We start from the raw sequence: 72,089 nt of genomic DNA on the forward strand, positions 1-72,089 counted from the left end.
CCCTATTTTTGACAATTTTTTTAAAACTTTATTTGGGGAAAATTACATTTTTGTTTATTTTTTTACTTGAAACTTTACATTTTTTGGGGGGTCTAGTCCTCTTTACAATGCATTCCAATGCTTCTGTATTGGAATGCATTGGCCGTATGAGTAATACAGTGTGTATTACTCATACAGCTTCCTGCCTGTGAGATCCAGGGGGCTGGATCTCACAGGCTCGTTACTAGAAGGCAGCGCTGATGCCTAAGGAAGGCATCGCGCTGCCTTCCATTCCATCGGGTCACCCTTACAGCCGCACGGGGACCCGATGGCACATCCAACTGCCCGCCACAACTCCCCTAAAAGCCGTAAACCGCAGGTCTGAATTGACCTGCGGTTTGCGGCGATCGCCGACACGGGTGGGGGGAGGGGGTCACGGGACCCCCCTCTCATTGTCCCAGGGTGCCGGGCGGCGTCATGTGTCCCAAACAGGATAAACATATAGTTGTTAGTTCTACATATTGTTGTTCACAAGGGCATTCTAGCAAATAAATACCATAAGAATAAGAACATGTGGTTAACTATGGTTAAATGTGGTTAACTGGAAGACTTCTTTAGTGTTGTCACTCTTGAACACTTTCACTTTTTTGTTCAGATTTGAGCCACACTTACAGTGGCTGGTATTGCACCTATATCTCCCAGTTAGAGTGTAGTGGATAGAGATAGGTGGTCTTGGGCTTTGGTCCTATTTTTTTTATCTACTATACTATCGAGAAGGGACGATGCTTCACATTTAGTGGGAGTGCATGGATGTTGCTCCCTTATGGCATGAGATTTTCTCCTCACACAACTTGGTCATCAGTACCTGCCTTACCTGAGATTGCATTGTTGTCTGTGCTCCCTAGCCCTATATCCAAGATCAAGAAAGGGATCCTCCAATTTTTTATTTAATGAGATAAATTATTCCATGTAGATGGAGATCAAATGAGACCTTGAACAGGATATCCTGGTTAGTTGCAGTAGCCCAGAGCCAAAGACCATAACCCAACCTCAACCTTTCTCAAGGTTTGGGGTTCTTGGTGTCCGTTTAGACATTCCTCAGCATTCCATAATTGGCTCAAAAGGGTAGTGTCAGGACTTGAACCCAATAATCCAAATCAACAGCTCACGTTCCTGTTACGGCTGCACGGGAAAAGGGGGAAGGATCCCCACACGAAATCCAATTTAAGAAATTCCCAGCTGCCTTGTTTGCTTGCTTACTTCAATCTTTATTTTTCAACTAACAAAAGTCCTCAAATGGGACGCGTTTCGGCACCTGTTGCCTTCCTCAGCCACATATACAAATGACAATATATCTCAACGCGTCCCATTTGAGGACTTTTGTTATTTGAAAAATAAAGATTGTGGAATTGCAATTGCAAGATAATCTTCCAGCTGAGGAATTTTCTAAACTGAAAGAGAAACTAGAAAATCTGATTGCAACCTATCGGAGTGAGACCCAGGAAAAGAAACGATCGAAGTCATCACACTATCCAGACACTTTGAGGATAGATTAATAACTAGTGAAGATTGCCTACCTGAGACCCTTTCAGTACCGGCTGTGGAAGCTGGGGCATGTCCGGATCGGCGATGTTTGCGGCCTGCCCGGCGTTGCTTCGTGGTGGACGCCGTCTTCTGCCTCGCCTGGGAAAAGGGCGATGTTTGCGGCCCGCCCGGCGTTGCTTCGTGGTGGACGCCGTCTTCTGCCTCGCCTGGGAAAAGGGCGTGTGTCTCAGGAGTCACATGTCTCACTCCCGGAACTTGAGCTGTAGTAGTTTGGCCTTGCACCGCCCCTGTAATCCGGTCGCCGTCTCTGCGAGAGATCTTGCCAGCGGTACACTCTATTAAGCGAATAGTCCTCGCTATTCGCTTAATAGAGTGTACCGCTGGCAAGATCTCTCGCAGAGACGGCGACCGGATTACAGGGGCGGTGCAAGGCCCAACTACTACAGCTCAAGTTCCGGGAGTGAGACATGTGACTCCTGAGACACACGCCCTTTTCTCAGGCGAGGCAGAAGACGGCGTCCACCACGAAGCAACGCCGGGCGGGCCGCAAACATCGCCGATCCGGACATGCCCCAGCTTCCACAGCCGGTACTGAAAGGGTCTCAGGTAGGCAATCTTCACTAGTTATTAATCTATCCTCAAAGTGTCTGGATAGTGTGATGACACGGACACTGGAGAGGGGCCTTTCATTTAGCCCTGTGAATAAGTTTGATATGTTTCAAATGGACATAGATTTGCAACAATTGTTCCGCAAGATAAGATTGAAAGCACACTTTTCTCTGAAAGATTTGGCACAAGAGAGTGATAGAGGGGAAGATGGCAGTGATGATATGATTAAACTAACAGATTTGAACTTGAGATTAAAGAGTTCTTATACCCCCCCAAAGGTTTATCATCCTGTGGAGACGTTCGTCCATCTAGTGACCCAGGACGTACATAAGGAGATGGATGTGATCAAAAAAGGGGACTTATATGTAACCCATAATATTTCTGTCTCGGAAAAACAAGCGATATGTGATTTAATGCGGGATGACTCCCTGGTGATTAAACCCGTGGACAAAGGGGCTCAATTGTTATAATGGATAAGATAAGATATGTTAGGGAAATCGAGCGACAACTGTCTGACAGCAATACATATCGTAAACTTGATCATAATCCTGTGTTTGATATAAAGAAGAAAATCCTGAATGTGTTACAAGGGTATATTGATCGGGGAGTGATAGATAAAAAATTATTATTATTATTAATCATTCCCTGATGGCACCAGTATTTTATGTACTTCCGAAAGTGCATAAGACTCTGGATAATCCACCTGTTACAGAAACATGCATATACATGGAAAAGATTAATCGATAATGTGTTTTGCGTTTGGGAGGGGCCACTTGAGTCACTTCTCCTTTTCTTTGAACATCTGAATGGGATTCGGGAGGAGCTTAAATTTACTATGACACATAGTCTGGAGAGAGTTTCCTTTCTAGATACGGTAGTGATTAAAGACAAAGATGGCAATTTGAATACGGACCTTTATAGAAAGACAACTGATAGAAATAGCATTTTGCATTATCAGAGTGCTCATCCCCCAGCTGTAAAAAAGTCCATACCCAAGTCCCAATAAATGAGAGTGAATAAGATTGACAGACCCTTCAACCCAACAGATTAGATTGGAGGAAATTACATCAAGATTTTTAGAGAGGAATTATCCTCCTGAGCTATTATCTAAGGCGAGGGAATCGGCGACACAACAACAGACAAAAAAGGTAAAAGTTGAGTGCATAGTGTTTATACATAAATACCATTCCTTTAATCACCGTATAGACAATATAGTTAGTAAACACTGGCATGTATTGAAAAGGGTATACCCAGGGGTCAAGGAGTTTCAGAACCCACCACTTATTTGCAACAAACGGAATTCTAATTTGCGAGACCAGTTGATACATGCAGACATAGGAAGTATGAGAGGATGTCAGGTTCGGCTAACCTTGACACAACAGAAAACTGGAACATTTCCGTGTCTGCATTGTATGCAGTGTTCCAATGTGATGAAAGGTTCATTTTTTTAACACCCACACACAGGAAAATCCTACAAGATACGGGGCTATTACACTTGTGACACGTCTAATGTGATATATTTAATTAAGTGCCCTTGTGGCCTTTTATATATAGGAGAGACCATGCAGACCATTAGAAACAGGATTTGTAAACACAAGTCAACAATTCGCAAAAAAAAAAACGTATTGCTGCCAATACCTTTTCACTTTGAGAACTGTAAACATTCCATCTCACAGTTAAAGTATCAGGTGATAGAGCAGGTTTGTCCCCCATGAAGAGGAGGTGACATAAAGAAGCTCTTATTAAGGAGGGAGGCATTCTGGATCCATACGTTGGATACATTACAGCCCAGAGGTCTAAATAGGGATTATGAAGTAATGGCATTTTAATGTTTTTATTGATTAAATATTTATTGAGATATCATTTTTTTCACAGGCCGCTACACTGCGATAATGGAGTGACGTTTTCATATGTAATCAGAGTGCAGGTGAAATGTCTTGGTCATGTGATGTTTAAAGCCAGGTTATATGCATTTAAAGGATTGGTTATTTGATGATGTCATAAGCATGTGATGTGATTGGATACCTATAAAATGAGATATATTGTCATTTGTATATGTGGCTGAGGACGGCAACAGGTGCCGAAACGCGTCCCATTTGAGGACTTTTGTTATTTGAAAAATAAAGATTGAAGTAAGCAAGCAAACAAGGCAGCTGGGAATTTGTTAAATAGGACTTGGACCCAGGGACTCCTGTGTTCCAGGCAGCAGCTCTTCCAACTGAGCTATTCAGCTTTCTGGCCAGCTCCTGTGCTGAACTGAAGCCTAGTTCCCTGTGCCTCTTGTTCTGTTCCCACCTCCCTGGTTTGCTCCACCTTGTTCCCTGATTGGACAACCTATTTAAACCCAGCCTTTCACTTACTGCTTTGCAAGATTATTGTGCTCTCATCCTGTGCATCAACCACTGGCTTCCTCCTGACTATGGTATTTGCCTACTCCTCTAATACGGATGCTCATCCTGTGCATCGACCACTGGCTTCCTCCTAAGTTATCGGCTGTGAAATTACTCCAAGTAGTCGCAATAAAAGACTCCGAACCAGACCCTTTTACTAGTGACAGAAAAAAAAGTGCAATTTATCATCAATCTTCTGACATATGAAGCTCTTGCATGGGTCTCCCCTTATGTGGAAAAGAACTGTGACCTCCTCAATGATTTAGATAGCTTTATCACTGCTATGGATCAAGTTTTTGATGACCCTAATCGTTGTACCACAGCTGAGACCAAATTGCATAATCTTCGACAAGGACGTCGCTCAGTTGCTGAATATACATCAAAATTTCGTCGTTGGGTAGCTGACACCACATGGAATCTAGCAGCCCCATGGAGTCAATTTTGACGAGGGTTATCAGAGCTAGTAAAGGATGAGCTTGCCAGAGTTGAGGCTCCTGATAATTTGGAGGATTTTATTAAACTTTGCATCCAAATTGATCAGAGACTTACTGAACGTAGAAAAGAGAGACTGCAGATATTTGGAAACAGAGCCACCTACTCTTTCAGTCACTCAGCATTAAACACACAGCAAAAGACTGAATCCTTACCAGAACCTATTCAGATTGATGTCATCCGAAAACTTCTTAGTGAAGTTGAGAAAGAGAGGCACCGTACAGAAAATCTATACCTCTATTGTGGGGGCTCAGGACGTTATGCCATTAACTGTAACAACAAGTTTCAAAGGTCTATAGCTTGCACTAGTGCCAGGGCAGATAGCAATTTTTAACTTTCAGAACTGCCGGATTCAGTTATGCAGACCATCTCATCTGTAACCCAAAACAAAAACAAAATGTATTCATCATCTTCTCATTTTGTCATTTCGATACAGGACATAGTTGGGAACCATAAAATGCAATGCTCTGCCATGTTAGATTTTGGGTCAGGGGGAAATTTCATGGACTTACAATTTGCGCTTGATAATAACATTGCGCGTAGAACAAAATCTTTGCCAATTGATATGGAAACTGTTGATGGATCACCTTTATCATCTGGACCTGTAACTCACGAGACAATTGAACTTGGAATCTGTATTGAACCTGATCATCATGAAACTATTAGTTTTCATTTGATTTCTTCTCCCAAGTTTCCAGTTATTTTAGGAATTCAGTGGTTTACTATCCATAATCCTTCTATCAACTGGGAATCAAGGACTGTTACATTTCCTTCTGAATACTGCAAGGACAATTGTCATATCAGTTTATCCATCCAAAAACAAATAAAGGTTTCTGAAATTCCTCATCAGAGTTATGATAAATTGCCTCCTCAATATCAACAGTTTAGTGATATCTGCAGCAAGAAAAAAGCTGATCAACTAACTCCTCGTCATCCTTACGATTGTCCCATCGAGTTGCTTCCTGGAGCTACTATTCCTTTTGGCAGAATTTACAATCTCTCTGAACCAGAATTAAAAGTGCTCAGAGAATACTTGGATGAAAATTTAAAGAAAGGCTTCATTCGACCTTCCTCATCCCCAGCTGGGGCACCTTTGTTCTTTGTAGAAAAAAAAGACTCAACCTTGAGACCATGCATTTACTACAGAGAACTAAAGAAGATAACTATTAAAAATCGTTATGCTCTTCCCCTAATTCCTGAGTTGCTGGAAAGACTCCGCTCTGCTAATATTTTTACCAAACTAGATTTAAGAGTGGCCTATAATCTCATACGCATTCGTCCAGCGGATAAGTGGAAGACCGCCTTTAGAACTGGATACAAACATTTTGAATATCTGGTTATGCCATTCGGCCTCTCTAATGCTCCTGCAACATGTGTTTCGAAACTTCTTTGACCAATTTATTGTTGTGTACCTTGATGACATCCTTATATTTTCAGACACTTTGGAGGAACATCGCAGACATGTTCAGTTAGTCTGAGAACGTCTACTGGAGAATAATCTTTATATCGAACTGGAAAAATGTGAATTTGAACAAACAAAAATCCCATTTCTTGGATATATCATCTCCCCAGAAGGTCTGGTGGATGGTATGGATCCTAATAAAATCAAAGCTGTAATAGATTGGCCCACTCCAAGAAATCTTAAAGATGTTCAGCGATTTATAGGGTTTGCAAATTTCTACAGGATATTCATAAAAGACTTTTCTAAAATCATCTTACCAATCCCTTTATTTACAAAGCAAAAACAAGTATTTTCATGGTCTCCAGAGGCACAAGTTACTTTTGACCAGCTAAAGACTCTTTACTTCTGCGCTCATACTGGTCCATCCAAATCCTAAATTGCTTTTTGTTGTTGAAGTAGACGCCTCTGACTCTGCTGTGGGAGCGGTCCTGTCTCAACGAGTTGGAGACAAGATGCAACTCCATCCATGTGCTTTTCTTTCTCATACCATGTCATCAGCAGAAAGAAATTATGACATAGGAAACAAATAACTGTTGGCCATTAAAGTTGCTTTCTCTGAATAGAGACATCTTCTGGAATGAGCTAATCATCCAGTAACTGTCCTTACTAACCACAAAAATTTAGAGTTCATCCGTACATTTAAGAGACTGTCTGCAAGACAAGCAAGATGAGCCTTGTTTTTCTCTAGATTTAATTTTATGATTTATTATCGGCAAGGTTTGAGAAATGGCAAGGCTGATGCTTTGTCCAGGAATCTTGCTGAACCACTGGAGGGATCTAAAACAGAGTATACTATTTTATCTTCCAAAAATTTTGTAGGAATACTGGAGTCCAAAGAACTTTTAACCGTCTTCAGAGAGGGATACCAGAATTACTCTTTTCTCAACCATCCTTCTAAAGATGTGGACCTTTCTTTTAAAGAATGGTTTTGAAAGCAGAAACACAGAATATATGTCCCTGAATCTGCTCGACTTGAAGTCCTCAAACTGGTCCACAATTCTAAACTTGCAGGACATCTTGGAGTCATGAAAATTTACGACCCATTGCTCCTATCATTTTGGTGGTCTAACTGTAAGAACGATGTTAGAAAATATGTTTCCTCCTGTTTCCTCCTCTTCTTCAACCACTTCCAGTTCCATCTAGGCCTTGGGGATCAATTTCCACGGATTTTATTCTGGACCTTCCTCTGTCTAAAGAAATTACTACAATCCTTGTTGTTGTGGACCAACTCACAAAGATGGCCCATTTCATTCCAATTAGAGGAATTCCTTCTGCAGAACAAATTGCAGAATTAATGATTAAGGAGATATTTAGGTTGCATGGAATGCCTGACAATTTAATTTCAGACAGAGGTGTTCAATTCAGATCAAGATTTTGGAGGAACTTTTGTACAGCTTTAGGAGTTACTGTTAATTTGTCTTCTGCTTTTCATCCTCAGTCCAATGGCCAGACGGAAAGAACAAACCAAACTCTTGAACAACACCTCCGCTGTTTTATTTCCTACCTACAAGATGATTAGGTGGACTATTTACTAACAGCAGAATTTGCCTACATCTCCAAACATAGTGCTACATCTCTAAGTCCATTTTTTGCTAACTCTGGCTTACATCCAGTATTTATTTCTAACCTCCCTCTTAGTACACCTATTCCTGCTGTTACTCACAGACTAAAGAAATTGCCAGAAACCCAGAGAAAACTAACAGAGATGCTACAAGAAGCCCAAGAAGACTATAAGAAAGCAGCTGATAAACATCGCAAAGTTCCTCCTACCTTTAAAGTTGGTGATGAGGTTTGGCTACTAGAAATCTGAAAACACATGTTCCATCTCCAAAATTGCGTCAAAAATTCATAGGACCTTTTCAGATTTCTGCACAAGTTAACAAGTTACCTTCCATCTCAAACTTCACAACAGATTGAAAATACACTGTGTTCCACGTGTCATTGCTCAAGCCATTCAACTAAAACTCCCTTCCAGGGAGAAGTCAGCTGCCTCCTCCACCAGTAAAAGTCCAAGGGGAGAAAGTATACATAGTTGAGAAAATGTTGGATTCTAGAATTTTCAGAGGTCAAGTGCAATATCTGGTGCAATGGAAGGGTTATGGACCAGAAGAGAATTCATGGGAACAAGAAAACAATGTTCACGCCCCTAGGCCCCTAGACATCCAGAGAAACCAGCTCCTACGAGCTCGTTCACATGAACGTATTTTGGGTTCTGGATATGGGCCATTTTCTGTGTTCCGCATATGGTCAGTATACGGAACCATTCCTTTCAATCGTTCCGCAAAAGATGCGGACAGCACTCTGTGTGCTGTCCGCATCTGTTACTCCGTTCCGTGGCCCCGCAAAAATTTAGTCCTGTCCTATTCTTGTCCGTTTTGCGGACAAGAATAGGCATTTCTTTAATGGGCCTTCCATTCCGCAAATTGTGGAAGACACGCGGGCGGCTTCCGTTTTTTGTGGACCGCAAAAAACAGAAAGGTCGTGTGAACGAGCCCTAAGATGTCCAGAGGCCATCCTGAAAGGAGGGGTCTACTGTCAGGACTTAAACCCAGGGACTCCTGTGTTCCAGGCTGCAGCTCTTTCAACTGAGCTATTCAGCTTTCTGGCCAGCTCCTGTACTGAACTGAATTTTCAGGCGTTTGTTTACTAAATAAAGAAAAGACAGGGCACACCATAGAGTGAAAACGTATGGGGGAAGGTAAAATAAACTCCAAATTGGAGGCTCACCTTAGATGGTTGTGCAAATAATAGGCACAACACTAATGATGGCGTGTAGTGAATAGACCCAATCCCCAATGGAGAGGTAGGTATGCAGCCACGGATGCAGGTCTCCTCAGATGAGCGTCCCACAGAAATTGAGACCTACTATGAGTGGCCTAGTCTCACGACCCACAGGGAGCTACAAATGCAATCTGTCTAGAGCAATTCCACTGGAGAATCTTTCTCTATCAAAAACCATTTAAGCTGTGGGTCCCAGAATGTTGTTTATCTGTTGGAATGTGTCACGGCCTATGGTGTGCGTAGTCACATTTTCCTTCACTTGGTTGCCCGTGACTATGTTTGGTGTTGTATGCATGTGGTGGCAGTGTCTCGGCCTTCTGGGTGATCCCCAGGACATGGTTGCCACGCATGCCGTTGCCCGCGGCAACAGGTGAAGTGTGTGTTTATGTGTGTACTTCCCCTTTAAGTGGCCGTCTTCCCTTGCCTTGTGTTGGAAGGGTTAACTTCCTTCCTAGTGTGTGTGCACTGGGTGTGTCTGTGTGTGGGTGTGGCTACATGGGCTATAAAGCCTCAGTTAAGATCAGTAGTCTGAGGGGTATTCCAGCCTTGTTTGTAAGCTGGAGGCACCCTCCTGATCCCTTATACCATCTGCCAGTGAGGGCCACCCTTGTGGTCATAAATGTTTATATGTGATGTTAAGTTGATGTTGTTTTCCTTTCATGTTTAATGCAGCTATGGATCTGGGTTCCTGTGTGTGTATGTGTGTTTGCCGTGTCCATTTGTGTTTGGTCTGGACATCAGCTTGTGAGCACGGGATCCAGTCAGCAAGGCTGTGGCAGGTAGGTGTGAACAAGAGTAGTTCTCCTGCCATATCCATATGTCTGTTTATGTACCCCATCTCCTTGCAGCTTGGCCAGTGAGACTCCTGTTCCTCCGTGTCCAGAAGGAACAGGTCGTCTTACCCTGCTCCTTGTTCCACGGCAATCCTGAGGGCTAGTAGGAATATTAGGTTCCGGTGTATGAGCCCTCCCACCATCAGGGTTGGCTCATATGGTTAGGAGTCAGGGTCAGATTAGGGACGCAATAGGAGGTGACCTGCTCCCTAATTCTGTCGTCCTGGCCGAGCAGCCACTAACATCTTCTGGCATCGCACGGCTGAGGGTTTTCCCCATCCTCAGCCGTGACAGAATGCCCATGCCGTCTGCAATATGTATGCCGCACGATTCAGACTTAACGCAATAGTCTGAATAAACATAGGTTTAACGTGAAGAGAACATATTTACAGCATAGTGTTTCACGCCATACGGCAGAGCAACACAATGGCGTCTTTTCTGATTTTAAGGTTACACCTATCGAACAGATAAATAACGACTGTCGTAATGTGATTCAGACCCTCAGGAAACAAGAAATGTTTTGGATTTTTAAGTTAAATTGTCTTCACCCAAATGGCTTGAATGAAGTGTTTGAAATAAACTTATAAGTCTATGTAATCAGATAAATACTTATGGATACATATTTATATACAATAGCTTCCTCGTTTTGATTATTCTTTTCAGGTTTTTGTATGTACTTATCTATGGGCGATTTGCCTGTGGGTATATTTATTTATTTATACATATTTTTTATCTAACCTTTTTTCTGTTTATATGATGATTTTACTTATTATGATACTTTTAATTCACCCATACAGTTTTCGTTGTTAGATATTTATTAGTATGTATTATGTATAATATTCCTTCTATATATTTATATGTATTCAGCATGATATTTTATATTGTCATCACATGCACTCCTCTTATTGATGGCTGATCAAGCCTACAGCCTATTTGTGACAAGCCCTTGTGTATATCTGTTTTATATACCCTTTCTTATATTTATATATCCCCTTGTATTATATTATATTTATAATCCCATTATTCTGTATTTTAGGGATATGCCCAGCTTTTTTCCGGTGAGTGTCTCTCTGTGCGCTATACTGACAGCGCTGCAGGCAGCCTTTGAGATCACGTGGTGTCTGCTTCTCCTGAGAGGCGGGCTTCTTGTTGTGCCGACCCAGGAGCATCACATCGCTAGGCAACCGCCTGCATCGCTGGGTCACGTTGCGGTCACATGATCGGGATCACGATCATGTGACCCCTGGTGATGTCAGTGATCCTCCGATATTAAGGTTGCCGCTTGAGTGCCTTCTGGTAGTGGCGCGTTTTAGCATATCAGTATTTGTCAATGCTTTAGCCATAACTGTTCAGTTTTTTGCAGATACGGACTAACATTTAATTAATTAATCCATTAATTATTAATAATCTTTTGCCCAACTATATCATAGTGTTTTTCCATTTTCTATAATGAGAGCTCTGATACTCCAGGAGGCTGTTGCAGTCCACTTTCTTAAAAAAGGTCTTTCTGACAACAGCTCCATTTCAATGCAGCTCATGCTCTATAGGCCCTATGGGGCACTTTACATTCATATGGGCATTATAGTTTAGTTTTATTGTCCCCATTATCAAATCAATGGGGTTGCCTTTGGGAACTGCCCACCTCCCCTTTGACCATGATTGTTTGTATGTGGGTGCATATGTATATATACCCAGTCGGTTTGATAAGTCTTTTATGCTACAATATTCACCTGAAGAAGGGGAAGTGGTCCCTGAAACGCGTAGTGATTCTGGAATAAACATTTTTGAAGATTCCTTATCTGCAACTGGTTGGTTCTTTGCCCCGAGGGATGTCTTTTCCTTCTACTCTGTGCTGAACTGAAGCCTAGTTCCCTGTGCCTCTTGTTCTGTTCCAGCCTCCCTTGTTTGCTCCACCTTGTTCCCTGATTGGACAATCTATTTAAACCCAGCCTTGCACTTCCCTTTTTGCGAGATTATTGTGCTCTCAGCCTGTAATCAAGCTACTCACTCTTGCGGTGCTGTTAATCCTGACACTCATCCTGTGCATCGACCATTGGCTTCCTCCTGACTATGGTATTTGTCTACTCCTCTAATACTGTCACGGCTGAGGATGGGGGAAATCCTCAGCCGTGCGGTGAAGGAAGATGTCCAGTCGATACTCGCCAGGAACACAGAATCAGGGAGCAGGTCACCTCCTGTTGCGTCCCTAACGCTGACCCTGTCTCCTACCTGCATGGGCCGACCTTGATGGTAGGAGGACCCATGCGCAGGAACCTCGGATCCCTGACTTACCCTCCGACCGGTCCCTGGGCTAAGGAGCAGGGTAAGACAACCCACTCCTCCTAGGCACGGAGGAGCAGGAGTCTCACTGGCCAAGCAGCATGAAGAAGGGGGTACATAAACAGGACTATGGATAAGACAGGTGAACAAAACAGTTCCACACAAACCTGTCTCAGCCTTGCTGACTGGAACCCGTGCTAAGGAAAGGCTGTCCACACAGACAAAGGTAAACAGCACACACATGAAGACACACAGGGACCAGGACATCCATAGCTGCACAAAAACCAAAGACACAAGACATCAACAACACATCACGGTATTAGAACTTATGACCGGAATGGTGGCCCTTACAAGAAGATGGAAATCACAGGAGGCTGCTACAGCAAAGCATGACTGAAGCAACCTACTGAGCCATGCCAAAGTGAGAGGCTTTATAGGCCTAAGAGGCCACACCCAACGGTCAGACACACCCAGTGACATCACACACACTGGGAAGGGAGTTAACCCTTCCAGCACCACAGGAAAGGGAAAACACCAACTTAAAGGAAAAGTGTCCAACACAACAAACACACTGTGGTTGTTGCCGCAGGCAACGACATGGGTGGCAACCGTGTCCTGGGAGTCAGCCCAAAGGCCGGGACACTGCTACCACATGTACACACTACAACCAAACGTTGCCACGGGCAACCACAGTGCAGGAAAGGTATCCGTGCACACCACACAATACACAGAGTGCACACAGACTAACAACAGTGCATACATACACGCACACAAACTCCAAAGGGACCGCACACATACCTGTTGTCCGCGGCAACCGCACTTGAGGCAAACAACATCAAGCCTCAAGCTGCGGTTGAAACAACAACCCAAACCGCGGGCAACTGTATGCGGCTCCCAAGGAGTCACGGCCAAAACCGTGGCCGTGACAAATACTGACACTCATCCTGTGCATAGACTACTGGCTTCCTCCTGACTACGTTATTTACCTAATCCTCTAATACTGACGCTAATCCTGTGTATCGACCACTGGCTTCCTCCTGACTACGTTATTGGCCGTGCAATTACCCCAAGTATTCGCAATAAAAGACTCTGAACCAGACCCGGACCATTACAGGTAGTCTCCCCACTCTTGAAGCATAAGTTGGTCACAATATTTTTTTTTACCACCACTCTCAACCCTTCGTTTATGTCCAGTGCTTGTCAGTCTTTTTTAGATGTTTTTAGGTTGTTTTATTTGACTTGCATATGTATGCAATATTCTGTTAGCTCTATGACTTATTCTTATTGTTTTGAAGATTTCTTATATGACTTAACATTGTTCGACTGGAGTCACCCTGAAGCCTGCAAATTCTTATTTATGGTACATAGCTCCCAGTTAATGGTGTAGTGGATATGGATAGGTGGACTTGGGGTTTGGCCCTATTTTTTTTTATCCTTTTGGTGCTAGGGCATTCTTCAAGGTTTTGGCTCTTCTGAAAGTGATCCAAGTGGTCCAAGAGGGCAGATGGCTTCATAAAACTGGATGATTTAATAATACATGCCAGTGTATGACCAAGATCTGTCTGATATTATTATGGGAGTGTTTAAATGTGATGATGAAATTGGAACTGAATGGGTTGGATGCAGTATTCTCCTTTAGTTTAGGACATGGACAGTCTGTTTTTGAGAGAGATGACGCTCTCCATTGTGCTTCATGTATAAGGTTATTGGGCTACCTTTTCTCTCTGAACATCCTTAAAGTTCTACTCTGTTTGGAGAAGTCACTGTTGTTGGTTCAATTCCATCTTACTGTTAAAGGTATAGTGTTTTTCCATTTTCTATAATGAGAGCCCTGATACTTGAGGGGGCTGTTGCAGTCCATTTTCTTGAAAAAGGTCTTGCTGACAATAACTCCGTTGCTGGATGATAGGACTAGGTCTAAATATTCTTTTCTGTCATTGAACATGGTGCCCCGAATTGTTAAGGTTCAGATGATTAGTGAAGGCATGAAGGGAGTTAACTGATCCCTCCAAAATCAATGTATTTCTTATAAACAATTATATTAGCTGACCACATGTGTGAAGATTGATCTTCAAAATTCCCCAAATGGTTACCTTAAACATGGCATTTCAGGTTATACTGCAATGTACAATCAAAAAGACTTCACAGGTTTCAGGGTGTCTCCAGTCGAATAAATACCTCCAGACCAGTATGAGAAACTTAGAAAATGTACTGGATTTATAAGTTAAACACCTCTTCCCTCCCTGGGCCTTGATGAGGTGCTATAGAGCATTTATGATAGCTAGAGCCACATCCACTTTTATTTGACTATATTTCTAGCCCACTGGTGGCTTTGTAGCCATTCATGTCCCATGTTAACATAGTTGAATCTATCAACATGATTTAAAATTCATTCATTTATTTACAATTTTTTTTGTCCATTGGGGATATTTTTGTTTTTATTTTTGACAAGCACTACTGCTTTGTCAATCCTTTAGCCTTAACTATTCAGTTTTTTGCAGATACTGGGTAACATTTAATTAATTAACCCATTAATTATTCATAATCTATTGCCCAACTATTTCAGTACTTTTTAAGTTTGAAAGGAGTCTGTTTACGAAATCTAGCCAAATGACTACATCACATGATAGTGTTTTCAAAATGCCAAGAAAGCTTGTTTGTCTCCTAGGAGATCAAATCACATGGCTACATCACATGACAGCAGTTTCCTCTAAGATCCTAGGAGACTTGATCACATGACAGTAGTATCTCTAAGATTTCAGGGAGTTTGTTTCCTAGGAGAACAAATCACATGGCTGTATCACATGACAGAAATGTTCTCCAAAATCCTAAACTTGATCACTTGGTCACGTCATACGACTTGCAATGGAAACATTTTACACATTTTTTTTTTTTCATTTTATAAATAACAGTGAGATTAAGACACAGACAATACTGTGCTAGAGGTCCACTGGCCACCTCTGATTGAATATAATGTGCATAGATTCCCTTATCCCTAGGTGTCTTTAAATATCTCTCCTCGCTCCTTCTTTTGCTCTCCTGGGTCATGCACCTAATGAAGTTTAGCATTGAATGTTCCAATCTGGAACTCACGCTCATCTATGCCACCTGGACTTTCCCAGCTCTCCCTCTATGTATTTCCACTCCATATTTCAAACCTCCTCTCCCTTCCTATCCTGTGTATCACGCTCCGCACTACCGGAAGTGCGTCACGGGTTATGCGTTCCACGGTGACACGCACTTCGGGGGCCTGACGCCCATCCCTCCTGCTGAGGCCTAATATGCCCTCCAGATTGTAATGACGGAGCGCTATATTAGGTGGGGTAGAGGATCAATGTCCTCTCGCCCTTGAATAGATAGAAGGTGGCCGTCGTCCACATCTTGCGTTCTAAGATGGAACGCATACGCACCCCATGACAGGAAGAAATGTGTTCCTTATTTCGCTTTTCAAAGTGGAACGCACGTGTGCCCCTGTAACGTTACATTACCCTACTTCGTGAGATTTCCCTACCTCCTAACTTCCAGTCGCACTGCTAATGACGTGGGGAGGCGTTCCTGAGTTTTGACGATCTGCGCATGCGCAAACGGACAGTTTATGGAAAATCTCAGCGGAGTTCAACTGCACACCGGGACACTGCGAATGCGCCGGAGAGCCTCAGTAGGGAAATATTACGGCCCAGTGCGCAAGCGCGGCTAACTCCAGAAGATCCATCCGATATCCGTGCCTGCGCAGTGTGGGGGTAGGGAGATCTCATGGCAATATTTTCTGTTAAATATATATATATATATATATATATATATATATATATATTTATAAATCCATAATTATTTATCTATAAATTTATCCACACATTGCCTAGGGAGATCTCATGGCCATATTTTCTGTTAAACAAATATTTATTTAACAGAAAATATGGCCATGAGATCTCCCTACCCCCACACTGCGCAGGCACGGATATCGGATGGATCTTCTGGAGTTAGCCGCGCTTGCGCACTGGGCCGTAATATTTCCCTACTGAGGCTCGCCGGCGCATGCGCAGTGTCCCGGTGTGCAGATGAACTCCGCTGAGATTTTCCATAAACTGTTGTCACCGCCAGACATCTGAGAAACTCTGACAGACGTTCTTCAGAACCTCCTGCTTGAGGTTCTTTTGTTTTGCTTTCGTTTTGTCATCTCGTTTCCCTCTCTCAGCTGTCATCTAGTTGCACTGATTGCATCCCTTTAAATCCCCTCCCATACTGCATCACTTTGCGGTTTATACAACTTCCTGGAGTGTGTGCATGCTGGATGCTACAACTGATGCTTCTACAGATAAGTCTGTTCATTTATCTGTGTTTTCCTGTTTGCTTGATCCTAGGTGACCCTGACTCCCTCCGTATTAAGTGTAGGGAGCCGGTGGTCGTGTCCCCTCACTATTATAGGGTGTTCAGGTTTCATACAGTCGAGGAACGAGGGTATGCAATTATCTACCATAGAGATTTTTGCATAGGCTGAGCAGTAAGGGAGAGAGCTAGGGCTGTTGCAGGGCTTACCCTTTGGTTCCTTAGTTTTGGATCAAGTCAGTCGGATCTTCATTTGTGTCTTCTAGTTTTCTGTAACACCTTCCGTGACATTATAAACCGCCCAAAACCGTCTCAAGCATGGATCCGGTTTCACTTTTGACTGAACACATGCAGGGTCTTTCATTGGAGGTAGCAGATCTCCGTAAAACTGTATCTCAGTTTCAGGTGATTGGTTCAGCTTGCATTCATGGAGTTTGTTCTGAGCCTAAGATCTCGCTCCCGGATACGTTCTCTGGGGGTAGTGAGAATTTTGTTCGGTTTAGAGAGGCTTGCAAACTCCATTTTCGCCTACTTCCCCATTCCTCTGGTGATGCGGAGCAGAGGGTGGGGATCATCATCTCGCTGCTCAGGGATAACGCTCAGTCTTGGGCCTTTTAGCTGCCGGTGGGGGCACGGCCCCTCCATTCAGTGGATGAATTTTTTTTAGCCCTGGGTCAGATATATGATGATCTGGATCGTATTGCTCTGGCTGAGTCTAGACTACGTCTTTTATGCCAGGGTAAACAGTCCGCAGAGATATACTGTTCAGAATTTCGGAGATGGGCAGCTGATACTGGTTGGAATGATGCTGCACTCCGAAGTCAATTTTGCCATGGTCTTTCAGAGGGATTGAAAGATGCATTTGCCTTTCATGAGAGACCTACCTCCTTGGACTCTGCCATGTCTCGGGCCGTTCGTATTGACAGGCGACTTAGAGAGAGAGGAGAGATCACTCCTTTCTGTCATACTCACTCCAAGGACAGTGCGGCGGTCTCTTTCAGTGCGCAGGGGTCTCAGTCTCTCTCAATCCTCTCTGAGCAGGACCCCATGCAGCTGGGTTTGCTTGTCTCTGACAATAGAAGATTCATCTCACAGAGGAGGGTTTGTTTCTGTTGTGGAGGTATAAATCATTTGGCAAATGTTTGTCCCTCCAGGAGATTCAGGCAGTTTTTTGAGAGTAATAAAGAAACAAAAAGAAAAAAATCCTCTAAAAACGTTCCATCTGTTACTATTGGCAAGGTTGATGCGGAAATTGAAGGTTTTCTGTTTGCTTGTAGTTCCCGTTTTGTCCTACCTGCCAGGGTGTCGCTAGAGAGCAACAACATTTTTTGTGAGAATAAATTGTACGCTAAACTGGAAAAATGTGTGTTTGCGGTTCCAGAAATTAAATTTCTGGGGTTTCTTCTCTCCACTTCTGGTTTTCGCATGGACCCCGAGAAGGTCCGCGCTGTGCTTGAGTGGGAGCTTCCTGAGAATCAGAAGGCGCTGATGCATTTTTTGGGTTTTGCCAATTATTACAGGAAGTTTATTTTGAATTATTCCTCTGTTGTTAAACCACTCACTGATATGACTAGAAAGGGGGTAGATTTTTTCTCCTGGTCGGTAGAGGCGTGTAAGGCCTTTTCTAGTATCAAGGAGAGTTTTGCTTCCGCTCCCATCTTGGTACAACCTGATATCTCTCTGCCCTTCATAGTTGAGGTGGACGCTTCTGAGATGGGTGTGGGTGCGGTCTTGTCTCAGGGTCCCTCTCCTGCTAAATGGCGACCGTGTGCCTTTTTCTCGAAGAAACTCTCCTCCGCAGAGAGAAATTACGATGTGGGAGATAGGGAGTTGTTGGCCATCAAGTTAGCTTTTGAGGAATGGTGCCATTGGCTAGAGGGAGCCAGACACCCTATTACCGTGTTTACCGACCATAAGAATGTAAAGAGCATGAGTGAGAGATATAAGCGTGTGGCGGATAAGAGACGTGTGCCTGGTCCGGACCTGAATGTTGGTGATCTGGTGTGGTTGTCTACTAAGAATATCAAGTTGAAGGTTCCCTCCTGGAAGTTGGGTCCTAAGTTTATTGGGCCTTACAAAATCTTGTCCGTCATCAATCCTGTTGCCTACCGTCTTGATCTTCCTCAGACTTCCATAATGTTTTTCATAAGTCCCTATTAAAACCTTATGTCCAACCCATTGTACCCTCCTCTTTGCCTCCTCCTCCGATTGTGGTTGATGGTAATCTTGAATGTCAGGTCTCTAGGATTGTGGATTCTTGTGTTGTCCACGGTTCTCTCCAGTACCTCGTTCATTGGGAGGGTTATGGTCCTGAGGAGAGGATGTGGGTCCCAGTGATGGACATTAAGGCCACTCGTCTCATCAGGGCTTTCCATAGGTCTCATCCTGAGAAGGTGGGTCCTGAGTGTCCGGAGTCCACTCGTAGAAGGAGGGGTACTGTCACCGCCAGACATCTGAGAAGCTCTGACAGACGTTCTTCAGAACCTCCTGCTTGAGGTTCTTTTGTTTTGCTTTCGTTTTGTCATCTCGTTTCCCTCTCTCAGCTGTCATCTAGTTGCACTGATTGCATCCCTTTAAATCCCCTCTCATACTGCATCACTTTGCAGTTTATACAACTTCCTGGAGTGTGTGCATGCTGGATGCTACAACTGATGCTTCTACAGATAAGTCTGTTCATTTATCTGTGTTTTCCTGTTTGCTTGATCCCAGGTGACCCTGACTCCCTCCGTATTAAGTGTAGGGAGCCGGTGGTCGTGTCCCCTCACTATTATAGGGTGTTCAGGTTTCATACAGTCGAGGAACGAGGGTATGCAATTATCTACCATAGAGATTTTTGCATAGGCTGAGCAGTAAGGGAGAGAGCTAGGGCTGTTGCAGGGCTTACCCTTTGGTTCCTTAGTTTTGTATCAAGTCAGTCGGATCTTTATTTGTGTCTTCTAGTTTTCTGTAACACCTTCCGTGACAACTGTCCGTTTGCGCATGCGCAGATCGTCAAAACTCAGGAACGCCTCCCCACATCATTAGCAGTGCGACCGGAAGTTAGGAGGTAGGGAAATCTCACAAGTAGGGTAATGTAACGTTACACCCCAGCACAGGAGGACATGCGTTTCAAGATGGAAAGCGAAATCTTTAGAATGTAACAAAAGGAGAGGGAAAGGGGTACAATTTTTTTAAAAAAAAGAGGGGGACTGTTATTGGGGGGGGGGGGAATTATTCCTAACTTTATATAAGTACTGGGGTCAGGTTTACATTATTATTTAGTAAGTGTTATGTATTAAATTGGTATTAAATCCACCAAGAGATGAATGTGTTTCAATCAAATACTTGGACTGCTCAATAACAAGGGAGGGTAGGCTGATATTTAATTACCATAACTCTACAGAGCCTGGTCTATATGTGCACTTGTAGTTGTCCCCAGGGCCGTCTTTGCCGCAGGGCAAAAGGGGCAGCTGCCCCGGGCCCAGTTGCTCCTTGGGGCCCAAGGGAGCTCCGTTTCCCGACTCCAATTCACTAGTCCAGGGGCGACGCTAGGTTAAAACATTCGGGGCCTGGGCCCCTGATGTTTTGTCCCAGGCCCCGAATGTCCTGCCTGCCTACTAGATACAACTGTATTGCCGTACACAGAACGGCAATACAATTGAATCTGACTGGGAAGAGGTGAAGGACCTGTGGTGACATCACAGGTCATGTGATCAGCAAAACAGGCTGTGATAGGATGACCTGGATGATGTCACCATCATGTGACCACTGCAGGATTGGACCGGAGTGAAGAGGAGAAGGAGCCTAATGCTGATGTCTGGAGAGGTAAGTGAAGGGAGAGGCAGAGCAATGCTGGGAGTTGTAGTTATTTAACTAGGATGTATGTTATGTATGTGTATGGGCTGAAGGGAGGGATGTTATTGACATGGAACTGTGTGCTTGAGGTGGCTGGGGGAGGGAGTGATGTTATTTACATGGGACTGTATGTTGAAAGTGGATGGTGGGGGGGAATGATGTTTATGTACATGGGACTTAATGTTTAGGCTACGTTCACACTTTTTTGGGATCCGCTTGTGAGATCCGTTTCAAGGCTCTCACAAGCAGCCCCAAATGCATCAGTTTAACCCCAATGCATTCTGAATGGATGCGGATCCATTCAGAATGCATTCGTTCGGCTCCGTACAGCCCCCCGTTCCGTTTTGGAGGCGGACCCCAAAATGCTGCAAGCAGCGTTTTTGTGTCCGTATGGCCTTGCGGAGCCAAACGGATCCGTCCTGACTTACAATGTAAGTAAATGGGGACGGATCCCTTTGCATTAACACAAAATGGTGCAATTGTAAACGGATCCGTCCCCCATTGACTTTCAATGTAAGTCAGGACGGATCCGTATTGGGACTTAGAAATTCAAATCTAATACAAACGAATCGGTCCTGAATGGATGCATTCGTTTGTATTATCAGTGCGAATCCGTCCTGTACAAGTACAGGACGGATCCGCACGAACGCAAGTGTGAAAGTAGCCTTAGGGGGTGATGTTTACATGGGATTGTGCGTTGGAGGCGGCTGGGGAGGAGGTGATGTTATTTACATGGGACTGTATGGTGGAGGAAGGATTATAACTGCAGGGGGCACTGCAGATCCAGGGGACATTATAGGTGGTCTTATTACTACTGGGGGCTCTATAGGAGGGTCTTATAGATCCGCCTTTTTTCTACTAAGCGCACTATGGGGGCCTTATTACTACTGAGGGGTCTGTAGGGAGCTTTATTACCACTGGGGGAACAATAGGGGGCCTTTTTTCTACTGGGAACTCTGTGAGGGTATTATTAATATGGGAGGGCTCTTCTAATAATGGGGGTATTGTTGAGGAGCATTATCACGGTTGGGGCAGTGTTACTAATGAGGGCATTCTAGAAGGGAATTACTATTGGTGGGACTATGAGGAGCACTATTACTACGGGGGGCAGTAATGTTTCTTCAGGATAGTATTGGGGGGGGACAGGGGTGTAACTAAAGGCTCATGGGCTCCGGTGCAAGAGTTCAGCTTGAGCCCCCCCTTCCCTCAGTGCTTTGTGTGTCTTATGCGGCACAAGTGTCTTTGGGCCCCTTCATGCTCCTGGGCCCGGTAGCGACTGCTACCTCTGCACCCCCTATAGCTACACCCCTGGGGGGGGCACAGCAAGCAGCAGGATAACACTGTGGGGACTCCAGTTGGGGGATAATGATAGCATGTGAGGAAGCTAAGATGTCCGTGTGTCACACTCTGCAGAGATGAGGCGGCTGAGAGAAGTTGTCCAGACCGAGTGGAGAAGATGATGAGAGAGAAGATGATGACAGAGAGGAGACGTCACCTGGAGGCCCTGGACGTGACAGGTAAGTGCTGCTGTATAGCAAGTACAGCAAAGTGCGGGAGGGTGGGGGGAGGGCAGGATCCAGGGGGCCCAAGTAAATTCTTGCCCAGGGTCCAATCAATATTAAAGACGGCCCTGGTTGTCCCCTAAACTATGTGGGGAAAACTAAGAGGGAACTGAGAAGAAGGATTGGGGACCATCTAGGGGACATTTTACATAAGAGGGATACTGCAGTTGCCAGACCTATTCAAGAGTACCAAGACGGAAAGCCAGACTGTCTAAAATTTCAGATATTGAAGGTGGTACATCAGTCAGCAAGGAAAGGAGACTGGGACAGGCGTATTCTACCAAAAAAAGGCCCAGTGGATTGAAAACTGTGAATCCGCTGTGCCTAAATGAACAATTAACCTTTGGTTGCTTCATATAGGCCAGCTAGTCATACAAAAAGGATCCATGAATGTAGAAGGCTGTGAATATCGGGTAAAAAACTACCCATGTAAGTGCTCTTGAAAGGATTGTCCATAGTCATTATCAAATATTAACATGGTGGCATCCTGGATACCATATATTAGGTAATCTAATAAATAGGGGAGATAAAGATATCTGGTATGGAAGTAATAGACATAAATACAACAACCTCTCGGATGGTGCAGTTTGCATATACCTAACTCCCCCTGTTAGAGTAATGGTAATTAAATATCAGCCTACCCTCCCTTGTTAAGCATTCCAAGTATTTGACTGAAACATATTGATCTCTTGGTCGATTTAATACCAATTTAATATATAACACTTACTAAATAAAAATGTAAACCTGACCCCAGTACTTATACAAAGTTAGGAATAATTCCCCCCCCCCTCAATAACAGTCCCCCTCTTTTTTCTTTATTTTTACAATTGTACCCCTTTCCCTCTCCTTTTGTTACATTCTAAAGATTTTGCATTCCATCTTGAAATGCATGTCCTCCTGTGCTGGGGCGCATGTGCATTCAACTTGGGAACATGGAATATGGAACACATTTCTTCCTGTCATGGGGCGCGTATGCGTTCCATCTTAGAACGCAAGATGTGAACAACGGGCACCTTCTACCTATTTAAGGGGGAGAGAACATTGATCCTCTACCCCACCTAATAGGGTGCTCCGTCGTTACAATCTGGAGCGCATCTTAGACCTCAGCAGAAGGGATGGGCGTCAGGCCCCCGAAGTGCGTGTCACGGTGGAACGCATAACCCGTGACACGCACTTCCGGTAGTGCGGAGCGCGATACACAGGATAGGAAGGGAGAGGAGGTTTAAAATATGGTGTGGAAATACATAGAGAGAGGACTGGGAAGGTCCAGGTGGCATAGATGAGCCTGCGTTCCAGACTGGAATACATACAATTCTAAACTTCATTAGGTGTATGACCCAGGAGAGCAAGAGGAGGAGTGAGGAAAGGTATTTAAGGACCCCTAGGGATAATGGACTCTGTGCACACTATATTCTATCTGAGGTGGCCATTGGACCTCTATCACAGTTTTGTCTGTATAGCCTAGTTGTTTTAAGGTCACTTGAAGAACCAGTATATCCTAGGCACTGGAGAAATGCGTTGGGATGTCTTTTTGTTTTGGGGATCCAATCAGAAAGTTGGGCACAACTAGTAGAGTTATTGTGAGGGCTCAGCCACCGAGTAGTGGGGTCGCCCCCTCGGGCGGGTGCTCTGCTTGTAGGTAGGGGTAGTGAAGGGACAGTATACCTGACTTTACTATGGACCCCGCTTCTCTTTAAAAAGCATGAAAACCTCATGAAGAAAATGGAATCTATGCCACTTGGCAGTGAAAAAGCTCGACTGGGTACAACCATGAGTAAAGAAGGGCTGGACATATCATATGTTCTAGCTACACCATGACTTTAATTTATCTGAAAAACACATTTTTTTGAGATATTTATGTGGTGGTTATGGTTTATTTTAGAAATAATTAATAAAAGCTATATTTTAATAGGGGTATATATTTTCGTTCTGTGATTTGTGAAATACTTTTTTAAATGTACACTACTCACAAAAAGTTTGGGATATCTGGCTTTCGGGTTACATTTATAGAAAACGTAAAAAGTTGTATAATGAAGTAGGGCATTTAAGTAGAAGCATGCAATTGTGATTTTCTCATCTCAATTTATTGAAACAAAAGCTAACAGTGATGGGTATACCCCCACAAAAAATGTCAATGTTTCAAAAACGTGTCATGTGGCCTTGAGCATCAATTACAGCTTGACATTAACGTCTCATGCTGTTCACAAGTCTACCTACTGTCTGCTGAGGCATGGCATCCCACTCTTCTTGAAGGGCAGCCCTTAAGTAATTGAGGTTCTGGAGTACAGAGTTACGAGCCACTACACGACGACTCAACTGATCCCATAGGTTTTCAATGGAATTCAGGTCTGGAGAAAGAGCAGGCCACTACATTTGAGGTATCCGAGTCTTCAGCAGCTGTTTCCTGATGATGCGACATCAATGAGCTGGCACAGTGTTGTCCATAAAGATGAAATTAGGCCTGTGTTGTTCATGCAGAGGTGCAATAACAGGATTAATGATATTCTTCTAGTATGGGCTTATCATTGTACCATTCGCAAAATGTAGGACAGTTCTGTATTGACTAGACACACATCCCACACTGTAACACCACCACCACCAAAGGATTGTCTGGTGACAACAGTGGCTGATGCATAGCGCTCTCGTGCTATCTCCAACATCGTTGGCGGCCATCATTTCTGCTCAGCGTGAATTGAAATACGCTTAAAATAATACTGGTACAGGGAGTAGAAAAGCTCAAAAACAAGAAAGTAACCTTTCTACAGCAAACTATATAGAAAACATGATAATCACACATATGGATGAATGAAACAGGGTATCAGAGGGCCAGATATTTGTCCTTTATTACTCACTGTTTGATGACTACTGGATAAGGGTGCAAACAATTCCACTTTGATGATTCTGGAACATCGAGAACTTTCCCTGTGATGTCTCTCGAACTGTCCTGCCTACAGACAGAGCACCTGCCCCGAAAGGGGCGACTCCACCTCTCTGTAATCCCGGCATATACCCTGATCCCTGATAAAAAAAATGGATGTCCCAAACATCAGAGGTCCTGACGCTGCATTTCCCCAACACTCGGTTGGTTTGTCATGGTAAAAAACATCAACAAAAATGGCCAAAAAGAAATATGCAAATGCCCCCAAAAATCCCCATAGATATGAAGTATATGAATGCAGAGGCCCAGATGTGAGCTCTACTTGATACAAGGCGTCTGTCTGAGCTTCAAATCAGGCGCCTTAAAAAAAAACACCTCCCTATTTCCCTCCTCTTGACTTCCTGTGACAGAGATGCCAAGCAAAAAAAAAAAACTGTGCCAAAAGCCCTCAACAGTAAAATTTCTGATAGAAAGCAGGGTCAAGTTTGAGAGTGGAACGCAACAGACCCGGAAATTGATGAAGTGTGGAGTGAAACCTATATATCATATATTATTGGATTACTATTCAAGATCATTCTTTATTATTGTGCAAACTAATGTAATATTCCATTGGTAGAGCAATATAAATCTGTAATCGACCCAAAAAAAATTATATAATATAAACACTTTGTATATTTAGACTACATGTGAGTATTTAGTAGGAGGGATCATAATGAGGAGGAAAAAATAGCTCAAAAGCACACATTGATAAAACGAGGGGGATTTCACCCTAATATATATGTTATTTTATTTATACACACCAACATTGACAAATTAATAATTAGTCATATTGGTCATTTCCAACCAAATTGTAGCTGGCTGCTCAGAGAAGGGAAACTAAATATTAGTATGGTAGATCTGAAGTCAAGAAAATCTATAAGAAGCAACTAAAGGATAATTGTTCATTGAGACCTGTTGGATTGACTGTCTGAATATCTATTGAGCCCCCTTCTGCAAAATTGCAGTTTTTTCTCAGAGGTGAGGGACAAACTACTTCAATAGTCTGAAAGCTAAGGACACCTGAGTTTCCATTATGATATTCCAAAACATGACTTGTTTGTGTTTGATATCTCCTATTGTCCTTCTTAGCTCACATTTGGTTTTCCCTACGTAGTTAAGGGGACAACTGCAGGTGACTAAGTACACCACACCACTTGTTTTGCAATTCGAGTAATCCCTCATAGTATATTCTTTATCTGTCCAGACACTTTTGAATGTTTTTGACACCAAAATATATGGGCATGCTATGCATCCACTACATCTTAACGTGCCCAATGGTTTTCGGTCCATTGGTGTAGGTTTTTCATATACTGTAGGCTATGAATCAAATGGTCCCTGATGGTAAAAGAGAGATACGGAGTGAGAATATCTGTGAGATCCTGATCAGTATGGAGAATATCCCAATGTTTTCTAAGGATCTCAAAGATTCTCATATTAGCAAAAACTCTCTATTATTCTTATCAGGTTTTTAGTATTATCCTGAGATTGGAGCTTTAGCAACTTCCTCCTATCCAGGGATAAGGAATGCTTGAACGCGTTCTTAAGGGTTTCATCCTTTGGAGAAATCTTTTCCTCAGGTCTCTTGAATGTTCCAGGAATTTAGTTGTTTATGAACAATTCCTTCCAATTCTAATGTATTGACCATTTGGGGTCGCTTTCTTGAGGGGACCTGAATGATAACTGTCCCAATGAAGTAGATTATTTGTCGCAGTGGGTTTACGAAAAACTTTAGTGTGTAGCGTACCTGCTTTTTTTAAAATCTTAACATCAAGGAAAGAGATTACATTTAAATCCGCTTCCCATGTAAAGTGGAGTGTATCGATTCATTCCAAAGTACCAGGATGCCATCAATATATCTCCCCCAATAGAGAATCCAATTGGTCCATTGATCCTCTACATCCCCAAACACAATCCTGTTCACCCACCAGCCCAGGAGTAAATTTGCATATGTCGGTGCACAGGGGCTCTGTACTTTGACATTTGCCTATATCCCCTATGCAAAGTTAAAACTTCTTACTTTATTTCACCTAAAAGGGTTAACTTGCACTGTTTAATACTGTGCATTTTTTATATATATATATATTTATATATATTATGTTTAATACTGTGCATTTTATATATATTTTGTGATATATATCCTGTTCATTATCACTGTATTTACATGGCTCTGTGGAAGGGGTAATGAATACTGAGACTGTTAGGGCTTTGATTAAGAAACTGGTAATTTTTCACAGCTGCCATAGGGTTTAAAGAAGACCATGTTTTGGAGGGAAAATCCCAGACTTGTTTACCACCAAAAAGGAGACAGCCCGACCTTTTAAATGTCTGGTTTTAGCTATGGTGTTATGTCTGGAAACTTGTTTTTGTCTGGAAAACCTGCTGTATTATTGCCATTGAGTATTATTGTAGCTCTTAATGTAAGTCTCTACCAGACGGGAGCTGAAACAATGTATCTGTGCTGAGTTTCTCCACTCCACCCCTCCCACTAGAAAGTTCTAGTCTACCAAACACTGTATATAAGGAAAGCAGTCAGAGTCCCTAGTGTGCTTCATTTAGGGAACAGTGCTTTGAAGAAGAGACTCTGCCAGACTACTGAGTTACCAAAAGACGACTCTGAGACGGGGATACGCTGCCACAGACCGTGGGCCTCCAGCCTTGGACCAGGGTACCAGCCTTCTGAAGAAAAAAGAGGGACAGCTACAGTAGCTCAAACCTTTCCTCAGCATCAAACCCTTCTTTTGCCAGGGAGGAAACTGGAGAAGCCAGCCCAATGCCTTGCCTGTATTGTTTATACCTGAATTCCTAAAGTAAAGAAGCACCCTGGTTTACTTCAGACCCTGATTCTCTGGACTTATTTCCCATTGGGGTGCACCACGCCATACCATCCCTTCCAGAGAGCAGCAACACGTGATGACACCTTGACAGTGTCCGGGGGACCCAGCGTAGTCACCCCAAACCCGGCCACTGCAATTTGGCATCACGAACAGGATCGGGTCTAGCACCAGCAGTTATTGTGGATACAGCTCCAGTGGATCAAGACAACCAGTGGCAACTACAGGAACACACTAGCCCGTATGTGAGGCGAACCAGCAACATATAAGCATCTGTACTGTAAGTGTTCCCTTTGTGGGATCTGCCACAAGCCAGTGACTGTGCTAGTGAGACTGTGTCCTGCATTATTAGCAAGAGATTTGCTAGTGAGGGACTGGGTTACTGCCCCATAGCACTACTATACTTTGCTGCCATTTCAGTAGAAGGAGACTGTGAAATGCCTGCCAGTTCTGGGGTTTCTAGCCCTTCTCCAACAATACCCTTGTCAGTACCATATTTTTTTGGTGCACCACGAAATATAGAGGAGAGCCTACAGGCCTCAAAGATTTTAGGGATCAAATGAGTGCCATTTACAAGATGATTTCCCTTAATGATGACCAGAAAGTCGCTATGCTGATTGGCCAATTGAAGGGAGCAGCCCTAAGGGAGGGTAAGTCATGGCCTAGTACTGAAAAGCGTACTGTTGACAACATTTTAGACATACTTGCCAGTATGTTTGACAGGCGCACATATAAGAGTTAAAAATGCTTTTCTTTAGCCGCAAACAAAGGATGGATGAAAACCTGTGAGATTTTGATCTTAACCTCCAGGAAGCTCTGCGTACCATCTAGCACATGAGTTCACATGAGGTACTTAACCCAGGCCGGACTCTGAAAGACCAGTTTGTAGAGGGTTCCAGACTAGATGCTGTAAAAACCCAGCTGAGAGTTCTTGCATTACAACACCCTGATTTGCCATTCCTTGACTTTAAGGAGCTTGCAGTAAAGGTAGTGGGTTCTAATTCAGACCCAGGTTATAATTGTTCCATTATGTCCGAACAAAGGAGCACACCAATAGCATCTAATGTTAAGAAATGTGATGAAAATACCCGAGTTAACTTGAAGGAGTTGGTGTTGCAGCTTGCAAAAAATGTTGAGGTGTTACAAAAAGAGGTATAGGGCATGAAACAAAGCCGCCAGCCTGATAGAGGTACTTGGTACCCTAGAAGTAGACTGAGATATGGTTCTAATTGTAATTCTAGTAATTATGGTCGATTACCCAATGACCAGTTTGATGCCAGTGTGCCAGTGGCTAACTGATATGTCGTAAATGTCAAAAATTTGGTCATGTGGAGCGGGAATGCAAGAAGTTAACTAGTGTCTCCTGGGGCAATGGACCAACTGCTGGGGAGACTGCTTGGGTGCAAACTTTTCTGCATATATTGGTGAATGTCCTACAATTACTGTCAGAATTAATGCTTTAGTGGACACTGGGTCACAAGTGACTATTATGCAACTGCCATTCTATCAGCGGCATTGGGAGCTAGACCATCTTATCCATCCTACTCAGAGTAAGATAAATGTAATCGCCAGCAAGGTCCAGCCCATAGCATCCTAGGGATACTGGGAGCCCACTGTGCAAATTGGTAATACTGAATTACAGCGGCAAGGGTTAATAGTTGTGCACGTGCATGATGAGGGTTTTCCCCCAGTTGTATTGGGAATTAATATTTCACAAAATGTTGTGGAGGAATTGATGTGTATACTCCAGCAAGAGTTAGTTACAGCCCCTTTGCTGGTCCACAGAGTGTTACAGCATAAACTGAGGGCACTCATAGGGCATAAACATTTCAGTGATCACAAGTGTGAGAGAGGGTGTAAGGGTTACTGATGCTAAACCCATATGGTTACAACCTCACTCTACATTACTTTGGTGTAAAGTACATATAAGACCACATGGGCAAGCTTACCAGGCCCTTGTGGAACCTATACTGGATGGTAGCAAGAAATATTTGCTTTCTGCCCACAGTCTAGTCACTGTAAAGAGTGGCAGGGTGCCAATCCACATGCTAAAATTGCTGGTGAGCCGGGTGTCTCAGGGGTCCTGATGATACCCAGGGGGCGCCACATAAACTCCAGTGTTACCAATAAAATTATACAATTATAGTGGATTACACTATTAGTATTTTGGCAAGAAGTTGCACTTACTTCACCGGGGAGGAGGGCATAGGATAAAGCTCAAGACACCTATACCTCAGCTCTGTCCAGAGAGTCTCTGGTGGGAGCAACTGCACATTGGGGATCAGGAGGGTGTCCTGAAGGTTGTTAAGGAGCATGAGGCTGCTTTCAGTAAACACTGCACAGATTTTGACAAAGTAGAGGTGATCCAACACAACATCCCTACTGGGTCCCACCTACCCATTAAAGAAAGATACAGGCCCATACCACCAGCCATGTACCAGCAAGTGAAACTTGGGCGGGACATCCTAAAACATTTAATGTGAAAATGGCTTAATGTAGCTTAATATACCATAATGTGCCTAAACTATCAATTGCCTTAAAACTTTGCACAACCGAAGATCTCAGCTTCCCAAACCTATCCTGAAAGTTTCATAGATTTTGGCTACCCACAAGGCAAATGAGTGACATTAAGCTTGTTTTTTGGGGAGCTTAATGTGGCTCAACGTACAAAAAACAACTGAGATGTTAACCAATTTCCCCCAAACTTCTCATCCTACTCTATTCTCTCTATGCCAACATATTCTGAAGATTTTGGGTCATTTAAAAAAAACATACCAAAAGTTATTCATATTTATCTATTTTATTCCTTGACTGGACGTGGTCACACATTTTAATGTAATCCCGCCCAGTTTTTTGGTGGTGGAATGTGTGACCGCCACTAGGTCAAGCATAGGATAAAGCCTCCAGGCTGAGGTATAGGTGTCTTGAGCTTTATCCTATGCCCTCCTCCCTGGTGAAGTAAGTGCAACTTCTTGCCAAGATACTAATAGTGTAATCCACTATAATTGTATAATTTTATTGGTAACACAGTTTATGTGGTGCCCCCTGGGTATCATCAGGACCCCTGAGACACCCGGCTCACCAGCAATTTTATCTTCACCTCAGTCCACCAGTTGGTACTGAATTTCCCTCTTTGTTTAGGGGGGTTCTGGGGAGCTGCCTATTTTTCTCCACTATATCAATTTTTTATTCTACACATTTTTTACTCTAAACTATTTTTTAGCAGTCTTCTCTGTCCTCTTTCCACACCAATCTGTGGTTATCCCCTGGCGCCTTATTCGTTCCACTTTCTGTCAACCTTTTCTGTACTTCTGAGCAGAATACTGTCTCCTTTAATTTAAACTATTTTATTCCTTGACTGGACGTGGTCACACATTTTAATGTAATCCAGCCCAGTTTTTTGGTGGTGGAATGTGTGACCGCCACTAGGTCAAGCATTCCAACACTTTGTCAGCTGTTCCAGGGCAGATCGTTATTGAAAATCGTATTGTAGGAGAACTGATCTGCCCTGGAACTGCTGTTCTGAAATGTCACTTCTATCTGAATTTGTTAGTAGGGTGGAATGTAAGATCGCACTTACAACGTAAAATAGAGGTGACATTTCAGGACCGAACAAGTAGGGGTATATTGGTTTTGGCCACTATTATTTTGATGCTATAGATAAGAATATGCATACTAGTTACCCTCACTACCTCCTCTGTGATGGATTTCTCATGTATTCTTGATTCCAGATGGTGCTTTCTATCATCTATAGGGACATACCGAAAGGTTATGGATACAGGCTGAAGTTTTCCTCCAAGATCACTATTATATTTTGGTTTATATAGTTTCATAAATAAATAATTGTCTTCTTGCAAACTGAGTTATTGCAATATGAAGGTAACGTTGACAATAAACAAGGGATATAAAGTCATGTCCCCAATGTTATATTTAAAAAAAATAATAATAAATTGTGCTATGTTTTTACTAAAAGCACAGAATTTTTTCAGGATTTATTTGAATAGATAAGAGTCTTATATTTTGTGAATTTTGGGGGAAATCGGTTAACATCTAAGTCAGGTCAATAAATATTGGGACATCGACACAATTCTAACATTTTTGGCTCTATACACCACCACAATGGATTTGAAATGAAGCGAACAAGATGTGCTTTAACTGCAGACTGTCAGCTTTAATTTGAGGGTATTTACATCCAAATCAGGTGAACGGTGTAGGAATTACAACAGTTTGCATATGTGCCTCCCACTTGTTAAGGGGCCAAAAGTAATGGGAAAGTATAATAATCATAAATCAAACTTTCACTTTTTTATACTTGGTTGCAAATCCTTTGCAGTCATTTTCCCTTCAGTTTTGTCTTCAGCAAGTGAAATGCATGCGCAATCGGAATCAGGTCAGGTGATTGACTTGGCCATTGCATAACATTCCACTTCTTTCCCTTAAACTCTTTGGTTGCTTTTGCAGTATGCTTTGGGTCATTGTCCATCTGCACTGTGAAGCGCCATCCAATAAGTTCTGAAGCATTTGGCTGAATATGAGCAGATAATATTGCCCGAAACACTTCAGAATTCATCCTGCTGCTTTTGTCAGCAGTCACATCATCAATAAATACAAGAGAACCAGTTACGTTGGCAGCCAAACATGCCCACGCCATGACACTACCACCACCATGCTTTACCGATGAGGTGGCATGCTTAGGATCATGAGCAGTTCCTTTCCTTCTCCATACTCTTCTCTTCCCATCACTCTGGTACAAGTTGATCTTGGTCTCATCTGTCTATAGGATGTTGTTCCAGAACTGTGAAGGCTTTTTTAGATGTTGTTTGGCAAACTCGAATCTGGCCTTCCTGTTTTTGAGGCTCACCAATGGTTTACATCTTGTGGTGAACCCTCTGTATTCACTCTGGTGAAGTCTTCTCTTGATTGTTGACTTTGACACACATACACCTACTGTACCTCCTGGAGAGTGTTCTTGATCTGGCCAACTGTTGTGAAGGGTGTTTTCTTCACCAGGGAAAGAATTATTCGGTCATTCACCACAGTTTTCCGTGGTCTTCCGGGTCTTTTGGTGTTGCTGAGCTCACCGATGCGTTCCTTCTTTTTAAGAATGTTCCAAACAGTTGTTTTGGCCACACCTAATGTTTTTGCTATCTCTCTGATGGGTTTGTTTTGTTTTTTCAGCCCAATGATGACTTGCTTCACTGATAGTGACAGCTCTTTGGATCTCATTTTGAGAGTTGACAGCAACAGATTCCAAATGCAAATAGCACACTTGAAATGAACTCTGGACCTTTTATCTGCTCATTGTAATTGGGATAATGAGGGAATAACACACACCTGGCCATGGAACAGCTGAGAAGCCAATTGTCCCATTACTTTTGGTCCCTTAACTAGTGGGAGGCACATATGCAAACTGTTTTAAATCCCTAAACCGTTCACCTGATTTGGATGTAAATACCCTCAAATTAAATCTGACAGTCTGCAGTTAAAGCACATCTTGTTCGTTTCATTTCAAATCCATTATGGTGGTGTATAGAGCCAAAAATGTTAGAATTGTGTTGATGTCCCAATATTTATGGACCTGGCTGTACGTTAAGCCACATTAAGGTCCCCAATAAACAAGCTTAATGTCACTCATTTGCCTTGTGGGTAGCCAAAATCCATTAAACTTCCAGGATAGGTTTGGGAAGCTGGGAACTTAGGTTGTGCAAAATTTCAAGGCAATTGATTGAGGTTTAGACACATTATGATACATTAAGCTCTTTTTACATTAAGCTGTTCACATTAAATGTTTTAGGATTGGAAAAAATAGTTCAATGTGAATAACTTTGGTATGTTTTCTCAAATGACCCAAAATCTTCAGAATATGTTAGCACAGAGAGAGTCTTTGTGGTGTGAGAAGTTTGGGGGAAATCAGTTAACATCTTAGTTGTTTTTTGTACGTTAAGCAACATTAAGCTCCCCAAAAAACAAGCTTAATGTCACTCATTTGCCTTGTGGTTAACTGAAATCCATGAAACTTCCAGGATATGTTTGGGAAGCTGAGATCTTAGGTTGTACAAAGTTTCAAGGCAATTGATTGAGGTTTAGGCACATTGTGGTACATTAAGCCATTTTCACATTAAATGTTCTAGGATGTTCCCCCTTCGGCCGCACCCTTAGTGCTTGTGCGTAAAAAGGACGGTCTAATACGATTCTGTGTAGACTACCGCAAATTAAATAACATCACCCATAAAGAAGCGTACCATTTGCCTAGAATAGAAAAGTCCCTATCCGCCCTACGCTCTGCAGCTTTCTTCGCTACTTTAGATTTAACTAGAGGGAACTGGCAGGTCCCCATGGCACCCAACGACTGGGAAAAGACAGCTTTTACCACACCACATGGGACTTAATGAGTTCAATTATATGCTGTTCGGCCTGTGTAATGCTGTGTAAATTGGCCCGCACCTACCAATATCTGAGGTGAAGAGATTTCTAGGCTTTGCTGGATATCACAGACGATTTATTCAAGATTTTACTAAGATTGCAGTCCCTTTGCAGGACTTTTTAAAAGGCCAGCCTAATAAAAAAAAAAAGGTTCAAATAAGACAACTAATTGTATGGACTGATGCTCAGGAAAAAGCTTTTAATGATCTGAAATGAAAACTTACCGAAGCCCCTATTCTTGCTTACCCAGACTATACTAAACCCTTCAGACTGTATACCAATGCATGTAAAAAGGGCTTGGGAGCAGTGTTGGCTGAAGTGCAGGACCAATATGAACGAGTCATTGCATACGCCAGTCGATCACTTAGGCCTACTGAGAGGAATGATTTTAATTACAGCTCTTTTAAACTAGAATTGCTCGCCTTGGTCTGGGCGGTTACAGAAAAATGTAGGGAATATTTGACCGCTACTGAATTTATGGCCTATACAGACAACAACCCGATGGTTCATCTTTCCACTGTACATATAGGTGCCAAAGAACAGGGCTGGGTCTCTAGATTAGCTAATCACAAATTTACCATCAAATACCCTTCTGGCAAATGTACTATTAATGCAGATGCACTGTCGAAATTTTCTATAGGTGCACCAGCCAACCTGCCTGATGACTACTGGGTAGACATTGAAATGCCAGCCTTTTTCGTCTTGGGGCTCAAGCAGGATTCTATCACTGCCAGAGGGGCCAGTCAACAAAATCCCATCCATCCACAAGCAGCCAGAATGGATTGGACCCAATTACAACGTGAAAGCAGAGTGGTACAGGAACTATGGACTGTTCTACAATCTGGTAAGAGCCTTACACCACATCAGAGACAAACAGCCGACCCTGAAGTACTCAAACTGTTGAAACACCTCTTTTATGAGAAGGGTCAGCTTAAACGTCGAATTTGATCCTCTGACACAAGACCGTATTAAACAGATTGTGGTACCCAGACAGGATATCCATCTGATCCTGGATGCATACCACAATCAATCAGGACATTTTGGGTGCCAGAAAACAGAGCCATTAACTCCTTAACCACCTCAGCCCCTAGGGCTTAAACACCCTTAAAGACCAGGCCACTTTTTACACTTCTGACCTACACTACTTTCACCATTTATTGCTCAGTCATGCAACTTACCACCCAAATGAATTTTACCTCCTTTTCTTCTCACTAATAGAGCTTTCATTTGGTGGTATTTCATTGCTGCTGACATTTTTACTTTTTTTGTTATTAATCGAAATTTAACGATTTTTTTGCAAAAAAATGACATTTTTCACTTTCAGTTGTAAAATTTTGCAAAAAAAAACGAGATCCATATATAAATTTTGCTCTAAATTTATTGTTTTACATGTCTTTGATAAAAAAAAAATGTTTGGGTAAAAAAAAAATGGTTTGGGTAAAAGTTATAGCGTTTACAAACTATGGTAGAAAAATGTGAATTTCCGCTTTTTGAAGCAGCTCTGACTTTCTGAGCACCTGTCATGTTTCCTGAGGTTCTACAATGCCCAGACAGTACAAACACCCCACAAATGACCCCATTTCGGAAAGTACACACCCTAAGGTATTCGCTGATGGGCATAGTGAGTTCATAGAACTTTTTATTTTTTGTCACAAGTTAGCGGAAAATGATGATTTTTTTTTTTTTTCTTACAAAGTCTCATATTCCACTAACTTGTGACAAAAAATAAAAAGTTCTATGAACTCACTATGCCCATCACGAAATACCTTGGGGTCTCTTCTTTCCAAAATGGGGTCACTTGTGGGGTAGTTATACTGCCCTGGCATTCTAGGGGCCCAAATGTGTGGTAAGGAGTTTGAAATCAAATTCTGTAAAAAATGACCAGTGAAATCCGAAAGGTGCTCTTTGGAATATGGGCCCCTTTGCCCACCTAGGCTGCAAAAAAGTGTCACACATCTGGTATCTCTGTATTCAGGAGAAGTTGAGGAATGTTTTTTGGGGTGTCTTTTTACATATACCCATGCTGGGTGAGATAAATATCTTGGTCAAATGCCAACTTTGTATAAAAAAATGGGAAAAGTTGTCTTTTGCCAAGATATTTCTCTCACCCAGCATGGGTATATGTAAAATGACACCCCAAAACACATTCCCCAACTTCTCCTGAGTACGGAGATACCAGATGTGTGACACTTTTTTGCAGCCTAGGTGGGCAAAGGGGCCCATATTCCAAAGAGTACCTTTCGGATTTCACAGGTCATTTTTTACAGAATTTGATTTCAAACTCCTTACCACACATTTGGGCCCCTAGAATGCCAGGGCAGTATAACTACCCCACAAGTGACCCCATTTTGGAAAGAAGAGACCCCAAGGTATTCGCTGATGGGCATAGTGAGTTCATGGAAGTTTTTATTTTTTGTCACAAGTTAGTGGAATATGAGACTTTGTATGAAAAAAAAATCATCATTTTCCACTAACTTGTGACAAAAAATAAAAAATTCTAGGAACTCGCCATGCCCCTCACGGAATACCTTGGGGTGTCTTCTTTCCAAAATGGGGTCACTTGTGGGGTAGTTATACTGCCCTGGCATTCTAGGGGCCCAAATGTGTGGTAAGGAGTTTGAAATCAAATTCTGTAAAAAATGGCCAGTGAAATCCGAAAGGTGCTCTTTGGAATATGGGCCCCTTTGCCCACCTAGGCTGCAAAAAAGTGTCACACATCTGGTATCTCCGTATTCAGGAGAAGTTGGGGAATGTGTTTTGGGGTGTCATTTTACATATACCCATGCTGGGTGAGATAAATATCTTGGTCAAATGCCAACTTTGTATAAAAAAAATGGTAAAAGTTGTCTTTTGCCAAATTATTTCTCTCACCCAGCATGGGTATATGTAAAATGACACCCCAAAACACATTCCCCAACTTCTCCTGAGTACGGAGATACCAGATGTGTGACACTTTTTTGCAGCCTAGGTGGGCAAAGGGGCCCATATCCAAAGAGCACCTTTCGGATTTCACTGGTCATTTATTACAGAATTTGATTTCAAACTCCTTACCACACATTTGGGCCCCTAGAATGCCAGGGCAGTATAACTACCCCACAAGTGACCCCATTTTGGAAAGAAGACACCCCAAGGTATTCGCTGATGGGCATAGTGAGTTCATGGAAGTTTTTATTTTTTGTCACAAGTTAGTGGAATATGAGACTTTGTAAGAAAAAAATAAAATAAAATAAAATCATCATTTTCCACTAACTTGTGACAAAAAATAAAAAATTCTAGGAACTCGCCATGCCCCTCACGGAATACCTTGGGGTGTCTTCTTTCCAAAATGGGGTCACTTGTGGGGTAGTTATACTGCCCTGGCATTTTCCAGGGGCCCTAATGTGTGGTAAGTAGGTAAATGACCTGTGAAATCCTAAAGGTGCTCTTTGGAATATGGGCCCCTTTGCCCACCTAGGCTGCAAAAAAGTGTCACACATGTGGTATCGCCGTATTCAGGAGAAGTTGGGGAATGTGTTTTGGGGTGTCATTTTACATATACCCATGCTGGGTGAGAGAAATATCTTGGCAAAAGACAACTTTTCCCATTTTTTTATACAAAGTTGGCATTTGACCAAGATATTTCTCTCACCCAGCATGGGTATATGTAAAATGACACCCCAAAACACATTCCCCAACTTCTCCTGAGTACGGCGATACCAGAAGTGTGACACTTTTTTGCAGCCTAGATGCGCAAAGGTGCCCAAATTCCTTTTAGGAGGGCATTTTTAGACATTTGGATACCAGACTTCTTCTCACGCTTTGGGGCCCCTAGAATGCCAGGGCAGTATGAATACCCCACATGTGACCCCATTTTGGAAAGAAGACACCCCAAGGTATTCAATGAGGGGCATGGCGAGTTCATAGAAATTTTTTTTTTTGGCACAAGTTAGCGGAAATTGATATTTTTTATTTTTTTCTCACAAAGTCTCCCTTTCCGCTAACTTGGGACAAAAATTTCAATCTTTCATGGACTCAATATGCCCCTCACGGAATACCTGGGGGTGTCTTCTTTCCGAAATGGGGTCACATGTGGGGTATTTATACTGCCCTGGCATTCTAAGGGCCCTAAAGCGTGAGAAGAAGTCTGGAATATAAATGTCAAAAAAAATTTACGCATTTGGATTCCGTGAGGGGTATGGTGAGTTCATGTGAGATTTAATTTTTTGACACAAGTTAGTGGAATATGAGACTTTGTAAGAAAAAAAAATAATAATTCCGCTAACTTGGGCCAAAAAAATGTCTGAATGGAGCCTTACAGAGGGGTGATCAATGATAGGGGGGTGATCAATGACAGGGGGGGTGATCAATGACAGGGGGGTGATCAGAGAGTCTATATGGGGTGATCACCCCCCTGTCATTGATCACCCCCCTGTAAGGCTCCATTCAGATGTCCGTATGTGTTTTGCGGATCCGATCCATGTATCCGTGGATCCGTAAAAATCATACGGACATCTGAATGCAGCCTGACAGGGGGGTGATCAATGACAGGGGGGGTGATCAATGACAGGGGGGTGATCAGGGAGTCTATATGGGGTGATCACCCCCCCTGGAAGGCTCCAGGGAGACGCCTGTATGTATTTTGCGGATCCGATCCATCTATCAGTGGATCCGTAAAAATCATGTGGACATCTGAATGGAGCTTTACAGGGGGTTGATCAACGACAGGGGTGTAATCAATGACAGGGGGGTGATCAGGGAGTCTATATGGGGTGATCACCACAGTCATTGATCACGCCCCTGTAAGGCTCCATTCAGACGTCCGTGTGCGTTCTGCGGATCCGATCCATCTATCAGTGGATCCGTAAAAATCATGCGGACATCTGAATGGTGCTTTACAGGGGGTTGATCAATGACAGGGGGGTGATCAGGGAGTCTATATGGGGTGATCACCACAGTCATTGATCACGCCCCTGTAAGGCTCCATTCAGACGTCCGTGTGCGTTTTGCGGATCCGATCCATCTATCAGTGGATCCGTAAAAATCATGCGGACATCTGAATGGAGCTTTACAGGGGGTTGATCAATGACAGCGGGGTAATCAATGACAGGGGGGTGATCAGGGAGTCTATATGGGGTGATCACCACAGTCATTGATCACGCCCCTGTAAGGCTCCATTCAGACGTCCGTGTGCGTTTTGCGGATCCGATCCATCTATCATTGGATCCGTAAAAATCATGCGGACATCTGAATGGAGCTTTACAGGGGGTTGATCAATGACAGGGGGGTAATCAATGACAGGGGGGTGATCAGGGAGTCTATATGGGGTGATCACCACAGTCATTGATCACGCCCCTGTAAGGCTCCACTCAGACGTCCGTGTGCGTTTTGCGGATCCGATCCATCTATCAGTGGATCCGTAAAAATCATGCGGACATCTGAATGGAGCTTTACAGGGGGTTGATCAATGACAGGGGGGTGATCAGGGAGTCTATATGGGGTGATCACCACAGTCATTGATCACGCCCCTGTAAGGCTCCATTCAGACGTCCGTGTGCGTTTAGTGGATCCGTAAAAATCATGCGGACATCTGAATGGAGCTTTACAGGGGGTTGATCAATGACAGGGGGGTAATCAATGACAGGGGGGTGATCAGGGAGTCTATATGGGGTGATCACCACAGTCATTGATCACGCCCCTGTAAGGCTCCACTCAGACGTCCGTGTGCGTTTTGCGGATCCGATCCATCTATCAGTGGATCCGTAAAAATCATGCGGACATCTGAATGGAGCTTTACAGGGGGTTGATCAATGACAGGGGGGTGATCAGGGAGTCTATATGGGGTGATCACCACAGTCATTGATCACGCCCCTGTAAGGCTCCATTCAGACGTCCGTGTGCGTTTTGCGGATCCGATCCATCTATCAGTGGATCCGTAAAAATCATGCGGACATCTGAATGGAGCTTTACAGGGGGTTGATCAATGACAGGGGGGTAATCAATGACAGGGGGGTGATCAGGGAGTCTATATGGGGTGATCAGGGGTGATCAAGGGTGAATAAGGGGTTAATAAGTGACAGGGGGGGGGGTGTAGTGTAGTGGTGCTTGGTGCAACATATTACTGAGCTACCTGTGTCCTCTGGTGGTCGATCCAAACAAAGGGGACCACCAGAGGACCAGGTAGCAGGTATATTAGACTCTGTTATCAAAACAGCGTCTAATATACCTGTTAGGGTTTAAAAAAAAACACATCTCCAGCCTGCCAGCGAACGATCGCGGCTGGCAGGCTGGAGATCAACTTTCTTACCTTCCGCCTGTGTGCGCGCGTTCACAGGAAATCTCGCGTCTCGCGAGATGACGCGTATATGCGTGATCGTGCGCAGCGCTGCCACCTCCGGAACGTGAATCTGCGTTAGGCGGTCCAGAGGTGGTTAAGGACACAGCCCTATTTCACCTTAAAGGGAACCTGTCATGTGGATATTTGATTATAATCTAACTAAATATATACAATCATTAACTACTAAAAAGTACCTTAGATGTATTCACTTACTGGTGTGACAGATGGTTATCTAATAATATACACACAAAGATGCCGCATGCCGCATGCTAATGAGCTGATTGGAGTCCAGCGTGATGTCATTGAGTCCAGCGTATATTTAATTCAGAGCTATAGCCACTCCCCTGCCCACCTGCTGCTGGTTCATATGGAAACAAACTGTCATTCAGCAGCAGGTGGGCGGGGAGAGTCAGGAGCTCATGAATATTCATGACTCATCATTATCAGCTGGAGCTTTTCAATACAAGATGTTGGCAGATTGACTGGGTCGATTAAAGAAAGTGACCCAGCATTGTGTTAAGAGAATCAATCACTTATTTATGTTGCCCTTAGTTAGGACACTATAAAACTGGTGATAGGTTCCCCTTAAGGACCAGGCCATTTTTTGCAAATCTGACCAGTGTCACTTTAAGTGGTGATAACTTTAAAACGCTTTGACTTATCCAGGCCATTCTGAGATTGTTTTTTCATCACATATTGTACTTCATGACACTGGTAAAATGAAGTAAAAAAAAATTCATTTTTATTTATAAAAAAATACCAAATTTAGCAAAATTTTTTAAAAAATTGCAAATTTCCAAGTTTCAATTTCTCTACTTCTATAATACATAGTAATACCTCCAAAAATAGTTATTACTTTACATTCCCCATATGTCTACTTTATGTTTGGATCATTTTGGGAATGATATTTTATTTTTTGGGGATGTTACAAGGCTTAGAAGTTTAGAAGCAAATCTTGAAATTTTTCAGAAATTTTCAAAAACACAATTTTTAGGGACCAGTTCAGGTCTGAAGTCACTTTGCGAGGCTTACATAATAGAAACCACCCAAAAATGACCCCATTCTAGAAACTACACCCCTCAAGGTATTCAAAACTGATTTTACAAACTTTGTTAACCCTTTAGGTGTTCCACAAGAATTAATGGAAAATAGAGATATAACTTCAAAATTTCACTTTTTTGGCAGATTTTCCATTTTAATATTTTTTTTTCAGTTACAAAGCAAGGGTTAACAGCCAAACCAGACTCAATATTTATGGCCCTGATTCTGTAGTTTACAGAAACACCCCATATGTGGTGGTAAACCTCTGTACGGGCACACGGCAGGGCGCAGAAGGAAAGCAATGGCATACAGTTTCTGGAAGGCAGGTTTTGCTGGACTGTTTTTTTTGACACCATGTCCCATTTGAAGCCCCCCTTACAGGGCTGGTGCAAGGATTTTTGCCACCCTAGGCAAAAGCTAATTTTGCCGCCCCCTTGACTCCGCCCATTGACCACACCCTTTTACCCGCCCCTTTTTCAGCCACCTATTTATTGCATGCAACATTTAACTATGGTCGTGTACCCTGTGCCAGTCTATGGTCATGTACCCTGTGCCAGTCTGACTATGGTCATGTATATATAATATCCAGCCATTGTCTGCCACCTAGTACCATCCCAGTTATGCCAATCACTCTGCACTGTTCAGCAGGTTGGCACACCAAACACAAGCAGTGTCACCTATTCACTGCCAGGCGCCATTCAGCCACTGTCTGAAATCCAGTGCCACCAGGGCAACATAAAACAGTATGCTCCCTTGTGCTCTCTGCCAGTCTGGCACTGTCCTGCACCATTCATAGCCCTTTAGACAGTCTGTGCCACCTATTAGGCTCCATGTGGCACTGGTGGGCACCCTGTTGCAGTCAGAATCTATGGCCCCTAGTCAAGCAGCAGGTGTGCCGTGACCCCTGTACACAAGTGTGTGCCACCCTGCTGCCAGTCACTGTCCTGCAGCCTCTGACACCCTAGTGCAGGTTGTCAGAGTGCGGTTGCCAGGGGTGCTCACCAGGTTCTGCTCCTCGCTGTGCTCCAGGTCCACATTGCCTTGGCTCTTGCCAAGATCATGTGTCTTCGGCGCGTGATCCCGCGAGACCCACCTCTTGAGGTCACTGGTCTCGCGGGATTGCGCGCCCGAAGTCAGGGCCAGTGCAAGGATTTTTGTCAACACAAGCGAATCTAAATCACATTTCTGCATCTCATAATTCATGTCCATTTCTTGCCCCCTGCCCCCCCATCATTTCACATTTCTGCCCCTCATGATTCATGTCCATTTCTTGCCCCCCATGTGCTAATATCATAGTGCCATCCTCTCCCCCTGCCCCCTAATGTGCCAGTATCAAGTGCCTGTCTCCTCCCCCTCAATGTTCCAGTATCATGGCGCCAATAGCCCCCCTCCCCGTGGCAGTAAAGTAACAGTCCGGTATTTTAAAAAAAAAAAAACACTTTCAGAATAGTTTCTCCTGGGATTTGAACTCACAACCTTTCACATCAGAGGCAAGGCATTTACCCACACAGCTATGAGAGCAGAACAGCCAGTTACTTAAAAACAAAAAGTAAAGTAACAGTGTGGTATTTAAAAAAAAAAAAAAAAAAACACTTTCTGAAAAGTTTCTCCTGGGATTCGAACTCACAATCTTTCACATCAGAGGCAAGGCATTTACCCACACAGCTATGACAGCTGTATAGCCAGTTGCTTAAAAAAAAAAAAAATATATATATATATATATAAGACTTCTACTGTAGATAACTTTGATAGTGTACATCCATACACATGACAGCTGCCCCAGTACACTGTGTATGGATGTAGCAGAGCTGGGTGTGTTGGGGCAGCTGTCATATGTATGGACGTACACTAGGTATCAAAGATACCTACAGTAGAAGTATAATTTATTTTTTTTAAGCAATTGGCTATACAGCTTTCATAGCTGTGTGGGTAAATGCTTTGCCTCAGATGTGAAAGGTCGTGAGTTTGAATCCCAGGAGAAACTTTTCTGAAAGACAGCCTAAATGAGATTTAAATGCACCAGGGTCTCGTAACGTGCCGCTCGCTCTGCCCGAAGTGACTAAACAAACTCATGCTCGCACTCGCAGCGCATCCAGCTGGCAAGTACAGGAACAGAAGGAGTCAAGGGATGATGTCAGATGGATCACAGGTTGGGGGCGGGGCCTACACTGCTTATGGGTAGCGCCGGCCCTCCCCCCTGATGCACCCCTAGAGTAGAAACTCCATAAAAGTGACCCCGTCTAAGAAACTACACCCCTCAGGATATTCAAAACTGATTTTACAAACGTCGTTAACCCTTTAGGTGTTCCACAAGAATTAATGGAAAATAGAGATACAATTTCAGAATTTCACTTTTTTGGCAGATTTTCCATTTTAATATTTTTTTTACTTTTACAAAGCAAGGGTTAACAGCCAAACAAAAGTCAATATTTATGGCCCTGATTCTGTAGTTTACAGAAACACCCCATATGTGGTCGTAAACAACTGTACGGGCACACAGCAGGGCGCAGAAGGAAAGGAATGCCATATGGTTTTTGGAAGGCAGATTTTGCTAGACTGTTTCTTTGGACACCATGTCCCATTTGAAGCCCCCCTGATGCACCCCTAGAGTAGAAACTCCAAAAAAGTGACCCCATCTAAGAAACTACACCCCTCAAGGTATTCAAAACTGATTTTACAAACGTCGTTAACCCTTTAGGTGTTCCACAAGAGTTATTGGCAAATGGAGATGAAATTTCAGAATTTCAATTTTTTGCCACATTTTCCATTTTAATCCATTTTTTCCAGTAACAAAACAAGGGTTAACAGCCAAACAAAACTTAATATTTATTGCCCGGATTCTGTAGTTTACAGAAACACCTCATATGTGGTCGTAAACTACTGTACGGGCACACGGCAGGGCGCAGAAGGAAAGGAATGCCATACGGTTTTTGGAAGGCAGATTTTGCTCGACTTTTTTTTTTTTTACACCATGTCCCATTTGAAGCCCCCTGATGCACCCCTAGAGTAGAAACCCCAAAAAAGTTACCCCATTTTAGAAACTACGGGATAGGGTGGAAGTTTTTGGTACTAGTTTAGGGTACAATGATTTTTGGTTGCTCTATATGACACTTTTGTGATACAAAAAATCGCTGTTTTGGCACTGTTTTTATTTTTTGTTATTTACAACATTCATCTGACAGGTTAGATCATGTGGTATTTTTATAGACCAGGTTTTCACGGACGCGGCGATACCTAATATGTATACTTTTTATTTATTTCTGTAAGTTTTACACAATGATTTCATTTTTGAAGCAAAAAAAATCATGTTTTAGTGTTTCCATAGTCTGAGAGCCATAATTTTTCAGTTTTTGGGTGATTACCTTGGGTAGGGTATGATTTTTGCGGGATGAGATGACTATTTTATTGGCACAATTTTGGGGTGCGTGTGACCTTTTGATCGCTTGCTATTACACTTTTTGTGATGTAAGGTGACAAAAAATGGTTTATTTAGCACCGTTTTTATTTTAAATTTTTTATGGTGTTCATCTGAGGGGTTAAGTCATGTGATATATTTATAGAGCCGGTCGATACGGACGCGGCGATACCTAATATGTATACTTTTTTTTTATTTATGTAAGTTTTACACAATGATTTCATTTTTGAAGCAAAAAAAATCATGTTTTAGTGTTTCCATAGTCTGAGAGCCATAGTTTTTTCAGTTTTTGGGCGATTATCTTAGGTAGGGTCTCATTTTTTGCGGGATGAGATGACGGTTTGATTGCCACTATTTTGGAGTGCATATAACTTTTTGATCGCTATCTATTACACTTTTTGTGATGTAAAGTGACAAAAAATTGTTTATTTAGCACAGTTTTTATTTTTTATTTTTTACGGTGTTCATCTGAGGGGTTAGGTCATATTAGGTGATATTTTTATAGAGCCGGTCGATACGAACGCGGCGATACCTAATATGTATACTTTTTTTTTATTTATGTAAGCGATTGTCTCAGGTAGGGGCTCATTTTTTGCGGGATGAGGTGGCAGTTAGACTGGTACTATTTTGGTGGGCAAACGCCTTTTTGATCGCTTGCTGTTGTACTTTTTGTTATGTAAGGTGACAAAAAAATGGTTTCTTTAGCACAGTTTTTATTTTTTACGGTGTTCATCTGAGGGGTTAGGTCATGTGATATGCTTATAGAGCCGGTCGATACGAACGCGGCGATACCTAATATGTATACTCCCCCCCCCCCTTATTTTTTACCAATTTTTTTGTAACTTTATTTGGTGAAAATGACGTTTTTGTTTATTTTTACTTGAAACTTTACATTTTTGGGGGGGAAAACTTTATTTTTTCACAAAAATTTTTGTCCCACTTTGGGACTTGAACTCTTGGGGGTATAATCCTTTACAATGCATTCCAATACTTCTGTATTGGAATGCATTGACTGTATGAGTAATACTGTGTGTTATACTCATACAGCTTCCGGGGCCTGTGAGATCCAGGGGGCTGGATCTCACAGGCTCGTTACCAGAAGGCAGCACGATGCCTTCCTTAGACATCGCGCTGCCTCCCATGCCATCGGGTCCCCACCACAGCCGCATGGGGACCTGATGGCACCGCCACACGCCACCACCGCAATAGATAAAAGCCGCAAACCGCAGGTCTGCGATCGCCGACATGGGGGGGTCACGGGACCCCCCCGGGCATTTAGCCGAAGTGCCTGCTCAATGATTTGAGCAGGCACCGGCTTGCACCGGCTTCCGATCACCGCCCGCTGTGTGGCGGTGATCGGAAATACACAGGGCGTACAGGTACGCCCTGTGTCCTTAAGTACCAGGACATAAGGGCGTACCTGTACGCCCTATGTCCTGAAGAGGTTAATCAGACAGAGATTTTTTTGGGTTGGAATGCGAGATGACATAGAAAAATTGTGTCGTGAGTGTCTTATCTGTGCCATCAGTAGGGATGACCAGCCCAGACAAAAAGCACCACTGCACCCAATTGAGAGTCATAGGCCATTTGAGCTTGTTGCCTTGGACCATGTTAAATTAAGACCCTGAACGTGCTCCTGTCCAGTAAGAGACTTATTGAGGTCCACAGACCACCAGAAAAGATTCTGACTGACCAAGGCTCAGCATTTAAGTCTCAATTAATCCAAGAAATGGGCACATTGTACAATATAAAAAAAATACGTACGACTACCCACAGTGCAATGATTTATGTGAAAAAATGAACCAAAACATAATCCATCTATTGCGTAAATTGCCAGAGTGTGAGAAAGCTAAATGTGCTATATAACCATACACCGCACTGTTCAACTAAATAAAAACCCTATACATTAATGTCTGGACATATAAGTTGTTTGCCGGTCGACATATTGCTAGGTGTGCCAACTGACCATGATAACAACTCGTTACCACAAACTGATTGGGCAAAAGAGCAACTGAAGCTCCTCAAAATGATCCAATGAAACAACCCAGGAGGCTAAAAAACAAACAAATGGATGACTATAATTAGAGATGAGTGAATCGAAGCTGTCGAAGTGGAATTCGATCCGAATTTCCAGAAAAATTAGATTTGCACCAAAGCCAAAATTCCTCGTGCTTCGTGGTAATGAATAGCATATTTTCCTAAAATGGCTGCTGCACCCATAATGCCAATCAGCAGCCAGCCAACCCTATAACTAGCGACAGCCATATTAGATTCTGCTATTTACCAGTGTACTTAGTGCAGGGAGAGACATCAGCAGGAAAGACTTGATTGTGGTGAAAAAACGATTTACAAGTGCAGGGAAAGGATAGTGAGGAATTGTTCCACAGCATTTGTGTAGAACAGTGTTCAGTAGGGGAGGTTACAGACTGGGTAATAGGAACAATCCTATTACACCTTGGTGCACTGACTGGGGATCCAAATCGCCATTATACAACTCTGTAATTCCAGCAAACCAAGTGCTGTTTGATACAGCCCTTAACAACGTTTATTACAAGGAAATATTTCTACATTATGTCTTATTTGCCCTTATTTGCAGTGCAGTTATATGTTGTGAAGCCCTTTTTGCCATGTATTAGTGGCAAAAGAAAAATATATTTGCCCTTGTGCGGCACAGTGATATATTCTAAAGTTCTGTTTGTCATGAATTAGTGGCGAAATAAAAATATATTCGCCGTTCAGCGTTGCACTTATCTGTTGAGAAGCCTTTTGTGTTGTGTAAAAGTAGAAAAAAATTAGGGCCTAATTGCCGTTCAGCGGTGCAGTGATATATTCTAAAGCCCTGTTTGCCGTGTATTAGTGGAGAAATAAAAATATATTCGCTGTTCAGAGTTGCACTTCTCTGTTGAAAAACCTTTTGTGTTATGTAAAAGTAGAAAAAAATGAGGGCCTAATTGCTGTTCAGTGGTGCAGTGATATACTCTAAAGCCCTGTTTGCCGTGTATTAGTGGCAAATTAAAAAATATTTGTTCTAACATTTGGATATTTGATCTAACAGTATGTCAGACAGAGAAGTGCCAGGCCCTGCACAGGGGAGTGTCATGGGAAGTACGAGGAAGGAAAGACAGCTAAAGGGAACCACAATGAAACAACAACAGACTAGGCCCCAAACCTAGGGAATAAAGAGATCTCTTCCTAGCATTCCCTGATACGCACCCTAAGCTGCTAACAACTTGTGCAAATCTCAATGGTAGAAATGCACATGCACAGGAACCTGAAACTGCTGAAACACTGCACCAAACCCTCAGTTTAGGAAACAGGGAAAGAGGCAAACTGAGGCCTAGTCAGGACAGACACACCAAGAAAAGGGAAAGGACTTAGCTTGAGATGTAACTGAAACAGGAGAACCACCACACAAGCAGAGCACTCCACAGAAGGACTATCAGCCGCAAGGAAACAAGTGAGAGGCGGAACATATAAAGAGCCACTTGACTGGGTGGAAACCTGTCAGCAACAATGAAAACAAGAGAGATCTGTCAGATCTATAAGATCTCTCCCAGGGCCGGCGGTGACAGGGAGTGGCAGAGGCCTATATTTTTCTGGCACAGGCAGAAGTCACAGCAGAGTAAGGGGGAATGGCAGCAGGGGTCACAGCGAGAGGCCGGAGCTCCCGGTGTCATCCAGTGGTCGTGTCTTGACCAGCAACTCAGCGGTTCTTGAATGGTTGACTCGGTCATCCACTTCATCCCAAGTGACATCAGACACCCCCATCCAAGAGCCAGTGAGTGGGTTCATCAGACACAACCCTTAGTTGGCATGGCCCGGGAGCAGGCCCTATGCCCTCACCTGTCCTCAACCTGCCTCTGTCCTTTTCTGTTCCCTCAGCCAGAGAAGTTTTATATGCTGTGGGCTCAGCTCCACAATACAGCAAGGACAAGCTACTAGAGGACAGTCAGCAGCTACTGCTCAGCCAATATGTGGAGGAGACATCCACCACTTCCTCTGGTAGGCGGGCAAGTAGTGATGAGGAGAGTGGCGTGGGAGCTGGTGTTGCGAGCGGTCAGGCTCCTGACCAAGAGACCGTTGAGGAGGACATCAGTGATGTGAAGACAGTACTTGATGATGATGATGATGATGTAGCTGATCGCACTTGGGAGCCTGGTGACGAAGGGGCTTCATCATCATTGGGAGAAGAGGGTGGCAGCTTGCCATTGAGCCAGCAAGTCGCTAGCATGGGCGGAAGTCAGCAGGGTGGCAGCAGTGGATGGCCAGTTGCCAAACATGCCCGGTGTAAACCACCCACTTTGCGGGAGCCTACCTGCCCGGGAAGTAGCGGTGCAGGGGTTCAAGGAGGCAGCGGCATTAAGCAGTCAGTCAATGCGTAGTGTTGGGGGTAAAATCACCTACTCAGTGGTGTGACAGTTATTTGTTAAGCCGCCGGAGGAGGTGAACATGGCCATATGTAAAATCTGTGGGCAGAAGGTGAAGCGTGTCCAGGGTGCCAATGTTGGCACTACTGCCCTGCGTCAACATATGCAGCGTCACCATAAAGTGGCCTGGGAGAACCATGGCTCTGATATGGTGGTCGAGCCTGCCGCAGCAACTGCTGCATCACCTAGTGGCACACATTCAGGCAGTCAAAGCTCCACCACCTCAGTCAAAGAGAGCTGTCTGTCCTTCCCATCATCTGCTGGCCCTGATGCGCCTGCTCCTCCTCCTCCTCCTCCTACTCCTCATCACTCATTCCGTCAGCAATCGATCACTGAAGCGATTGCCAGGAGACAACAGTATGCGTGCACTCATCCAACTGCGCAGAAACTGAAGGTGCTCCTGTCCAAGTTGCTGGTGCTGCAGTCCCTCCCTTTCCAAGTGGTGGACTCTGCACCTTTCAGAGAACTGATGGCTTGTGCAAAGCCGAGGTGGAGAGTCCCAAGCCATCATTTCTTTGCCAAAAAAGTAGTACCAGCCCTGCACACACATGTAGAACAGAAGGTGGGCCAGTCCTTGAGCCTGTCGGTGTCTGCCAAAGTGCACGGCAGTGCCAACGTATGGAGCGGTAACTACAGTCAGGGACAATACATGTCCTTTACGGCCCACTGGGTCAATGTGGTTCCTGCACAGCCACACCAGCAACTTGGCCAGGTGACGCTGCTCCCGCCTCCACGTTGCCATGCCGTTGATCCAGCGACAATGTCCGCCTCTGCCCCCTCATCCTCCACCGTATCCTAAGCTCCACTGCACGGACAATTCACAGTGCCCCTGCAGCAAACCACATGTGCAGGGCACGGCGGTGTCACACTGTTCTGCACCTCGTTTGCCAGGGCAAACTGAGTCATGCAGGGCAGGAACTGCTCCGTGTCCTTTAGCAAGAAATCGAATCCTGGCTTTCTCAGCAACAACTCAAAATCGGAACCATGGTGACAACGGGAAGAACATTGTGTCTGTGCTGCGTCAAGGAGGGCTGAGCCATGCGCCCTGCATGGCACACGTGTTCAATCTGGTTGTCGAGCAGTTTCTAAAGTCTTCCACCCATCTGCAAGACATCCTAAAAATGGCCAGGAAACTTTGCATGCAAAGCAAAGCACACCCTCCTTGAGCTGCAGCGGCAGAATGGCATCCCCCAACATAGACAATGTTTCTCCCTGTTGGAATTCCACCCTCCATATGTTGGACCGACTAAGAGAACAGAGAAAGGCCATAAACGATTTCCTGATGATCCAAGCGGACAGGAGTACTCCTCTATGTAACTTCAATGTTAGCCAGTGGCAGCTCATATGTGACACTTTGTGGCCGCAACTGGCTTATTTTGCCGTGGAAAAGCTGTCCTGCCCGGCCAGTAGTTTTGCATCAGAGTGTGTGTTTAGTGTGGCGGAGGGCGTAGTTACCCCAAGAAGAACTCACCTGTCCACCCAAAATGTGGAGAGATTGACCTTTGTCAAGATGAATTACCCAGAAAGGGCAATCTGTCACAAAGACCGTGATCGCCGAACAGTGTGTTGTCTTCCTGGCGCTAGAGTTTGACACATCGCGGATCGGGTTGACAGATTACTGGGAGGGGCTGGAGAAGATCCAGCAATCATGGTCCATATCGGAACCAATGACAAAGTTAGAGGAAGGTGAAGAATCCTTAAAAATGACCTTAGGGATTTAGGTCAAAAGCGTAGGGCAAGGACCACAAAGGTAGTGTTTTCCAAAATACTGCCTGTACCACGAGCCACACAAGAAAGGCAGTGGGAGATTAGGGAGGCTAACAAGTGGCTCAAGAACTGGTGTAGAAAGGAGGGGTTTGGGGTTCCTGGAGAACTTGGCCGACTTCTCTCTCAGCTACAGGCTCTATCGTAGGGATGGGCTGCACCTCAATGGGAAAGGGGCAGCTGTGTTGGGGGAGAAGATGGCTAGTAGGTTGGAGGAGTGTTTAAACTAGGGACTGGGGGGGAAGGTAATTACGTTATAGGATGGGAAGATAGTGCAGATAGAGACCGAGGGCAAGGTAGTGGGACTGGGGAAGGAATGGAAAGAGGGACTAGAACAGTTCAGAAGGAAAGGTGTAGGGTAAAAAATCTACATAAACCTCTTAATTGTATGTATACTAATGCCAGAAGCCTGACTAATAAAACTGGGGAACTGGAATTAGTGATGTATTATGACATAGTGGGTATAACTGAGAAATGGCTGGATGCTAATTATGTCTGTTTAGAAAGGATCGTCAAAACCGGAGAGGGGGAGGGGTCTGCCTTTATGTAAGGTCCTGTCTAAAGCCCACAGTCCGAGAAGATATAAGTGAGGGACATTAACATGTGTCACTGTGGGTTGAAATACATGGAGGCAAAAATAATAATAAATTACTAATAGGAGTTTATTATAAACCACCTAATATACCAGAGTCCACAGAAAATCTACTACTAAACGAGATAGACGAGGCAGCAAATCATAATGAGGTGGTTATTATGGGGGACTTCAACTACCCAGATATAGACTGGGAAACTGAAAGCTGTACACCTCATAAAGGAAACAGGTTCTTGGCAATAACCAAAGACAATTACCTTACCCAACTGGTTCTGGACCCAACTAGAGGGACGGCCATACTGGACCTAGTATTAACCAATAGACCTGACAGAACAACAGATGTGCATGTCGGGGGACACCTGGGAAATAGTGACCATAAAGTAATAACCTTCCAATTATCCTTCAAGCAAGCGTTTCTACAGGGAGGAACAAAAATACCAATCTTCAAAAAAGCTAACTAAGAAAGACCATAGGCCTAACTAACTGTGACAAAGTCCTCAAAAATAAAGATACTGCCACAAAATGGGATATTTTTTATAAGCATCCTGAAATCTACCTTATAGGAATAAAGGGTTAAGGAACAAGAAGAAACCAATGTGGATAAATAAAACTGTAAAGAAAGCAATAAATGACAAAAAGAAAGCATTTCAATCAGGAGGGTAGCAAGGAAGCACTGAAAAACTAGGTGAAAAAATAGAATATGTAAAAACAAATAAAAGCCGCCAAACTAGAGACCGAGAGATTAATTGCCAAAGAGAGCAAAACTAACCCTAAAATGTTTTTCAATTATATAAATGGTAAAAAGTATAAATCTGAAGGTGTCGGCCCCCTACAGAGCAATGAGGGGGAAGTTGCAGAGAGCGACGAGGAGAAAGCAAAGCTATTAAATATTTTTTTTCTCCAGGAAAATAAACTGTCAGATGAAATGCAGAATGTAAAAGTAAATTCCCTATTAACTCCTTAAGGACTTTTTTAAGGATTTTTTGCAAATCTGACCAGTGTCACTTTATGTGGTGATAACTTTAAAACGCTTTGACTTATCCAGGCTATTCTCAGATTGTTTTTTTGTCACATATTGTACTTCATGACACTGGTAAAATAGAGTAAAAGAAACATTTTTATTTATAAAAAAAAAAAAAAAAATTGTAAATTTCCAACATTCAATTTCTCTACTTCTATAATACATAGTAATACCTACAAAAATAGTTATTACTTTACATTCCCCATATGTCTACTTCATGTTTGGATCATTTTGGGAATGACATTTTATTTTTTGGGGACGTTAGAAGGCTTAGAAGTTTAGAAGCAAATCTTGAAATTTTTCTGAAATTTTCAAAAACCCACTCTTTAACCACCTCCGGACCGCCGAACGCAGCGACGCGTCCTGGAGGTGGTTGATTCATTCCGCCTGGACGCGCCGGCGCGTCCTCTCGCGAGACCCGAGATTTCCTGTGAACGCGCGCACACAGGCGCGCGCGTTCACAGGATCGGAAGGTAAGCGAGTGGATCTCCAGCCTGCCAGCGGCGATCGTTCGCTGGCAGGCTGGAGATGTGATTTTTTTAACCCCTAATAGGTATATTAGACGCTGTTTTGATAACAGCGTCTAATATACCTGCTACCTGGTCCTCTGGTGGTCCCTTTTGTTTGGATCGACCACCAGAGGACACAGATAGCTCAGCAATATGTAGCACCAAGCACCACACTACACTACACCCCCCCTGTCACTTATTAATCCCTTATTAGCCCCTGATCACCCCATATAGACTCTCTGATCACCCCCCTGTCATTGATTACCCCCCTGTCATTGATCACCCCCCTGTAAAGCTCCATTCAGACGTCCGCATGATTTTTACGGATCCACTGATAGATGGATCGGATCCGCAAAACGCATACGGACGTCTGAATGGAGCCTTACAGGGGCGTGATCAATGACTGTGGTGATCACCCCATATAGACTCCCTGATCACCCCCCTGTCTTTGATTACCCCCCTGTCATTGATCACCCCCCTGTAAAGCTCCATTCAGACGTCCGCACGATTTTTACAGATCCACTGATAGATGGATCGGATCCGCAAAACGCATACGGACGTCTGAATGGAGCCTTACAGGGGCGTGATCAATGACTGTGGTGATCACCCCATATAGACTCCCTGATCACCCCCCTGTCTTTGATTACCCCCCTGTCATTGATCACCCCCCTGTAAAGCTCCATTCAGACGTCCGCACGATTTTTACAGATCCACTGATAGATGGATCGGATCCGCAAAACGCATACGGACGTCTGAATGGAGCCTTACAGGGGCGTGATCAATGACTGTGGTGATCACCCCATATAGACTCCCTGATCACCCCCCTGTCATTGATCACCCCCCTGTAAAGCTCCATTCAGACGTCCGTATGATTTTTACGGATCCACTGATAGATGGATCGGATCCGCAAAACGCATACGGACGTCTGAATGGAGCCTTACAGGGGCGTGATCAATGACTGTGGTGATCACCCCATATAGACTCCCTGATTACCCCCCTGTCATTGATCACCCCTCTGTAAAGCTCCATTCAGACGTCCGCATGATTTTTACGGATCCACTGATAGATGGATTGGATCCGCAAAACACATACAGGCGTCTGAATGGAGCCTTACAGGGGGGGTGATCACCCCATATAGACTCCCTGATCACCCCCCTGTCATTGATCATACCCCTGTCATTAATCACCACCCTGTAAGGCTGCATTCAGATGTGCGTATGATTTTTACGGCTCCACGGATACATGGATCGGATCCGCAAAACACATACGGACATCTGAATGGAGCCTTATAGGGGGGTGATCAATGACAGGGAGGTGATCACCCCATATAGACTCCCTGATCACCCCCCTGTCATTGATCACCCCCCTGTCATTGATCACCCCCCTGTAAGGCTCCATTCAGACATTTTTTTGGCCCAAGTTAGCGGAAATTATTTTTTTTTTCTTACAAAGTCTCATATTCCACTAACTTGTGTAAAAAAATAAAATCTCACATGAACTCACCATACCCCTCACGGAATCCAAATGCGTAAAATTTTTTAGACATTTATATTCCAGACTTCTTCTCATGCTTTAGGGCCCTTAGAATGCCAGGGCAGTATAAATACCCCACATGTGACCCCATTTCGGAAATAAGACACCCCCAGGTATTCTGTGAGGGGCATATTGAGTCCATGAAAGATTGAAATTTTTGTCCCAAGTTAGCGGAAAGGGAGACTTTGTGAGAAAAAAATTAATAAAATCAATTTCCGCTAACGTGTGCCAAAAAAAAAAAATTCTATGAACTCGCCATGCCCCTCACGGAATACCTTGGGGTGTCTTCTTTCCAAAATGGGGTCACATGTGGGGTATTTATACTGCCCTGGCATTCTAGGGGCCCTAAAGCGTAAGAAGAAGTCTGGGATCCAAATGTCTAAAAATGCCCTCATAAAAGGAATGTGGGCCCCTTTGCGCATCTAGGCTGCAAAAAAGTGTCACACATCTGGTATCGCCGTACTCAGGAGAAGTTGGGCAATGTGTTTTGGGGTGTCATTTTGCATATACCCATGCTGGGTGAGATAAATATCTTGGTCAAATGCCAACTTTGTATAAAAAAATGGGAAAAGTTGTCTTTTGCCGAGATATTTCTCTCACCCAGCATGAGTATATGTAAAAAGACACCCTAAAACACATTGCCCAACTTCTCCTAAATACGGCGATACCACATGTGTGACACTTTTTTGCAGCCTAGGTGGGCAAAGGGGCCCACATTCCAAAGAGCACCTTTAGGATTTCACAGGTCATTTACCTACTTACCACACATTAGGGCCCCTAGAAAATGCCAGGGCAGTATAACTACCCCACAAGTGACCCCATTTTGGAAAGAAAACACCCCAAGGTATTCCGTGAGGGGCATGGAGAGTTCCTAGAATTTTATATTTTTTGTCACAAGTTAGTGGAAAATGATGATTTTTTTGAATTTTTTTTTTCTTACAAAGTCTCATATTCCACTAATTTGTGACAAAAAATAAAAACTTCCATGAACTCACTATGCCCATCAGCGAATACCTTAGGATGTCTTCTTTCCAAAATGGGGTCACTTGTGGGGTAGTTATACTGCCCTGGCATTCTAGGGGCCCAAATGTGTGGTAAGGAGTTTGAAATCAAATTCTGTAAAAAATGGCCGGTGAAATCCGAAAGGTGCTCTTTGGAATGTGGGCCCCTTTGCCCACCTAGGCTGCAAAAAAGTGTCATACATGTGGTATCTCCGTACTCAGGAGAAGTTGGGGAATGTGTTTTGGGGTGTCATTTTACATATACCCATGCTGGGTGAGAGAAATATCTTGGCAAAAGACAACTTTTCCCATTTTTTTTATACAAAGTTGTCTTTTGCCAAGATATTTCTCTCACCCAGCATGGGTATATGTAAAATGACACCCCAAAACACATTCCCCAACTTCTCCTGAGTACGGAGATACCACATGTGTGACACTTTTTTACAGCCTAGCTGGGCAAAGGGGCCCACATTCCAAAGAGCACCTTTCGGATTTCACCGGCCATTTTTTACAGAATTTGATTTCAAACTCCTTACCACACATTTGGGCCCCTAGAATGCCAGGGCAGTATAACTACCCCACAAGTGACCCCATTTTGGAAAGAAGACACCCAAAGGTATTCGCTGATGGGCATAGTGAGTTCATAGAACTTTTTATTCTTTGTCACAAGTTAGTGGAATATGAGACTTTGTAAACTTGTGACAAAAAATAAAAAGTTCTATGAACTCACTATGCCCATCAGCGAATACCTTAGGGTGTCTACTTTCCGAAATGGGGTCATTTGTGGGGTGTTTGTACTGTCTGGCCATTGTAGAACCTCAGGAAACATGACAGGTGCTCAGAAAGTCAGAGCTGCTTCAAAAAGCGGAAATTCACATTTTTGTACCATAGTTTGTAAACGCTATAGCTTTTACCCAAACCATTTTTTTTTTTACCCAAACATTTTTTTTTTATCAAAGACATGTAGAACAATAAATTTAGAGCAAAATTTATATATGGATGTCGTTTTTTTTGCAAAATTTTACAACTGAAAGTGAAAAATTTCATTTTTTTGCAAAAAAATCGTAAAATTTCAATTAATAACAAAAAAAGTTAAAATGTCAGCAGCAATGAAATACCACCAAATGAAAGCTCTATTAGTGAGAAGAAAAGGAGGTAAAATTCATTTGGGTGGTAAGTTGCATGACCGAGCAATAAACGGTGAAATTAGGGTAGGTCAGAAGTGTAAAAAGTGGCCTGGTCTTTAAGGGTGTTTAAGCTATAGGGGCTGAGGTGGTTAAGGACCAGTTCAGGTCTGAAGTCACTTTGTGAGGCTTACATAATAGAAACCACCCAAAAAGTTAATGGCAAATGAAGATAAAATTTCTGAATTTCGATTTTTTTGGGCAAATTTTCCATTTTAACACAGCCTTATTTCACCTTAAGGACCAGGCAATTTTTTGCAAATCTGACCAGTGTCACTTTAAGTGCTGATAACTTTAAAACGCTTTTACTTACCTAGGCCGTTTTGAGATTGTTTTTTCGTCACATATTGTACTTCATGACACTGCTATAATTGGGTTAAAAAAGTTAATTTTTTGGCATAAAAAAAGACAAAATTTACCCAAAATTTTGAAAAATTAGCAAATTTCAAAGTTTCAGTTTCTCTACTTCTAGAATACATAGTAATACCCCCAAAAATTGTGATGACTTTACATTCCCCATATGTCTACTTCATGTTTGGATCATTTTGGGAATTATATTTTATTTTTTGGGGATTTTACAAGGCTTAGAAGTTTAGAAGCAAATCTTGAAATCTTTCTGAAATTTTCAAAAACCCAATTTTTAGGGACCAGTACAGGTCTGAAGTCACTTTGCGAGGCTTACATAATAGAAACCACCCAAAAATGACCCCATTCTAGAAACTACACCCCTCAAGGTATTCTAAACTGATTTTACAAACTTTGTTAACCCTTTAGGTGTTGCACAAGAGTTATTGGCAAATAAGGATGAAATTTGAGAATTTAATTTTTTTGCCAAATTTTCCATTTTAACCCATTTTTTCCACTAACAAAGCAAGGGTTAACAGCCAAACAAGACTGTATCTTTATTGCCCTGACTCTGCCGTTTACAGAAACACCCAATATGTGGTCGTACACTACTGTACAGCCACACGACGGGGCGTAGAGGGAACGGAGCGCCGTGTGGTTTTCGGAGGGCTGATTTTTATGGACCGGTTTTTTTACACCGTGTCCTGTTTCAACCCCCCTGATGCACCCCTGGAGTAGAAACTCCCTAAATGTGACCCCATCTAAGAAACTACACCCCTCAAGGTATTCAAAACAGATTTTACAAACGTCGTTAACCCTTTAGGTGTTGCACAAGAGCAAATGGGGATGAAATTTGAGAATTTCATTTTTTTGCCAAATTTTCAATTTTAACCCATTTTTTCCACTAACAAAGCAAGGGTTAACAGCCAAACAATACTGTATGTTTATTGCCCTAACTCTGCCGTTTACAGAAACACCCCATATGTGGTCATACACTACTGTACGGCCACACGGCGGAGCGTAGAGGGGACGGAGCGCCATGTGGTTTTTGAAAGGGCTGATTTTTATGGACCGGTTTATTTACACCGTGTTCTGTTTCAACCCCCCTGATGCACCCCTGGAGTAGAAACTCCCTAAAAGTGACCCCATCTAAGAAACTACACCCCTCAAGGTATTCAAAACTGATTTTACATACGTCGTTAACCCTTTAGGAGTTGCACAAGAGTTATTGGCAAATGGGGATGAAATTTGAGAATTTCATTTTTTTGCCAAATTTTCCCTTTTAACCCATTTTTTTCACTAACAAAGCAAGGGTTAACAGCCAAAAAAGACTGTATCTTTATTGCCCTGACTCTGCCGTTTACAGAAATACCCCATATGTGGTCGTACACTACTGTACGGCCACGTAGAGGGAACGGAGCGCCGTGTGGTTTTTGGAGGGCTGATTTTTATGGACCGGTTTATTTACACAGTGTCCTGTTTCAACCCCCCTGATGCACCCCTGGAGTAGAAACTCCCTAAAAGTGACCCCATTTTGGAAACTACGGGATAAGATGGCGTTTTTATTGGGACTATTTTTAGGGTACATATGATTTTTGGTTGCTCTATATTACATTTTTGTGAGGGAAGGTTACCAAAAATTGAAATTCTGAAATGTCATCTCCATTTGGCCTCATGCACACGACCGTTGTGTGCATCCGTGGCCGTTGTGCCGTTTTCCGTTTCTTTTCGCGGACCCATTGACTTTCAATGGGTCCGTGGAAAAATCGGAAAATGCACCGTTTTGCAGCCGCATCCATGATCCGTGTTTCCTGTCCGTCAAAAAAATATGACCTGTCCTATTTTTTTGACGGACAACGGTTCACGGACCCATTCAAGTCAATGGGTCCGTGAAAGAACACAGATGCACACAAGATTGGCATCCGTGGCCGTAGGTTACTTTCATGCAGACGGATCCGAAGATCCGTCTGCACAAAAGCTTTTTCAGAGATGAGTTTTCACTTAGTGAAAATTCATATCCGACAGTATATTCTAACACAGAGGCGTTCCCATAGTGATGGGGACGCTTCTAGTTAGAATATACTACGAACTGTGTACATGACTGCCCCCTGCTGCCTGGCAGCACCCGATCTCTTACAGGGGGCTGTGATCCGCACAATTAACCCCTCAGGTGCTGCACCTGAGGGGTTAATTGTGCATATCATAGCCCCCTATAAGAGATCAGGGGCTGCCAGGCAGCAGGGGGCAGGCCCCCCTCCCTCCCCAGTTTGAATATCATTGGTGGCCAGTGTGCGGCCCCCCCGCTCCCCCACCCCCCCATTGTAATATCATTGGTGGCCAGTGTGCGGCCTCCCCGGCCCCCCTTCGCTCTATTGTAATATCATTGGTGGCCAGTGTGTGTCCCCCCCCCCCGGCCCCCCTCTATTGTATTAATATCATTGGTGGCCAGTGTGCGGCCTCCCCTCCCCCTCGATCATTGGTGGCAGCGGAGATTCCGATCGGAGTCCCAGTTTAATCACTCTGGGGCTCCGATCGGTAACCATGGCAACCAGGACGCTACTGCAGGCCTGGTTGCCATGGTTACTTAGCAATATTACAATATTAGAAGCATCATACTTACCTGCTGGCTGCTGCGCTGTCTGTGTCCGGCCGGGAGCTCCTCCTACTGGTAAATGACAGGTCTGTGCTGCGCATTGCTTAATGATCTGTCACTTACCAGTAGGAGGAGCTCCCGGCCGGACACAGACAGCGCAGCAGCCAGCAGGTAAGTATGATGCTTCTAATATTGAAATATTGCTAAATAACCATGGCAACCAGGCCTGCAGTAGCGTCCTGGTTGCCATGGTTACCGATCGGAGCCCCAGAGCGATTAAACCGGGACTCCGATCGGAATCTCCGCTGCCACCAATGATCGGGCGGGGGGGGAGGGGAGGCCGCACACTGGCCACCAATGATATTACAATAGAGGGGGGGGAGGGGGGCCGACGGAGGCCGCACACTGGCCACCAATGATATTACAATAGAGGGGGGGGCGGGGGGCGCACACTGGCCACCAATGATATTACAATAGAGGGGGGGGCGCACACTGGCCACCAATGATATTACAATAGAGGGAGGGAGGGGGGGGCTGCACACTGGCCACCAATGATATTACAATAGAGGGGAGCCCGGGGGGGGCGCACACTGGCCACCAATGATATTCAAACTGGGGAGGGAGGGGGGTCTGCCCCCTGCTGCCTGGCAGCCCCTGATCTCTTACAGGGGGCTATGATACGCACAATTAACCCCTTCAGGTGCGGCACCTGAAGGGTTAATTGTGCTGATCACAGCCCCCTGTAAAAGATCGGGTGCTGCCAGGCAGCAGGGGGCAGTCATGTACACAGTTCGTAGTATATTCTAACTAGAAGCGTCCCCATCACTATGGGAACGCCTCTGTGTTAGAATATACTGTTGGATCTGAGTTTCACAATGTAACTCAAATCCGATGGTATATTCTAACATAGAGGCGTTCCCATGGTGATGGGGACGCTTCAAGTTAAAATATACCATCGGATTGGAGAAAACTCTGATCCTATGGTATATTAACTCCTGACTTTACATTGAAAGTCAATGGGGGACGGATCCGTTTGAAATTGCACCATATTGTGTCAACGTCAAACGGATCCGTCCCCATTGACTTGCATTGTAATTCAGGTCGGATCCGTTTGGCTCCGCACGGCCAGGCGGACACCAAAACGACTTTTTTTTCATGTCCGTGGATCCTCCAAAAATCAAGGAAGACCCACGGACGAAAAAACGGTCACGGATCATGGAAAACGGAACCCGTGTGCATGAGGCCTTTGCCATTAACTGTTGAGGAACACCTAAAGGGTTAATAAAGTTTGTATAATCAGTTTTGAATACCTTGAGGGGTGTAGTTTGTTAGATGGGGTCACTTTTAGGGAGTTTTTACTCTAGGGGGGCATCAGGGGAGGCTTCAAAAGGGACATGGTGTCAATAAAAAAAGGCCATCAAAATCGGCCTTCCAGAAACCATGTCGGTCCTTTCCTTTTGCGGCCTCCCTTTTACTAATACAGCAGTTTACAACCACAAATGTGGCGTTTCTGTAAACTGCAGTATCAGGGTAATAAATATTAACTTTTGTTTGGTTGTTAACCCTTGCTTTGTTACCGGAAAAAACTGATTGAAATGGAAAAGTGCCAAAAATAGAGGTTTTGGCACAGTTTATATTTTTTTGACTGTGTTAATCTGGGGGGTTAGGTCATGGGGAGATTCTTACGGATGCGGCAATACCTAATAAGTCAACTTTTTTTTACAATTATTTAGGTTTTAGACTATATTATCCTTTTTGATACAAAAATATATTTTTTTATCTCTAAAGTCTAAGAGTCATTTTTTATTTTATTTTTTAGCCGATTATCTTATGTGGGGGCTCATTTTTTGCGGGATGAGAGGACGGTTTTACTGGCACTATTTTGGGGGCTATATGACTATTTGTTCGCTTGCTATTAAACTTTTTGTTATGTAAGGTGACAAAAAAATAATTTTTGGACCGTGATAATCTTGGGGGTTGGGTCATGGGGTATTTTTATAGAGGAGATTCATACCGACGCTGAGATACCTAATTTTTATACTTTTAATAAATTATTTTAGTTTTTACAATTTTTTTGGGTGTCTCAAGTCCGAGAACCAGTTTTTTTATCCGATGTCAGTGCTAAATTGGGATATAAATTTAGTATTCCATGGAAGTGTGGTACTCCCTGAAGCAACCAATAATGCAGAGGCCCGGATGATCGGGGCATGTGTCACATTGAGTAGTGGTGTCCTTCCGTATCCCCCTCCTGAGACACACTCTGCACTTTTTTCGTCCCTTCTTTCCAGTATGGGGGACCACACCTGGAAAGTGTTGGCCAGGGACGATCCGGGCACCTACAGTTCCCGAGGTACTCCAGCCTGCTCTTTCCCGGTCCGAAAAGATCAGGGCCTTGAGGACTGCCTCATAGAACTGAAGGAATGTCCCTGTATTGCCAGCGCTCTGGGACAGCACAAAAGAGTTGTACATGGCAACCTGTACCAAGTAGACCACAACTTTTTTGTACCATGCCCGGGTTTTGCGCATGGCATTATATGGCTTGAGGACTTGATCAGAGAGATCAACTCCTCCCATATACCGATTGTAGTCGACGATACAATCGGGCTTGAGGACCGTTGCCGCGGTACCTCCCACAAGCGGACGTGGATCTGGCGGCAAGGGACTGGAACAAGGGGATACTAGTATAAAAGTTATCCACGTAAAGGTGGTAACCCTTATCTAGCATTGGGTACATAAGGTCCCACACAAGTTTCCCGGTAACACCCAGAGTGGGGGGACATTCTGGGGATTGAATAAGGGAATCTTGTATACACAAAACTTGTAAGTGTACCCTGAGGTACTCTCACAAATTTTGTATAGCTTCACGCCATACCTCGCCCGCTTGGAGGGCACTTACTGGCGGAAAATGAGTCTCCCCTTGAACGCAATGAGAGACTCATCAACCGCAACCTCCCTTCCAGGTACATAGGCCTCCATGAATTTGGCCCCGAAGTGATCGATGACCGGCCGTATCTTATACAGACGGTCATGGGCAGGATCACCTCGGGGGGGGGGGGGGGGGGGGACGACATGCTGCATTATCTGAATAATGCAGACATTTCCGTATGGCCTCAAACCGGGAGCGTGTCATGGCCGTACTGTAAAGTGGAGTCTGGTAGAGGACGTCCCCACTCCAGTACAGCCTGACACTGGGTTTCTTGACCAGGCCCATATGCAGCACGAGGCCCCAAAATGTCCTCATCTCGGCTGCACTGACCGGCGTCCAGCCACCGGGCCTAGCCAAAAAGGAGCCCAGGTGTTGACAACGAACTGTTGGGCGTACAGGTTCGTCTGCTCCACCATCAGATTTACCAGTGGGTCACTGAAGAAAAATGACAAAAAAAGTCATATTCAGTGTAGCCCACTGTGGAAATCTGGATTCCTGATTGGCCTACAAAATCAGGAATCATGGGCTCGTATCGCTCTGGGGTACACCAGACAAATTCACCGGCAGGGTGCTCCGGTGGATTTAACTGGTGGGCCGGAAAACTAGTACGAGCCCCAGAGCTGCTCGTACTAGGGTGGGCCACAGGGTCCCTAACATGGCTGTCCCCTTGCTCTGCCTGGCGGCGTCTCCGCCGCCTTGGGGGCTCATCATCATCGCTAGATGATGAGGAGGACGCGGATGAAAACAGGAAAGTGGGGTCATCCTCATCCTCACTGGGACTCTCGGAGTCGGAGGCAAGCTGGGCGTATGCCTCCTCGGCCGAGAACGTCCGGCGGGCCATAGGGGAGTGTGTGTCTGCGTGTGTATGTGCGTGTGTGTAAATTTTTATTTGGTGTGCGTGTGTGTGGGGGCACTGGTATTCACGAACTCACCCTAAAACTAACAAAAAAAAAGGGCACAAAATGAGAAAAAAATCAAAACCGCTGATCAACCGTCCGAAGCTGATCAGCAGTGGGGTGTGCGATGCGCTAACAGTGGCCGGCCGCTAAGAGTGCCGGCCACAGTCAGCGTACACAAAAAAAATATTAAAAAAATTCTGCACCCCAAAAAAGTGGAGGGCATGGGGGGCAAGTGGCAGCACCCCTGGGGGGTCTAGGGTCACACAGCTGTGCTGTGGACCCCAGACACCCTAACTTAGGGTGATGCAATCAAACTTTTACAAACTAACTTTCCCTTTATTTTCCCTGCCTAGCCCAACCTTTCCCTATACTTTCCCTAAAGTACCTGCTGTTCAGATGGGGGGTGCTGGGGCACAGATCTGGTCCTAGGGGTCACAGATGGGTTGATGCTGGCACAAATCCACGAGGTGCAGCAGCGCTCCTCTCTCCTCCGGCTCTGGGACACAAAAGGAGAAGGAGAGGAGCGCTGGCAACATTTGAATCTGCCGCCGGCCCGCCAACCAATCAGAGGCGATCCTGAGAGGTGATGTCACCATCTCCTCTCAGGATCGCAGGATGGTGATTGGTGGGGTAAAATCACACCACCATCACCATCCTGTTCCGGGTTATCGGGTCTTCAGAGACCCGAATAACCCGGAAACGCAGAAAACCGCAGGTCTGAATTGACCTGCGGTTTTCTGCGATCGCCGACATGGGGGGTCACAGGACCCCCCGGCGCATTTAGCCTAGGTGCCTGCTCAATGATTTGAGCAGGCACCGGGTTCTGATCACCGCCCGCCAGGCGGCGGTGATCGGAACCATACATGACGGTACCAGGACAACATGACGTACCGGTACGTCATGTGTCCTGAAGAGGTTAATCCATTTTTTCCAGTAACAAAGCAAGGGATAACAGCCAAACAAGACTCAATATTTATTGCCCTGGTTCTGTAGTTTTCAGAAAAACCCCATATGTGGCCGTAAACAACTGTACGGGCACATGGTAGGGCATAGAGGGAAAGGAATGCCATATGGTTTTTGGAAGGCAGATTTTGCAGATTTTGCTGGACTGGTTTATTTACACCATGTCCCATTTGAAGCCCCCCTGATGCACCCCTAGAGCAGAAACTCCATAAAAGTGACCGCATTTTGGAAACTACACCCCTCAAGGTATTAAAAACTGATTTTACAAACTATGGTAACCCTTTAGGTGTTCCACAAGAGTTATTAAAAAATGGAGATTACATTTCAGAATTTCAATTGACCTGCGCTTTGCAGCGATTGCCGATACAGGGGTGTCACAGGACCACCCTCTGCATTGTCCCAGGGTGCCTTCGGCGGTGATCGGAAATACACATGACGTATCGGTACGTCATTTGTCCTTAAGTTTCGGGACATCGTGACGTACCGGTACATCATTTGTCCCCAAGAGGTTAAAAGTGACCTTTCTGACCCAGGAAGAAGTACAACAGCGACTTAAAAAGATTAAAATCGACAAATCGACAGGACCAGATGGCATACCCCCCCCCCCCCCCCCGTATCCTAAGAGAATTAAGTAATGTCATAGCCAGACCCTTATTTCTGATATTTACAGACTCTATACTGACAGGGAGTGTTCCACAGGATTGGCGCATAGCAAATGTGGTGCCAATATTCAAAAAGGGTCCAAAAACAGACCCTGGAAATTATAGGCCGGTAAGTTTAACATCTGTTGTGGGTAAACAGTTTGAAGGTTTTCTAAGAGATGCCGTGATGAGAACATAGTCCTACCACTTTACAAATCACTAGTCAGACCACACATGGAGTACTGTGTACAGTTCTGGGATCCTGTGAACAGGGCAGATATAGCAGAGGTGGAGAGGGTTCAGAGGAGGGCAACTAAAGTAATAACTGGAATGGGGCGACTACAGTACCCTGAATGATTATCAACATTAGGATTATTCACTCTAGAAAAAAGACGACTGAGGGGAGATCTAATTACTATGTATAAATATATCAGAGGACAGTACAGAGATCTCTCCCATCATCTATTTATCCCCAGGACTGTGACTGTGACGAGAGGACACCCTCTGCGTCTGGAGGAAAGAAGGTTTGTTCACAATTATGGAAAAGGATTCTTTACGGTAAGAGCAGTGAGACTATGGAACTACAAAGAAAAAATGTGGGTGATTGAGTCAGCACAACCCTATATGCAGGTGCACATCGCTATGGCGAAATACATATACAAACGCAAAATACAAATGCAATAGCACTCTGCAACCAGCATTCTGCCCTGCCTCTATGCTAGATGAGGCATTGGTGTACATTTTGGCCAAAGCGTAATAAGCCACTCACCACGTCAAGGTCGCCTCTATGGAGTGGTCCCTAACACTAGTTTTTACCTATTTATGGGCCATGACAGCCACACAAAGTCCAGGGAATGCAGGTGCAGCATGCACGCCAAGCACTGTCACGGCTGTATGTGAGCAACAAGAGCATACACAGTAGATAGAGCTACTGACCGGACCCAAACTAGGGAGGATAAAGGGTGACCCCTGTCAGACCCTCAAAGCTCTCCCTATGCTGCTAAGCACATGCCCGGATCCAAATGGTGGAACGAGGCATGCCCGCGTACCTAAGACTGATGACCACTGTAACCCCTACAATAGTGGAAGGGGCACGGCCACCGGTGCCCTGCTCAGTATATGGACGGAACCGGGGTCGCCTCGGATCCAGTCAGAAAACAAACAGAAACACTACAATGTCTGCACACTTAACTGAAGGAGCTGCAAGAGCAGTGAAGACAGATCCAAAGACAGCTGGCAATATCCGGAGTACTTGCTGCAGCAGAACACAGGTCCAGTGAAATGATAGCACACAAGTGAAGATACTCAAGCAAGAGATACAACTCAAATGAGAAATATAATCCGCACCCTACAAAAGGAGGAGGGGTGATTTAAAGGCAGAGAAATCAAACACAGGAGGAACAGCTGGGAGGAAGGAAACAGAAGGTAAAGACCTCATCACAGGGGCGGAGAAACAGAGCAGAGAGAACTCCTCCAAGCTCTAGTAGTGACATCATCACAGGGGTGGAGAAACAGAGCTGTGAGAACGTCTCAAAGCTCTAGTAGTGACAGTACCCCCCCCTCTACGGGTGGACTCCGGACACCCAGGACCCACCTTCTCAGGATGAGCCCTATGAAATGCCCTGATGAGGCGAGTGGCTTTAATGTCCGACACCGGAACCCACATCCTCTCCTCAGGACCATAACCCTTCCAATGAACGAGGTACTGAAGAGAACCGCGGACAATGCGAGAGTCCACAATTCTGGAAACCTCAAACTCCAAATTGCCATCAACCAAAATCGGAGGAGGAGGCAAAGAGGAGGGTACCGTGGGCTGGACATATGGTTTTAAGAGAGATCTGTGAAATACATTATGTATCTTCCAAACCCGTGGAAGATGAAGACGGAAGGCAACAGGATTGATGACTGACAAGATTTTATAAGGCCCAATAAACTTGGGACCCAATTTCCAGGAGGGAACCTTCAGTTTAATATTTCTTGTAGACAACCACACCAGATCACCCACATTCAGGTCCGGACCAGGCACACGTCTCTTATCAGCCACACGCTTATACTTCTCACTCATCTTTCTAAGATTACTCTGAATCTTTTGCCAAATGGTAGACAAAGACGAGGAAAATCTCTCCTCCTCAGGTAAACCAGAAGGAGCCCCTCCCGAGAATGTCCCAAACTGCGGATGGAACCCATATGCACCAAAGAATGGTGACTTATCAGAAGATTCCTGACGACGGTTGTTCAGAGCAAACTCAGCAAGAGGGAGAAATGAACACCAATCCTCCTGGTTCTCTGCCACAAAACAGCGCAAAAATGTCTCCAGATTCTGATTGAGGCGCTCAGTCTGACCATTCGACTGCGGGTGAAAAGCAGAAGAGAAGGACAGCCGAACCCCCAGGCGAGAACAGAAAGCCTTCCAGAATCTGGACACAAACTGCGTGCCTCTATCGGAAACAATATCAGAGGGAATGCCATGCAATTTAACAATATGGTCGACAAAAGCTTGCGCCAACGTTTTAGCATTGGGTAAACCAGGGAAAGGTACGAAATGAGCCATCTTGCTAAAACGGTCCACCACCACCAGGATCACCGACTTCCCTGAGGAACGAGGAAGATCCGTGATAAAGTCCATGGACAGGTGTGTCCAAGGACGGGAAGGTATGGGTAACGGGAGAAGGGAACCTGAAGGCTGTGAACGAGGGACCTTAGCGCGAGCGCACGTCTCACAAGCAGCCACAAAACCCTCCACCGACTTACGAAGAGCCAGCCACCAAAATCTCCGAGCAATGAGATCTACCGTGGCTCTACTCCCGGGGTGACCAGCAAGAACAGTATCAGGATGCTCCTTGAAGAGTTTGTGACGTAGCTCAGGAGGCACAAACAACTTCCCAGAAGGACAACGGGCAGGTGCCTCAGTCTGGGCAGCCTGGACCTCGGCCTCCAAATCAGAATATAGAGCAGAAACAACTACCCCCTCCGCCAAAATGGGACCCGGGTCCTCGGAGTTTCCTCCTCCCGGAAAACAGCGAGAGAGAGCATCAGCCTTCACATTTTTGATCCCAGGGCGGAATGTAACGACAAAATTGAATCTGGAGAAGAACAGAGACCACCTGGCCTGTCTCGGATTCATACGCCTGGCCGACTCCAAGTATGCCAGATTCTTATGGTCGGTAAAAACGGTGATAGGGTGCCTGGCCCCCTCCAACCAATGGCGCCATTCCTCGAAAGCCAACTTGATGGCCAACAACTCCCTATCTCCCACATCATAGTTTTTCTCTGCCGGGGAGAGTTTTTTAGAGAAAAAGGCACAGGGTCGCCATTTGGCAGGAGAAGGGCCCTGGGACAAAACCGCACCCACACCCACCTCGGAAGCATCCACCTCAACAATAAAAGGTAAGGAAACATCGGGAAAAAAATCTTTCCACGGATCGAAGGGAGGGATCCCCTGATGGCAGCGAAAAAGCCCAAGTCTGAGCATTACCCCTGAGCAGGGAGATGACAATCCTCACCCTCTGCTCCTCATTACCAGAGGAATGGGGACACAAGCAAAAATGGAGTTTGCATGCCTCTCTGAAGCGAACAAAATTCTCACTGCCCCCGGAGAACGTTTCCGGAAGTGAGACCTTTGGCTCGCAACAGACTCCATGGGCCGGAGCATAGCCCAATGCATGAAGCTGAGTCATAGATTGACGGAGATCCGCTACCTCCAAAGAAAGACCCTGCATGCGGTCAACCAGGCCAGAAAGCGGATCCATGTCAAAAAGGACGGTTTTGGTGGATTATAATGTCACGGCTGTATGTGAGCAACGAGAGCATACACAGTAAATAGAGCTACTGACCGGGCCCAAACTAGGGAGGATAAAGGGTGACCCCTGTCAGACCCTCAAAGCTCTCCCTATGCTGCTAAGCACATGCCCGGATCCAAATGGTGGAACGAGGCATGCCCGCGTACCTAAGACTGATGACCACTGTAACCCCTACAATAGTGGAAGGGGCACGGCCACCGGTGCCCTGCTCAGTATATGGACTGTTGTGCCTTTTCAAAGGTAAATGCATTCATATCCAATTCATTATTGTCAAAATGGATGTTCATTGCCTTTAAGAGCCATGCTCGACTATAGTTGCAATTTTGTATGTCTTGAGTAGGCCAAATTAAGGTCACACAAAGCTTAATGTTATTCTTCTCATGAATATACCAGTCTGAGAAGAGGCATCCTTGTTTACTTTTAAATTTATGACGGGCGATAAAGATAAGCTCTGTGCAGCTGGTGATAATTACCTATACAATTAGGCATTTATTAATGAAGCAAAATATATGATATGTATGTATTCATTTATTGAGCCTTAGTTAGTCCTTAGCATAATACAATCAGTAGGACATATATATATTTGTTTATATTATATTGTTATATGTTACAAAGACAACATGTATCCAGTATATTGTATATATTTCTCATTAGGAGTATCTGTCTCTAAAAGAGTGTCTGTGAAGATGTGTGTTTTGTAACAATTAATCACATCTTTGGTATGACAGAGGAGGTACTGATATCTCTGTGAGAAAACAAGCCATTTACGACCCATAAATTAAGTGTGAGAAACGTTCAGAAGAGACGCCTAGAGGTCTGTCTCTATTTGCTACAAGTGTCAGAATTAATCCCTATGGCTTTGAATTAAAGCTTCTAAGGTCAAAATGTATATTCAGACTTAAATAAGTTAACCCTTTATACTATGATGCAGATAGCTTATACAGCAGTGCCACCTATGTATCAGTAGGTGACATTACAACAGTAGCAAAAGTGCATTCTGGGTAAGGTTATGATGTCACAATTTTTATCAATGGTCACACCCATCCGACAATGATTGGAAAGATCCAAACTAGGAAGGTGTGTCTAACTGATAAGTTTGGGATCATAAGCCATACACAGTAAGGTAGAAGAGAAAGTGAGAAAGAAAGGAGGAAGGAGAGGAGAAGTTGAGGTCTATCAAGATGAAAGCCATGGTGAGATGTGCTATGATGGACCACCCAGCTTTCCTAGGAGCAGAAGTGAGATTCCTACTAGGACTTGGTAAGAGACACAGAAAATGATATTTCATTTTATTAAGACTAATTTGATAGTGTGGGTGAAATTATACCATCTAGATTGGCGAATAAATAAATAATTAAATTAATTGATCATCTCCATATTGAGATGTAGTCTTAGGATATTGTGAGGCTTCATTCTACCTGCAGAAGAATCTAGACTCATAATCTAGCAAAGCATTAAATAATTGCTTATATATATATATATATATATATATATATATATTTTGATAGAACATTCTTCGCCAATCTAAGTGATGGATTCCCACAGGAAGGACTTATTTCAAGTCCCTCCCATTTAAGATATGGTCTAGCAAAATCCTAGATCGCTGTTATTTGTCTTAATAGTCTTACCAAAGTCACATATATTTGAAAATAGTCCAGGATGAGGCGGAAGGATACAGTTATCTCTTCTAAGTTATATCCTTGGATGGATTTGCCCATCTTGAAGTCATGTGATGTGTAGTTGGTTAGGGGGGTGGAATGTATTTAGCATTCTATAATGATGTCTAGGATTAGACATGCCCAGCCTGATATCATGAGGTTTTCTCTGAACAGAAGTAATGTATATAACTTATGTTCATATTTTGATATCCTAACCTAATAATAGCTTGTGTATAATGTGAAAAGTTATTTCCACTCACATGTATTGTTAAGCTTGTAATGCTTTATATTAACGCTATATATATTCATTTGCATGTATCTTTGTGTTTATTTACTTATATATGTTTATAATCTTGTAACCAATAAATCTGCATATTTTTATAATACCTGTGTATTATTGTATAATGTAGAACTACATTTTATCATTAACGTCATTTCACGTCAAAAAGAACTTATTTATCTGAGGAAATAGTCGGACTCAGATGTGAATTGTATCAATTAGGTTGTCTACAATTCACCAGGTCATGATTTTAAGAATTTATGACAATTTTTATAAATTTTATTTTTTTATGGTTAATTATTTTTATGACCATAATTAATAATTCTTAATTGAATTATTACCCACCGACAGGACGGAACCGGGGTCGCCTCGGATCCAGTCAGAAAACAAACAGAAACACTACAATGTCTGCACACTTAACTGAAGGAGCTGCAGGAGCAGTGAAGACAGATCCAAAGACAGCTGGCAATATCCGGAGTACTTGCTGCAGCAGAACACAGGTCCAGTGAAATGATAGCACACAAGTTAAGATACTCAAGCTAGAGATACAACTCAAATGAGAAATATAATCCGCACCCTACAAAAGGAGGAGGGGTGATATAAAGGCTTTGAGAAACACAGGATCGTGCTGGCAAGCTAGCTAGGCCAGACAGCGAAAAATTACACTTGCATGGTGACAGATGAGGCCCTGCTAATTGCCAAGCGGCTTGAGAGGCTCTATCTATGAGTTGGCGCGAGGGGTTAATGAGGCCACTTGTCGTAGTGGCAGGAGTGTTGGCCTCTCAGTGACTGTAAGACAGGACTAGGGGAAGGGACTGACAGGTGAGGCCCTCTCTATGCAACACGCGAGGCGGCTTACTAACGAGTGGCTCGATGGGCGGCTGCCTCTGAACGTTTGAGGCGGGGTGTTGGCCTCGCGGGAC

Source organism: Bufo bufo, chromosome 7, assembly GCF_905171765.1.
Source record: "Bufo bufo chromosome 7, aBufBuf1.1, whole genome shotgun sequence".
NCBI classification, from domain to species: Eukaryota; Metazoa; Chordata; class Amphibia; order Anura; family Bufonidae; genus Bufo; species Bufo bufo.